This window comes from Marmota flaviventris, chromosome 15 (assembly GCF_047511675.1).
Source record: "Marmota flaviventris isolate mMarFla1 chromosome 15, mMarFla1.hap1, whole genome shotgun sequence".
In the NCBI taxonomy this organism is placed as follows: domain Eukaryota; kingdom Metazoa; phylum Chordata; class Mammalia; order Rodentia; family Sciuridae; genus Marmota; species Marmota flaviventris.
The window spans coordinates 11,725,817-11,797,905 of record NC_092512.1 but is presented as its reverse complement, the minus strand read 5'-3'; the positions used below and the strand labels follow the sequence as shown (position 1 = coordinate 11,797,905).

At 45.5% G+C, this 72,089-nt stretch overlaps 1 protein-coding gene across 3 annotated transcripts; it reads right to left on the bottom strand.

Annotated features, from left to right (window-relative positions):
• Positions 1 to 40,718: 40,718 nt before the first annotated feature.
• On the bottom strand, positions 40,719 to 63,162 carry Gsdmc (gasdermin C). Of its 3 annotated transcripts, none has more exons than XM_071602405.1 (15): positions 63,058 to 63,162; positions 53,110 to 53,324; positions 52,300 to 52,483; positions 49,771 to 49,939; positions 47,505 to 47,616; positions 45,389 to 45,436; positions 44,933 to 44,977; positions 44,695 to 44,724; positions 44,379 to 44,405; positions 44,236 to 44,262; positions 43,559 to 43,639; positions 43,299 to 43,438; positions 42,842 to 42,971; positions 42,096 to 42,169; positions 40,719 to 41,434 (listed from the first exon to the last, which is right to left on the bottom strand). In XM_071602405.1, exons 1-15 carry the CDS (start codon positions 63,081 to 63,083, stop codon positions 41,195 to 41,197), a joined length of 1,548 nt encoding a protein of 515 aa, XP_071458506.1. In that variant the 5' UTR covers positions 63,084 to 63,162; the 3' UTR covers positions 40,719 to 41,194. The 3 variants fall into 3 exon arrangements, with proteins under 3 accessions (XP_071458506.1, XP_071458507.1, XP_071458508.1); XM_071602406.1 differs by lacking the exon at positions 63,058 to 63,162 and adding an exon at positions 58,472 to 58,546; XM_071602407.1 differs by lacking the exons at positions 44,236 to 44,262; positions 44,379 to 44,405.
• Between the last annotated feature and the right edge of the window lie 8,927 nt (positions 63,163 to 72,089).

The following is a 72,089-nucleotide window of genomic DNA, read 5'->3' as shown; positions in this document are numbered from 1 at the left end:
TCTTAAGGCTATTTTCTCCTTAGCCATCAACTGTTGTGTTAATTGCACTATAGAGTAATGACCTGTCTGCGCCAGTGCCCTGGACCCAACAGAACTCTCACAAGGCAAGAACCATGTGTGGTCCATTGAGATGGAATATAGTACAGCATTGAAGAATACTACCACCCAACTGTTAGTGGGTAAAGGGTTTAATTTGAAATGATGAAAATGTTGAAATGATGAAATTGATTGTGATGACGTTGCACATCTTTTATACTAAAAACCATGGAACTGTTTACTATAAATGAGTGGATTACAGGGTATATAAATCATGTCTCAATAAGGTCTTTTTAAAGTATTTTTAGTTGTAATGAACTCAATACATTTATTTATTTTTATGTGGTGCTAAGTATTGAACTCAGTGCCTCACATGGGCTACGCAAGCGCTCTACCATTGAGCCACAACACCCAACCCTCAATAAGATTTAAAAGAAAGGAAAAAAGAGAGAAAGTCTACTACTGCATGCCCTTGAATCCCAGCTTCTCTACCTGGGACTCAGTTTCTTCATTGCAAATTGGGTTAAAGTAAGACCTACCTGAAAGCACTCTTACAATGAAATAAAGTAATTAAAACAGTTCCCAAAACAAATAAAACAATATGTAAAAATAGTGATTTGATTCTCAGCTCTGTATTTCCAGAATGTGGCCAAGTGCCTGACACATAGAGTCAACGGTAAAGATTTTTCAGAGGCACGACCCTGAAGGAACCCACGAGAACTCAGCTGTGAGATATTTTAGGTGACAAATAGCCTTATCAATAGGAAGAGGGCTGAAGAAGTTAAGTGACGTGGGTTTGAGTTCTGATCCCCACCTGAGAGCAAGGTGACCTTAACAAGTCACTTTCTCATTCCCCTGAGACTCGGCTCCTTCTCCAACAAATGAAACTGGCGATTCTGCGTCTACCAAGCTCTACGACTTGTTTCAAAGATGAAATCAGTTCATACTTTTTTAAAAAATCATAAAGTAATATGCAAACACAGTTTCCTCCCAGAAACTGGTTTTGCCCTAAAGATAGTCCCGGTGATTCCCCTCCCCATTACCATTCATTACTGCAGGAACATGAGCCAAAGACCAGGAACAGGTGAGGGCTGACCCAGTGAAAGAGGAAAGAAGTAACTGGGCCCTGAGACCAGACTGACCCTGCTGCTCTGTGTCATAGTGGGCTGTGAGCTCCTGAGGATACTGTTTCTTTAAATTTTGCTCCTTGGTGGATCACAGATGAGTAAATTTGGGCAGCAGCTGTGCTGAGTCCTTCCAGGGAAGCCTTCCCAGCAATGCCAGGGTGGGAGGAGGAAATTAGGAAGGCCCAGCCACCCAAAAAGTCTAATTCAAAAGCCTCTACTGCCATCTACCGACCCACTGGGGAACCCATTGGCAAAAAGCCAAGAAGGGAGGTGGTGTGGACAGCTTAGCAATGAAAGGGGTTTTATGGACTAATTAGCCCACCCCCACCCTCCAGGAAAACTGAGGCCCACAGAAGTAAAAGGCTCACCTGGGATCACACCTGTATCCCACAGCAGCCCGTGTCACCTTAGACCTCCACTCCGCACCACCCCACCCCATTTCAGTCTGAAAAGACGAGCCACCAGCCACACTGGCTTGGAGGAAAGAGTTGCTACCAGGTACCCTTCCCCCTCCAGCCTCTGTTCCACCTTCTCTTCTCCCTTTTGCACCATCGGCCCCAGACTGGACCTAAATTAATATGTTTTCTTCTCCATCCAGGGCCTAGTGTCACACCGTCAGTAGTCCCTGGTAGTGACAAAATGTTAAGCCATTCACTAGAAACTGTTTGCCTTTTTTATTTAAGAACATGAAGGCTAGAACAGATCCTGCTTAGTAAACACCCAGCACTCTCAGACCGCAGTCATGTGCGTCAGACTCGAAAGATTTTTGCCATTTCTACATACCAACTATATTATTAATAGGATTTTGAGTGACTTTTTTTTTTTTTACTAAAATCAATGTATTCTTAAAAGAATGCTGTTACTTTCAGAAACGGAGAAACAATAGCACTTGCCATAAAATAAAAATTAACCATGAGAAGAAACACCTGAAAGTGAAACTTACATGCAGACATTCACATATAAAGCAGTTATCTTGTTTTCTAATTTGGAGGAACCATTGTTTACTGGTAGCAAAGAAAGGTCCCCCTCTCTGCTCTTGACAAAAAATGAGACAAATGTGACAAAAAGAGAGCTTTCTGCAGTGTGCATTCATACTCCACATAGCATATTCTATGTTGTGTGCCATTTTCTTTCTCGATCGTCTTCTCTCTCTCCCACTCCATGACTGAGCTCAGGAAAAACTCTCACCAGGATCTTCTGTGTTGCAAGCCCTAAGGCCAGGGACTGTGGGTTCTTGCCAAATTGTGACAGCATCCTTCCCGGGGGCTTATGCAACAGCTGGGGCACTGTCACTCATTACAAAGAGCAATGGACATTCTTTTTGCATTGCTCCAGCTTCCTTGATTGGCTGGCCCACCTGTTGGAGTGGAACCACAGAACCATCCGCTCCCTGCACCCCTGCCCTCTGCTTGCAGACCAGCTCCATGGCCCTCTTTCCATTTCCTGCAGGTGAGTGTCATCATGCCACTTGCTCAGAACACAGCTGTCTGGCAAAAGCAGCAGCAGATGTGGAGTCAGGCCCCAGTCGCGCTTAGCAGCGTCCTCCACAATCCCACTAGCCCACAGGCAGCGAGTGAGTCTGTCTTAATTGAACAAAAAGAAGGTTAATTAGCAATTACTCCTGAAGACACATTTGTGTCTATTTTGAAAATATTTGGGAACCAGTCTACTCAACAACCACCTGGAAGAAAGCTGGCTATATGACTGTCTTCCAATCAAACAGAATCATCACCTTTACCCCTTTGAGAAAAGAACTCTTAAAATGATAACCACATTCATCATAGTCCATTTAGGCATTGAAGTAACGGCAAAAAAAGCAAAAAGAAGAATATAGAAAGTGTGCAGAGCCCCACCACCTATTGACAACCACAATTAACCCACGTGTGATCTTCCATCTATCTTCGTTGTAGAACTTGTTTTGCATTTTGTACAAAAATGAGTTCATACAAAATATGTTAGCTTGTATCCTTTGTTCCACATAACATTATATTCCAATCACCTTTCCATCATTCAATGTCCCGTGTGACAGCATTTGTAAAAAAAATACAGCACATCCCATTTACAAATGAGTAAAATGAGCTAAAAAGAACTAATGTATTCAGTATTCTAGATGTTAGCTATTATAATGCCCTTCTTATTTTTATTAACATACATGAATTGTGCATATTAGTGGGGTGTAGTGGCATATTTCCATACATGCATACGTCATGCACAAGTCTAGCCACCCTTTTTTCACCCTACCCCACCCCACCTCCACCCACCCTTCCCAGTCTCTATGAACCATGATTTTACTCTCATGTTGATTTTTTTTTTTTTTTTTGGCTTCCACATATGAGAGTAAACAAACAGCCCTGGTCTTTCTGCTTCTGGCTCATTCACTTAACATAATGTTCTCCAGTTCCATGCATTTTGCTGCAAATGACAGGATTTTGTTTTTCTTTATGGCTGAAGAATATTCTGCTGGGTTTGTGTACCACATTTTTTCTTTATCCATTCATCTCCTGAAGCACACCTAGGTGATTCCACACCTTAGCTTCCGTGAAAAGTGCTGCAGAGCGGGTGGGTGTGCACATATCTCCAGTGTGACTTCGTTTTCGTGGGGGGGTGGGGGGACATACCCAGCAGTTGGGTAGTTGGATCACATGGTGGTTCTGCTTTCAGTTTTGTGAGGACCTTCCTCGATGTTTATCAATAATGGCTGTACTGATGACCATTCCGCCAGCCGTGTCAGATGGGAATACGGCCTCTTCCTCTGTCAACACTCTCATGTGTCAAGGTTGAAAAGAACTCTGCCCTCGGAGTCAGGAGATCTGGGTTGTATTCTCACCAATTCCATTTCCCCAGCCAAAGAGTCTTGGCCACCTCACCATTTTACCTGGGCTTCAACGTCCTCATCCATATGCTATGATAATACAATCTGCCCTCCCAGGCTCAATGGCATCTAAAGAGTAAATCAAATAATGAAGGGAGACACACATTTAAGAGGTCTTTGTGAATTATATTATAGGTCCATCAATGGTGAACTCTAACACTCTCAACTATATCAAAGAATTAAAAATAGGGAAGGAAATACTGAACCCAGCAAATTTTAGAAACAGAGAAACCGACTTCCTGAGAAGTTTGAGACTTGCTCAAAGTTTCACAGTGAAGCCAATGTCTGATTTCACACAATATTCCTGTTAGAAGACCACCTTTAGAGGGATAAATGTCCCCAACATGTCCACAGAAACAGACTGAGGACAATTCAGTTCATTCTGTTTATTTCAGTTCAATAAAGATAAGCTAGAAAGTTTACTACCTACAATGACCTCCTCAGTCATCAAATTCCAGCTCTGATTTTTGTCTTAAACTTAACTTCTTTCAACTTCAGGGATTTCTTTGTATGTCCCTTAGAAGAACAAGAGCCCCCTGGAAGGAGCAGAGGGAAAAAACCATCAACCCGAAGCGTGGATTTTACACAGACTGGGAGTTCTCACAGCCATCTCCTGCCTCTGACCTGAAGGGGTCTGGTCAATTGATCACATCCCAGGAATTTGGAGAGCTGCCTGGCAGAGAAAATTAGTTACAGAGTCACCGAGCGGTGAGGCTTGTCACATGGAAGTCACTTCCAGCCTGGAACGCACTGCGAATTCCTGCCTTCTGAGTGGCATTTCAGATGACTGTGGGCAGTCACAAGAGCAACAGAAGGAAGTCAGAAGCAGGGGCATTCCAACTCCCGCCCAGACCCACATCACAGAAAAGGAGAACTCGGAAGCACTGCCGCGACTTCGTGTTGTCTGAGCAGAAACACCAAGTTTCAAGTCGCCCTCATTTTGAAACGCTGAGATGTTTAACAGCACAGAGACCCTCTGCCTCGACCCTCAGCTTTCTAGACGGTTCCCACGGCACAGACGAGGATGGCAGGGTTTTTTGAGATACATCAGAGCTTCTGAAAGCCTGTTTATTACAGGCCCCATACTGTGCCAGGATGTTACCAGGCTGGTCCCTGTATGCTGCCTCAGGAGGGAGCCACTGTGGTCACCATGACAGACCAGAACCCTGGTACTCAGCTCAGCTAAAGAATTTGAACAAGGCCAATAACTGGCAAATGGCAATGGGGGAACTTAACCTAGGTCTGTCTGACTCCAAACCCAGGTTCTAAACATGTGGAATAAATAGGAGGCAGGGGGGCCTTCAAATAATGGACAAGAGTTAAGGATCCCAGCCTTCGTTTGGTTGATCCCCTTGTCTATACTCCAAGACCCCCAAGCAGAGGTCTGAAACCAAGGACAGTACCGCACCCTATATACTAGCACTGCGATACCATGATCATCGATCTGATGACCTAGATGGCTACTAAGTAACAATAGGCTGATAGCACATTCAGCACAGATACCCTGGACAAAGGTTATGATTCAAGTCCAAGGTGGCACAGTGCAAGGTATCATCATGCTATTCAAATGGAATGCAACTTAAAACTTAGGAAGGGTTTATTTCTGGAATTTTCCATTTAATATTTTCAAACCAGAGTTGACCACAGGTAACTGAAACCACGGATAAAGGAAGACTTCTGTGTTACCTAGTCACCCCGATGGCAAGGTTATTTGGGCTGCAATGCTGTGAAAAGTCCTCCCCGTGTCAAGATGTTTCATCAGTCTTCATTTCTGCCTTCCGTGCTCCACCATCCTCTCATTTCCCAAACTCTCCTCAGAGAAGTCTGTCTCAGACTCCTGTTCCCATGAAAGACATCCCCTCACATCACAAAGGGACCCTTGTCCAACTTCTGTTCTTCTAGTTGAAGTTTAAGGGAAGCGCTTCTTGCTCTAACCCAACCAAGAGAGCATGAATGTCCTCTGTGTCATGTTGCCCTTGTGGTTACAGTGTGAGCTTCACCTAGGGGTGTGAAATAGGATTAAATTTTTTCCTAAAACTCTGGGGCTTGGAGGGGCCTGGAAATTCCATATTTAACTTACTCTTTCCTCCAGACAGGACTCCTATAAATCACCAAAGCATACAAATCGCCTGGAGAGTCACAGGGAGAGTATTATCAGCCAAAAGCTTTCTATTTATGAGGAAATCAAGGCAGGGTGACTGAGATGAGGTCCCTCAAGTAGACAGTGGCTAGGGAAGAAGGCAGGCAGGAACTTGGGTCTCTCAGAGGGAGTTCTGACTTTCCATACAGCCTTTTCCCATAGAATTTATACAGTAATACTGACTATAAGCTGTGGACACTAGACAGGTCCATGGACATGTGAGAACATTGTGGTCTTACAGACCTTCAATGCCACTTTTCTGACATTTTTTACACTGTCCCAGAGATATCAAGAACTGTGTGTTAATTCACCATTCCCCAGAAGAGCAGGTCAGGACCTGGAAATTAAAGACAGACATGGAGCGCCCTCTGTTGGCAAGGCAAGTCTTAGGCTGGCTCCCCAACGACTGTTTCTCCTCTGCCTGGTCCACAGGCTCTCTGTGGTGCCACAGCCTCTGCAGTAGACTCAGCGTGAAGCAGGCCCCAGAGTGGCTCCCAGCCCAGCCCTGACACCCCCGCCCCTGGCAGATTACCCACATGGATAGGACCAGGATTCCTCGCCTCTACACTGGGGTTAATACCACCTTGGAGTGGGCTGAACAATGACCATCTTAAAAATATGTCTACATCCCAGCCCTCAGAACCTATGAAAGAGAAGTTATTTGAATAGAGGGTCCTTGCAGATGTGATTAGGCCAAGGATCTTGGGATGAGATCATCCTGTATTATCCAGAGGAACCCCTAGCCCAGGGACAAGTGACACCAGGAAGAAGATGTGCAGACAGAAGCAGAGCTGGAGTGGTACGACCTCAGGCCAGTGAAAGCCTGGAGCCTCACAGGCTCAAAGAGGCAAAGATGCATTCTCCCCCGAGACTCCAGAGTGGAAATGGCCCTGCAGACACCCTGACTGCAGACCCTGGTCCCCAGAACTATGAGAGGATGCATTTCTGGGAGTTGTTTTTGTTTTTGTTTTTAAGCCACTGGGTTTGTGGTCATTGGTTAAAACAGTCCTAGAACGTAACACACACCTGCTGCCTGCTGGTCAGCATGGACGCACCCCAGAGGAAGGACTCCATCATCTCATTGGTGCTATTCTTGCCCTTCTTGTGCTCAAACCAAACGTGAGCCCCTCCGAATCCTACCCATTCCTCCAGGAGACAGCCCCCAACCCAAAACTCTGGAACCAAGTTTTAGCGTTTTGATTTGGGGTTGCTTGTCTAATTTTTTTTAAATATATTTATTTTATCTATTTTTTGTATGTGGTGCTGAGGACCGAACGCAGTGCCTCAGGCAGGCAAGGCGAGCTCCCTACCACTGAGCCACAACCCCAGCCCATCGATTGTCTATTTGTTGGAGGGAAAGCATGCAGGTACCTATGTCCTAGGGGGATTTTCAAAATATAGCCCCGAATTTTGATTCAAGTGAAGCCGGATGGAATCTTTGAGTGTATTTTGAGAGCGTTTCCCAGTTGATTCTGATACAAAAACAGGACTAATATTCAGGCAGTGCACACTGACGGGTGTCGCTCTGACTCTCTGTGATGGGATGGGATAGGAAATATCTTCCCGCTGGCTCCTGTACCCCACCTTCCACCACCCCTGACATAGGGACAGCCTCTAACGCAGGCTGCCAATGCGGCGAAAGCCAGTAAGAATGACCCATCCACTTCCAAGACCCTCATGCAAGACCCTCACACAGAGCTGCTCCTTCTATCTGTTTTATAAACTGGGACTCTGCAGATGACTCTTTGGGGGAGATTAAAAGATTCTGATTCTTTCAAAACAAATCTTAAAGCCACTGATATACTTATTTTCTAGGCAGGAAACTGAGGTCAGAGAGATTGAGTGACACACCCAGGATCACAGAGTGAGGGACATCCAAGACCAGAATCTCAGACTCCCGAACTTTATCCAAGGCTCGTCGCCCCATCAGCCACCCAGCCTCAGCCACCCAACCCCATGCAGGGCCTGCGGCACAGACTCCAGTGCCTCCCTTCAGGTGTGACACCTCTCAGGAGATCCATGGCTGACACGGGATGGGACACCCACACAGCACCAGCAGCCTCTCCTCTGGAATGGACTTGGTCACCGTCAGCACCGAGGCAGCCCAGTTTCCAGGCCACTGCTGCCAGAGTGGCGGTTGCCTGGAAATCTTCCTGCTGATCAGACCTTCCTCTCCACGGGAGCCTTCCCCTTCCTTGGAGCCAACACCCAGTTTTATCTCGGCTGAGGAAATGTCCAGGTCGTAGGACCGTTGAGATAGTTCTCAGAACACAGTGGTGAGGCGCATGGTCTCAGAGAGGAGAAAGGAGGAGGGGGAGGCGCACAGCGATCACCAGACTGGTTCTGAGAAGGAGCCCTTATCTGCTCTGACCCGGCTTGGACCCACAGACTGAAGTCGACCTCGCAGCTGGTCAGTGAATTGGTGGGTAAAGTCCTCGGAAGCCAGGAGAATCCACCACCCAAAGTCAAGCATGCAAGACCATGAGCACCCAGAGAGAGCTGCCTGCTCAGAGCCCAGGCTGCCCCAGGCCACTGTGCCATCGTGAGGAGCCAATGACACTCCAAGCACCTCCCTGAGCCCTTAGCATGAAGGGACTGTCCCCTGGCCCATCCTTCCATCAGGGATCCCTGACGGCCCTTGATGCTGTCAGGAGGATACTGAGTCTGTTTGAAAAGGAGGTGGTCATGAGAGCCCAAGAATCATTCCAACCCTGGGAGAGACAGAGGCAGAGGGTACAAAGTACTACACTGTCAATGAGTAACTAGAAATGGTGGAGTCAATGATTACTAGAAGGGTTCAAAGGGGCACGTTCAGGCAGAAAGGACTAGCCAGCAAAGCTGGGCTTAACATCTTTCATTTATTGATGTTATGGACTTAATAATAGCTAGAATTCAGGAGTTGCTCTCTCAAAAATTCCACAAGGTCTGCATAAGTAGCTCCACTTCACGAAGAGTTGCCTGAAACATGGAGAGGCCAAGTGACCTCTCCCACAGGAATTCAGCTCCCAACACAGTGGGAAGCAAGGCTTTGCCTGACCCCAGGGCCTGGGCCATTTCCTGAGTGCAAGGAGGGCTGGGATAAAAGCAGAAGGAAGAAGGGTCGTTGTAGACAGACTGAAGGAAAATCTTAAATCACAGAGGCAGGAAAGTCAAAAGCAGTCTTGGGACCACTAACAGAGATGCATTTAACTAGCTTGCAGGCTTCTGGAATGGGTAATGTCAATCAAGTGCTTCCTATGCCAGGCAAAGTTCTGAGAACTTCACATGTATTCTCTTATTACACCCTCACATTAATTCTGTGGGGTAGGGTATCATTTCTGAAAGATCAGAATGAATAATGGGGCCCTGAAAGATTAAGTAACTTGTCTAAGATCACACAGTTGGTAAGTGGCAGAAAGAGGATTTGAACAGTCTGGGCTGAAAATTCATACTCCCTATCATCACCCTATACTCGAATAGGTGTACTGTGGACAAGCTGGAGGTAAGCTGAGTGTGGACACGGCCTTGAATGCCAGGAGTCTGCACTCAATCTTTCTGCAGAAAAAAAACATGGATTGTAATAAAATAAGTGTCCTTATAAAAGTAAACTAGCAGAGAGGGTTTCAGTGCAGGAAGGCTGGAAGGAACCAGAGAAGCAGGTAGGTGACTTGAGAAAAGTCACTGTCACCGCTTGTGGGAGTTTAATCCATAGCAAGCTTTTTCCTGACCAGAGATCCAGGCTAGTTAAGAGGATGAGGCAGAATGTCCAGCTGTCTCTGTCACCTTCTGTGTGCCTCCAGGGAAGTTTCCAACCCAGGGGACCATGGAGAGGGGAAGGCAGGACACAGGAGAGGGACATGTCCTCGCAGACTCTCCTGTGTCCACCTCTGCAGGAGGGCTCCCCGGCACTCACACAGGGCATTTCCCACCACAAGGAGATGCCACGTGTGTTACCTGGCTTGATTCATCCACCCTTTCCAAAAAAACCCAGAGCTGTGGGACAGTGGGGCAAAGAGCATTTCTTTGAGGGGCCTGTCCCAGGGAGCGTTCCCATGTCCCCCTCAGTCACTCGGGATCATCCTTGAACTCCCTGGAACATGGCTTCTGGCCCCCACACTGAAGATGGGGACTTGAGCCCCAGTGTGATGAGAGGGCTCCCCGTGGGCACACGACCAGGAAGGGTGGACTCCAGGTCAGACACCCCTTGGTGCTCTCTGCACAGGGGACAGGTCTGGCTTCACCACTGCGCAGGAATAACCAAGCCCCCAACACCGGGCAGGTCCTGCCGAGCTCAGATCTGCAGTTCCGCGCTAGTGTGGCCTTCTATGACATGACTGGAGTGCCCTTGGTTTTCCCTCAGAGGATGGCCTGTCTTTCCAGCCTGATGTCCCCACAGCACCCCACACCAAGGATGGCCTCTGAAGACCTGCACACGCCCCGCTGGCCTGCTGGGCACCTCGCCTGGCAGGACTCAGCTCTCGGGTGACAGTATTTCCCTTCTCCAGTCCCTCCCTCCCTGGCCCCTGGAGGCCCAGTGCTAAAGCCTCTTTGGCAAGTTCAATCCTCCCCCTCCTTTAAAGCACAGCTCAAGTGCCATCGCCCCCACCAGGTCTCCCAGGCAATCACGACCGTGCCTCCTGGGCCCTCCACGCCACTGGCTGGCACACTCCCGCTTCTCCTTCGTCCCATTCCCCTTTCCCTGAAGAGCTGTCAGTCATCTCTGCACTCTGAATAAATGCTGGTGAGCCAACATGTGAAGAAATGTGTGAATGGATGGCCGGGGTAGTCAATGAATAAATAAATGCACAGACAGGAGGGGACCCAGGGGTGATAAGCAGGGGACTCCTCGTCAGAACCTCCAAATTCTAACCCAGGACTTTACCCCTGACTTTCAGCACGATCTCAGTAAACTCTCTGCCCTGCTCTTGGCCTCTTTTTACTTGTCTTTCAAAAGAAAGGGTTAGAGGACAATTGCTCACCTCCCTGGCCTCCAATTCTGTGAATGAAAAGATGCCCTTGGACAAACCGTATTAACGGTATCTGAGACCTCTCCCTTGAAATCAGCAATCCTCCTCCCGGAGGCTTATCTGAAACCAGCCTTCGCCTGACCCACCAGGAGCTCTGCTATCTCCTGTGAGACCTCCTCAGGGTGTGTGTGAACAAAAGCAAGCGTCTTATCTGGTTACTCTCTCTTGCACCATCCTGCCCTTGGAAAACATGAATGGATTTGCCTCTGATAGTCTTCCCGTCCCAGGGATGGCTAGAAAGGCAGCCTCGGCTTTCTTGGAACAATTGTGCAATTTCATGCTGCTATCAGGGCTGACAAGAAGGCAGCTACTAGCCTGGACCCTTGAGCTAGGTTCAACTGCAGGTCAAGACAGGGGCCCCCAGCCGCTCAGGGCACAGGAACCACAGGAAGAAATTCCTGGACGTTGCCAGAAGCTAACAACAGTTCCCAGCTGTTCCCAGCCGCCTCCTGCCATTGAAGTAGTTTGGAGTGGGGGTCTTTCTACAGACGCAGCCGAAGAAGGGTCGAGTGCATGGCGGTGCCTCTGGCCCAGCGCAGAGGACAGGCCTGGGAGAACAGGAGTCTCTTTGTCATGGGCAGCTCCTACACATGGCCCAAGACCCTGGACGGAGTCCTCCCTCTCCCCGGAGCCCGTGGGGACCACAGCATCAGTTGTATAGATGCTGCTGTCCTTGCCCGTGGCCTAGACCCAGACTGTAGTTCCTGCTGGAGCACATTTTACAAAGCTCTCTGTTAAAGGGCAGTTCCAGGACAGATCTCCCTTATGTGAAATCAAAACCATACCCTTAGGATGGATTTTGCATGGAAAGCCTCTATCTGCATCCCTCCTCTCCCCACTCTTCCATCCACTTCCAGCCCCTGTCCCCACTCTTTGGCCATCCATTATTCATCTTTCGAGTCTCACATTTGGTGTCCCCACCTAGAAATGCCTTCCCCACCCATCTAAGCCAACCAAACCCTGCTCCTCCTGAGCTATCCATCACTATCCCTGTTCTGGCCCCTGTTGGACCTCCGTGTGGCCTCACTAGGGCACACATGTGCCTGTGTGGTGACGGCCCCCACCAGTACCATAGCCTCCTGGTGGTGGGCAGAACTGGAATCCAAGTCTCCTGAGTCCTAGCACCACCATTTCCTGCTAGCTCTCCTCCGCCCCTTTTCTGCTTGAACTATTTTTTTTAATTCTTATATTTGAAAGCAGATAGGTGCAGGAGTCTAGAAATCCACATTACTTTCCAGGAGTGCCCCTCGCAGGGACAGAAGTGCCTCTGGAGCCTGACACCCTGCTCCCCACCAAGCGGGACATCGGCTCATCTGAGAGGGAAGCCTGTGCCACAGCTGCACGCCACCACTCCAGCCCCACGGAGCTGCCTCCACCTCTTTCCTGGCTCAAGGGATTTGAGAGAGTTTGTGCTACAGAGGCTTCTTTTGAACACCAGAAACCATGCAAAGGGAGAATGCATTCCACTAGCAAGCCACCACAGGCTGCTCCCGTGGCCACGTCAATACCCCCAGGGAGGGGACCTCTGGCTTACAAACTGCTCCTCCAGAGCTGAGCTGAAGAGTGCCTGCAAGCCAGTTTCCCACTCTGCAAAGCACAAGCTTCGGACTCCCAGAAACTGTGTTATTTTAGACAAGTTTCTCAAAATTCTTTGAAAATTACCTTCCTAATCTGAAAAATAGATGATGATGATGATGATGATGATTGTGAAGACCAAGTGATAAAAATCACCACCATCTCTGGCACTTTTGAAGTACTTGCTTCGTGATGACTCCCACCACCAACCTCTGGATTTCTAATTTCCCTCTCCTATTTCCTATACTGCCCCTTCTTGATCTTTATCTCACTGTTGTTTTCTGGTCATTTCCCACATTACCAAGGTTTTTTAGATTCTGACCATCTGGGGAGTGACTGCCATCTCCCAGTGGTTAGCACCCAGGAGAGTCTGAAAGAAAGCTCGAGTAGATTCTCCTGTGAGAGTCAAGGACAGTGCATAGACAAGGAGATTCTGAACTAACTTTTGACAAAGGAGGTTTCCAGGTGGAAGAATGTGCATGGGCCTGCAGAGAGGGCATGGAGGGTCTGGGGTGCCTGTCAGTGTGGCAGAGCTGAAGCAGGGGGCTGGGCCAGGGCAATAGAGGAAGAGGAGGTGGATAAAGTCTCATTGTGAAATCTCCAGGTAACTTCCCAGAATGCCCTCCCGGGGCTGAGGGTGAGTCGCGTCTATGTGTGGTGAATCTCAGTCCCTCTCTGATAATGGGGAGGATGCATGGGAGAGAAGCACAGCGAGACACCATGGCACTGGTCAGGAGGTCCTGGAGCTGAACCAGCAAGAGTTGATAAGGGCCCCAATCAGGGCAAAAGACAATAAGGATTAGGAGGGACCTAATGGACCAAGAGATACCCTTGAGACACACCTAGGACACGACACACAGGACCTGGCAGTTGATTTGGGCAGGAGGAGATAGAAAGAACACAAAAACGCCTCTGGATTCTGGCTTGGGGGTGGGGGGGGGCAGGCTTCCTGGGTCAACATGGAGGAGGTTCGGAATGCAGGAACGACACAGCCTTGTTGGGAAGAGACAGCGGGTTTAGTGGGTCACGTGCAGTGTTCCAGTTATCCATGGGATATCCAGGGATGTCCAAAAGGTACGCAGCAGATGGACCCGCGGTAGATCCAGGACATCGGCTTCGGAGACATAGTTTGGGGCCATTTGGCATGCAGGTGATTAATGAATTCACATGTGAATGAGATCGCCGCTAGGCTAGAGCCTGTACCCAATAAATAAATAAAAATCAAAGCTAAACCACCAGCATTTAAAGAAAGAAAAGATGGCAAGGAGAGCAGTAAAACAAACAGCAGAGAGATGGAGAACGAGCCGGTGAGGGTGAGGAGAGAGGGCGGCCATGTGTGGAGACACATACCAGCACAGAAGCTAGAATCACAGAACCATGTGCTAAAATAAGTCAATTCTGCTGCATGATAATTTTTAAATAAAATCAACAAAATACAAAAGGAAAAAGTCCCTTATGGTCTACCTACCCACCGAGGAAACCACTTCTAGCACTCCAGCATGCTGCCGTCTCAGCTTTTGCTTTCCTATGTATGAAACGGGGTCAGATGCACCATTAACAAGCACGAACGCCATCTTTCCTAATTTATATTACATTATTTTAAAACTCCATGTGTTAAATAAATAAACTGGTGCCAACACAGGAGGAAAGAAGAGGGAAGGAAGGAGGCAGGGAGAGAGGGAGGGAGCCATGGATCTTGCTGAACAGGCAGAGGGCTGAGAGAGTCTGAGCCTGAGAAGGGCATGTTTTTTTTCAAATTCACTTTAAGCCTTACCTAAAGCTTAGAAGTATACAAAGCTGTTCCTTGGTTTTCAAAGAAGAAAGGGGGAGGTTAAAAAAAAAAAACTCTCTTTTTTTTTTTTTTTTTTTTTGGTGATCCAAGTCCCCATCCAAAACTCCCCTTGGTGTGGTAAGAGCTCCATCTGCTGGACATGAGTGGCATCACCACCGAGTGCAGGAGGTGGCTCAGGTTGGCAAACCCACAACCCCAACAGGCTCAGCCCAGGCCCATGTAGCAGGTAGGAGGTGAAGAACCTTCTCCCTTCCCATGCCCCATTGGACACTCTACCCCTTCCGTAGCCACAGAATTAAATATCAAACATTTCCAGGGAACACAGAGGCATGAGCCCCCATTGAATGTGAGGGGGGCTAGCCGTGATTTAGGTCAGAAAATGTGCAAGAGCTCAACTCCTGGGGTTAGCACTGGGGCTAACATGGTTCTTGGGGCCAAAGTGTAGCCAAACAAACATGGGGACCTAACAGCTGCCTCTAGCAAAAGAGGAGCCAGGGACGAAGGGGCACTGCTAAGCAAGAGGTTCACAAAGGCAAGGACAAGAACGAGAGGCCAGGACCCCACACTACCCACTGACTTAAAGGGCCAGTCCCAGCCCTCAGTGCCCATCCTGAGTCACGGCTGTGACCTCACTCTCAAGGAGTTGCACCAAGACACATTGTTGGCCAAAATGCTTAGAAAATAGACATTTCTGTAAAAGAGGAAAAGGTTAATAAATGAAAATGCGGTTAGTTGAATTCTTGGGATTCACGCACATTCTCTCCAGCATACCCAACGGCTTTTTCTCTCACTAATGATTTCCCCAGGAAAACTAAGAAGCCGTTGCTCTTGGGTGCCCTGTGCCTTTGTTAGCATAACATGCTGCCCAGCGCGCAGCTCGTCGGGCCCCAGAGAGACGCACAGCGAGGACAGTCGGCACAACAGACTTGGACTCTCCTCCTGGAGCTCACAGCCACGAAGGTGGCTTCGTGGCAAAGGCCAGGGTTCCCTGGCTGCTAAGTGACCTGGGCAGGTGGCTCACCTTGCAGTGCCACACTCCCTCGCCGGAGAATTACGGACACTGAGTTCTGACCGCGTGAGGTGTGGCAAGGACCAAGGGAGGCTGTGGCTGAAAACTCAAAGCCGGGCCAGCCCTTAAGAAAGGTGAGCAGTGGTCATCACGGTGCCAGTCCTGAGGGTCCTCGTTCTGGAGCAGCAACTCTGGATGGTGCAGAATACAGAAGTGACGGGGGGGAGATCTCCCGAGACTGCACTGGCTCAAAACACCACTTGGTACTGTAGTGGGCTGGACAGTGCCCACTTAAAGATGTCCACATCCCCGCCCCAGGAATCTGTGACTTTATGTGACAAAAGCACATTGCAGGTGTGGTGAAGGGTCTTGAGAAGGGGGCTCCAATGTAATCACAAGGATCCTTATAAGGGGCAGGCAGGGGATCAGAGTCCAAGTCAGAGGCGCTGCGACAGGAAGCAGAGGGAGGAAGGCCACGCAACGCGGATTCACGAGCCATGTCACAGGGCAGCCTGGAAGCTGGAAACGGCAGGAGGGCTCCAGGCGGCCCGTGCCCGGCAGATGCCTTGATGCTAGCCCCTGGGCATTCAGTTCAGACTTCTGGCCTCCAAAACTAGGAGACAACACATTTATATCCTTACATGCCACAACCTTTGTGGCAATTTGTCACAGCAGCAACAGGAAACTGATCCAGATGTTAATAAGAACTAAGGCTTGCTTCCTTTGACTGTGTCTCTTGAGAGGCAGCATGATAGATGGAGAGAGGACCAATTCTGATGCTCAGTCTCCAGAAATTACTCTGTGTCATGGGACAAGTTACTTAGCCTCTCTGGGCCTCATTGTTACACATCTAAAATGAAGATAAACATATCCATTTTAAGCGATGGCTTCAAAAGCACAAAGAAGACTCTTCAAAGTTGTATCACTCTTCCCGTTAAAAATACATGGCGCCCTTTGCCTCTTCCCTGAAGAGCTGATTAGTTCAAGGTGCAGCTCTTTGGAGCTTTGGCGACTGCCGTCCACTTGGGCACAGGCCACCAATCATTTCTGGTGTCTGACTCTTCATTGCTGTTGGAGGTTCACACTGGAAACCCAGATCCCTGGTGCTTCCCAAGGGGTAATATTTTAGTGCCTGTGGCCATGCCTGCGGGGACCTCAGCTCCTCCTGCCCATGCTCCCCAGGGCCCTACTCAGGATTGGAAGACTGCTGACTGCCAGCTGTCCCCAGCTCTGGGCCACCTTTGATGAGCTGGCCAGTTCACCACCATGTCACTCTACTTAGGAACACAGAGCCATCAGCCTTTGCCTGCCCCTGAAATCCTGCTGCTTACGATTGCCACCAACAATGACACTGGGGAGTGGGTGCACTTTCCCGGCACCACCCTGAAGGCTGTGTGAGAGGGTGGGGTCTTCTCAGCCTCCCACTCTTTTTCTGAAGGGGCATTTCCCGGGGTTGACACAAAGGAACTGTGCCATAAAAGATGATCCGTTAGCAATTGAAGAATGAAGACGTTGGTCTTGTGGCAGTTTCCCTCCTAGACAAGAGAAGGTCTGAGCGCGCCCCCAGGCCTGCCGCTCCACCTCTGCCCCCACTCTAGTCTAGGAACTGACCTGAGCAGGGCTCTCATTCCACCCCAAGTGTTAAGGGATAACAAGAGGGACCGGAGCGTGAGCGTGGTGGGAAGAGAAGCAAAGGCACAGGAGGGCCCCGGGGAGCACCACGGAACCAGAGTGAAGGACAGGGTCAGGGAGGAGGGACTCGTGGACGTCTCCGTTGCAGTGGGAGGGAAGGCCGCCTCTTGCCTTCCTCTGGACTCTGGCCCCATGCATGTTCGTTCAACAGTGCGGTTTCCCTCCTGGCCGGGGGACTGCACTGTCCATCTTTGCTAAGGTTACAGACAGATCTGAGATCCTGCCTGCGCCTCATTTCACGTAACCCTCCCACGAGCCTGTTGAGATGGTCAGTCATTCCCACCATGTAGAAGAGGCGTTGGTCCCCAAGGATCAAGGTGTCCAGAATGACCCACTGGTCAGAGCCAGGATCCAAGCCAGTGGGGCAGCCCAGCCCAAAGCCCACCACAGCTGCTGCACCTGGCTTCCCCTCCCAAAACGTGGCAGCCAGAGCCAAGAACATTTCCCGCGCCTCGTCCAGTAAGGCCGAAGCCCTGGGTGGCCTAGAAATACTGAGTTTTATCCTGGAACAAATGAAGAACCGGAAGCAAAGGGTCCTTCCCAAGCTGGACACAGCCGGGCCCAGCTGAGGAGCAGGATGAAATCACCTCACCACACCCCCAAGAGGAGGCTCATCATCCGTCCCAGGGGCTGAGGAGTGGGCCCTGCTGCTCTGCATAAGCGGGGGGGGGGGGGGGGGGGCAGGAGGCTCGATCCCTGGTGGCTGAGGGGTGCTGGGCAGCGGCTGAGGGCTGTGCTGAACCTGTGGACTGCAGAAGGCCCTGGGGCTCTGGGTCAACTGGAAATGAGGCCAGTGGGCAAGGATCCAGGATCCTTCCTGCACTCACATGGGGTGAGAATGGAGGGAAACGGACAGGTGTCCCCAGAGCACCAACTATGAGCTGCAGGCACCAGGCACGTGCTTTCACAGATGACATCAAGGGAGTCAGAGGGCTCTTCGGGGTCAAAAGCCCCTTCATTCCCAGCCTGCAAGCCTGAAACTCCTTCCAGTACAGCAGGGCTTCAGAGTACAGCTGTACCCTGTGCCCCTCCCTTCAGGTGGCCCCCCCACACCTCTGTCCTGCCCTTCCCGGGGTTTAACCCTGTAGTTGGCAGAGGAGTCCCTGGCTCCCTGGGTCTAGCTGGGGATTGGGCAGCTGGGAATCCGCATGTGGAACAGGTATCCCCAGGAGACCTTTTCAGGTAAGTTGGTCCCCTGACCCCATTAGAAAAGCATTGCTTCTTCGAGGAAGGTATTGCCTCAAAGTCTCCTTTTTCACATCAACAGTAGCTCATCTTCCTAAGGCCCCCACTCTCAGGACTCTTGGCTTCTGCCCTAGCACTTAGGCCGGCTTCCAGAACCTGCATTTCAACAGCCCAACAGCATGGCCACCATGTACCGTAATCCAGGTTTTGTACCTGAGAGCACCTGACTGAGAAATCCATCTTGTTTGTGTTCCTCCAGCCAAACTGTGTGCATGCAAGCTGGCCAGCAGGAGGACCTTTATTTTTATAAATCTGTCTGGCCCAGGGATTCCTCTTTTGGCTTTCTGCACCCCATTTTCCCTCTCATCTCTTGCTTAACTTGTCTTCTCCAGTCTTGGAGCCTTCTCTCTACCCACCCCCACACCCTCCTGACCCATCCTTGGCCCCAAAGAACTTTGCCACGTGAGCAGGCCTCTTGCCCACTAATGCTCCACACAGTGGAGAGAGTGCGTCAGGGCTTCAGAAGTTCCCAGGTGCAACAAATATGTAGCCAGAAAGAGAAATAGGGCAAAGAAGTGCTTCCCAGGGTTTACAAAGGAGGGAGAACAAATGGCAGGAGGAAATAAATACGGAATCATGGAAGCCCAAATTAGTTCCTTGGAAGGAGGGCACTTCTTTGAAATTTCCAGTCTTAAAGTTTTATATGAATTGTGCACTCCACTCCATCATAGAGCTGTGTCAGCTTAAATATAAAATGAAGGTTTGAAGTTACTTATGACTAAAGGGAAAAAAACGAAGAAATCCCTCTTGGTCTCTTGTATGCCTCAACTTTAGAGGTTAAGTTTTAATGCCCTGAGATGGTATGGGAATTACCTGATCCATTTTTCAGGGATGCCCAAGAAGAAGGAGGTGAGATGAATTTGGTCATAGGGCAGAGGAAGGCAAGGGCCCCCGTCGTGCAAAGAGCCAGTGTTCAGTGGCCCCATCATCAAAAGGGAGAGGAAGTTAAGCAAAGCAAACAAGGAGACACAGACATGACCTGCTGCCACTGGCCCTGCAAAGACAATACAGACACAGTAGAATATCAAGATATTGTTATTCACTGATGATAATATGCACAGAACGGTGTTAGTGGAGGAAAGAATTGACACCCCCACACACACACACACAGAAAATCATCTTGCTCAGCCCCTGACTTTACAGGCTGGAAAACCCAGTTGGTTGCAAGAGAAGGAGGCTGCCCAAAGACATTAGCCCGGCTGTTAGTCTAAAGCCAAGATGAGGGCAACTTCCGCCCCTGCCCCAGGCTGGTTCTCTGCCCGCTGGTCATGCTGCCCTAGTCCCGAGCGTCTCCCCTTACAGTACCTGGCTTCTAATTCATCATGCAGCTTCAAGGGCTTCTGTGATAGGCATGAAAGTGCAGCTCTTTGACCTGCAATAAATCACTGCAGCTAATGGCCGTCTTGCTCGCCAGGCCCATCTGCAGACAGCCCTGTTCTCACTCACTGGTGCAATAAAGCAGCTGAGGCCGCCACTCACCTTGAGGGAAGCTGGGAGCCAGAATAAAGGGGAGGCCGGAGGGGCACGCGGGGTGTGCATTCCTTTCCCTCTGCCTGGCCTCCCTTCTCTTCTTCCCTCCTTTCTTTTTGTGTCACACAAATATAGCACTCTAAACCATTTATATATTAAATCCTGATGTGAGATGCCATTCCCACAGTCATCTGGAACATTCCCCTCATAGAGTCACTTCAAGATTGGGGGTCTCAGGCAGTGAGCAGGCAAAGATGTCCCCATCCCCAGGCTCTCCAGGTTGCACGGTTCTCTGCTGCATTGCGAGACGCGGGCCTAAGCCATTTACCTCTCTCTGCCTGAGTTTTCTCTTCTATAAAATGACAGCACCTATTCATAGGCTTAGGAGAGGATTAAATGAGTTCGTACATGTGATGTATTTTGGGCACTGGCCGCCACGTGGAAAACCCTGCCTAAGCAATTGCTATTATTATTAGTGGCAGGCTGCAGCGCCAAAAAATTAATGGTTCTTTAAAGTGTATTAACAAGAATAGAAGCTCAAGCTTGGCTCAGTGGCACACACCTGTAATTCCAGCAGCTCTGGAGGCTGAGGCAGGAGGGCCTTGAGTTCAAAGCCAGCCTCAGCAATTCAATGAGGGCCTAAGCAACTCAGCAAGACCTTGTTTCTAAACAAAATATCAAAAGGGCTGAAGATGTGGCTCAGTGGTTAAGCACCCCTTAACCCCAGTACCAAAAAAAAAAAAAAAAAGCTCAGTTTTATAGATATAAGTAAGCTCAGAGATGGCTCCATGGTAGAGCACTTGCCTAGCATTTTGGAAGCCCTGGGTTCCATCCCCAGCACTGAAAAAAATATATCAGCTAACCAGAATATCATAATAGTAGAGGTGAGAGACATGACATTCTGAAAATCTCCACTGGTCAGACTGCATTGGAATTTCCAGAGAAATAGCCTAAAAAAAGTTAGATAAACTGAAGAGCATTTTGAGAAGATAGATCCAAGTGGTCTAAAAACTTAATGTTCTCCTGTGTAAAAGGAGACTGATGGGTTAATCTGAAACAGAGAAACTTGGAGGAGGGAAGGGGTGGAGCCAAGGAGGGGAGACAGGAGTTGTCCTCAAATAGAAGAAGGGGTCTTTGATCATCTGCATCTTTGTGACCCAGGTCCTGGTTAGCACTTACACCATGCTTAATAAACCTTAGTGAATGCATTCTTACAGATGAACAGAGAGCTGATATTAGACATTTTAAGTGATAAGATAGTAATTAACATGAAGAAAATGGGGGGCTGTGGATGTAGCTCAGTGGTAGAGCACTTGCCCAGCATGCATGAGGTCCTGGGTTTAATCCCAGTACTGAAGGGGAAAAAAAAGATTTTTATTTGTTGTTTTGTTTTTGGTTTTGGTACCAGGGAATGAACCCAGGGTTGCTTGATCACTGAGCCACATCCCCAACCCTTTTTTTTATATTTCATCTAGAGACAGGGTCTCACTGAGGTACTTAGTCCCTTGCTAAATTGCCGTGGCTGGCTTTGACCTCACAATCCTCCTGCCTCAGCCTCCAGAGAGAGCCCCTGGGTTTACAGGTATGTGCCATCGCACCCAGCAAAAAAAAAAAAGGAGATATTTTAAAATTAATTTTTACCAAGAAGCAAGGAGTTTCCTTAGAAGGATTACTAATAGTGTCCTGTTCAGAATGCTTATGCTGCTGGTCAAGGCACACAGAGGAATTTAACTGAATGACACAGATTATTCACAGATTTCATGTTTCCTGAACCAATAAAAATTTTCTACACACACACACAAAATGGAGATGACAGAGGGTTGCCATCTTTTTTCCAACAATAGATCTTTAAAATAGATTCCATTACCATCTACTATTTTAGTCACTCTGTAAAAACACAAATAAACCCCAAAATAAAAACATTACATTTTAACAGAAGAGAAGGAAGGACATGATTTCAGAATGAAGGGGATTCTCTGAATTCATAAACTGAGCTTCCAAAACCTCTGCTCACTTTCCTCACTCTCCTGCAAGCCCGCAGAACCATCAATGAATAGCCCAGGGAGCAGCCCAGTCTCAATGATTTCAAGGTCCATCTTCTCTGTCTGGATATTTGTAGTTCACAGTCCCAAACTGGAGCCAGGCCCAAGGTCAGTCCTCAGCACATATCTATGTAAGGGACACTGAGCCGCTCACAGTCATCTGATATCAGGTGGCACCTCTGACCCTCAAGGTAGAAGCCCCATCTGCACAAAGAAGCCAGGTACTACACAACTCCCCACAATATGCCTGGAGAGGGGGGAGTGAAAATTCACAGGAAGCTGGGCATAGTGGCACAGGCCTGTAATCCCAGTGGCTAGGGAGACTAAGGCAGGAGGATCACAAGTTCAAGGCCAATCTGAGCAATTTAGCAAGACCCTGTCTCAAAACTAAATAAAAAGGGTTGGGGATGCAGCTCAGCTTAGTAGCAGGGCAATCTCCAGCCCCACAAAGAAAGGGAACAAGAAAATTTATGGGGAGCAGAGTCTGCCTTGTTGCTCTGCTCTGTGGAGCAGTGGAGAGCTATGGTCTCTGTAGCACTGTGATGACCCTATTACCATAGTGTCTTGCAGTTAACGTGACACTTTTGTGTTCATTGTGTCATTTGTTCATTCACCAAACTCTGAATCCAAGAAGGTCCCACACAAGTCTCACCCACTGAATTGAGTTCTCTCTCCTCCTGATGTTCAAGAAAAACCTTCTACCCCACACATGGAAGCAATTAGTGATGTTCAGCTTGCTGAATGCTTCTGTGCAAAGGGGGTAAATAGCCTTGGACACATAAATTCGGTAGCATTCCTTTCATTATTTGAATCCTCAGCCCAAACCCCGACATATCAGAGGCACGTGGTAAATTGCATTATGACAGTGTGCAGCTTCAAATCCTTCAACATTTCCCATTTGCCCTCCATGTACACAGTCCACTAATTCCAGCCATGACCTGCAGAGGCACTCAGCCTCACCTGGCCCCTTCTGTCTCTCCAATCTCATCCCTGTCCTTCTCCCCTCCATCATCTCCATAGCCTGTTTTCAAAATATCCCCTCAAAAATGTCATCCTTTCCCCCACAAAAGGGCTTTGCCTGTGCTCTTCCCTCTCCTGAATTCCCTTTCCCCACTTTTGGCCAAGCCAGTTCGTTGTCACCCTGGAGAGCTCAGTTTAATTGTGGAGTTCTTTGATCACTCGTCTAAGGCTGTCTCCCAAGTTCCCAGGATAGGAGGAGCTGCCTTTGCTGCCCATCTCTGGATACCAGCAGCTGGCATTGCACACGACAGTCTGTTGGTAATTAATAAACTGAATGAATGAATGAGTGAGTGATACATGAGCTAAATAATGTTTTCTTCTCTTCTACCCACGTACTTCTTTGCTGGATATTTTGCCAACACAAACAGCATCTCCCGTTAGAAGGCAGACAGGGTTGGCTTTATGGATTTCTTCTGCTCCCCGTCTAGTTTGCAGTATGGTACAGTGCTTGTATACAACACTCAAAAAATGTTTGGTGAATGAATCATTGAATGAGTGAGCAAACGGGCACGCATCCAAACCCTGCTGGGCTGCGCGGAGTTAAGTAAACCTGCAGGGTGAAGGAAGTGCAGTGTCCTCGCGACAGCAAACATGTGTTCTGCGTTTGTCAATGATGCTTTCCTGCGTTCAGGCCCCCACATGGCTTTCACCCATCAGCCCGCTAATGGGATCATAAAGGAAGGGGAGTCAGGGCCCTGGGATTACTCAGAGTCATCAGCTCAAAGCCCTTTTAATGGGAGTTCCTGACTCGATTGGGTGTGGAGAGAAAAGAAAAGGTGATGAATGGCCCAAATTCATGGAAACTCAGATACCTGACTTTGTTCTTATCTCAGGGAGGATGCGGCAGCCTGAAAGAGTCAGCAGCAGGCGCACCGAGGCATGATGAACTAAGAAACTCAAGAATGTCCCTTGATAAATGTTTGCTGGATAAATGAATGAATGCTTCTGTTGCTTATTACCTTTTAAGTGAATAGGGTCAAAGGTTGGTATTAACCCAAGGCTCATGGGGTAAGATATTCTTTGTGACCTGGCAGGAATTATTACCAAGGGCAGACCAGGCCAGCAAGTTCACATGGCTAATGAAGACAGGGTCACAGTTTCGAGGCCCCCTGGAGGCTAGTTATCTGCAGGCAAAGGGAAAATCTGCTTCACAGCCCTCCTCCAGGCCCCAATGCGGGGCAACCATCTTGCAGATTCTCGCGTTTGTGCACAAGAGGCGAGTACAGAGTGGATGCCATCACCGAACCCCTCATCAGAGGTAAACGACTGAATACATCTGCATGGGATGTCTGCACGGTGATGATGGCTAGCGTTTATCCAGCATTACTCTGCGCCAGGCACTGCACTGAGCTCTCTATGTGGATTTTCTCACTTAATCCTTACGGGAAGGTTTAATATAATCACCCACATTACAAATGAGAAGCTGGACGTTAACAAGAGCCTTTGGCACTCTTCCTCTTGCCCCTGACTTCTAACTGCCACCAGGGAAGAAAACTTTTATTCTTTCTTGTATGGCGGGTAGGAGAGATTTTCTGACTTACCCAAGATCACCAACTGGGAAGTGGCAGAGCCTGATCCCGGATCCTGGTGTGCTGAAAGCCAGTTTCATTCTCTCAACCATGACACTAGACACTTTTTCTTGGCACACAGACTGATTACATGGTTTTTGCAGATGGAGGTTGATGAGTTCAAAATTAGGGAAAGCAAGGCATTCACTGGTTGCCAAGACTTGTCTCCTAAGAGGTGACCAGGCTACTTCCCAGGCTTCAAGCCTGGAAGGAGCACCCTGCAGTGCCGAGGAGGGATGGCCTTAGACCCCAGGGTCCTCGCCGCAAGCCCAGCTTCACCATTGCCTGTGTGCTGCTGCCATGATGCTTAACATCCCCAGGCCCAGCTAAGCAGTGTTCTGAATGCTTTGAATTCGTCAGCTGATTTAGTCCTCTTAACAACCACTGCAGTAGGCGTTAGTAGCCCTGTTTCATGGATGAGAAAACTGAAACATGATGAGGCTAAGTAACTTAGCTTGACTCACTGGGCTGTGGCTCAAGGTCAAGGGTACCTTGGAGAGGAAGATCTTACTAGGTCAAGGCATCACTGGGAAGATGCATTATGAAAATGAGGGCTTGGGCACAGAGAATTAGTAAGGGTGGCTGTTATCAGGGTCAAGTTCATCACAGTTACCAGATAACTGGACAAAAAGTGGCAATTAGACAACCATCCCCAGTGGGACCTGAAGTTGAGTTTCGTTTGCCTTATCTAGAGTTTCTTAAAACTCTCTGCCTGGGGCAGCACAGCTCCTGGGAGCTTGGCATGGAAGCTGGCATGGATGAGGCTGAGGTTCCAACTGGCAGAGAGGAGCTGCCAAGGCTGGGATCCAGGAGTGGAAGCAGGCTGAAGCTGACCAGACCTGGTCAGGGATGTCCTGTTGAGGCTCCATGTATCTGGTAAAGAGTTGGACCAGAGAACCTTCAATTTACCTCCGCCTCTACAGTCCCATGATCGTAACAGGCTTGACCCTGGAGGGGGTCGTGTTAGGCATCCGAGGACTGCACACATGATAACATTCAAGTTCCAAAAGTGGAGACAGCACAATCCTCCAGAATCTGAACCCTGCAGAGATGTCTCTGAGAATAATCTCCCTATCGTGACAAGGTTTATCCTGAAATCTAGGATTCACATTCCTGCCTCTGTTTTCAAAGGTGATGTGACAGGCTACATGAGGCAGTAGCCCCAAGAGTGGTGCCAAGCCTGTCGAGGAGCAGGGATGGGACAGTCCCAGCCATCAATGGAGCCTTGTGGCCTCAGTGGAAAGAGAGGAACACCCTGTCTCAGGAATGCAACCTCCGGAGTGCCAAAGACAGCCACTCTTTGCCATTATGAAACCCCAAACACTCTGGGTGTGGTGGCGTTTTTAAAAGCATATTCTGCTGCCACTGAGGAGCCTTGGAAATGTGGAGAGAGCACCACCCAAGGCCATTAAATGCCCAGACAGCTCAGGACAGAGACAAGAACAAGGAGCCAATGAGCTCGGGGCAGACTGTCTCAAAGAAATAAACATGTGGCAAAGGTATTTCCATAGCCTGTAAATACTGTCTTTCAGGGGGTTCCGAAGGAGACCAAACAACCGCCCCCTCCACTCCCGGTAAAAGAGTGACCCTGTGTATCTTAGCAGCGAGCAGCCAGGCACCGAGGCCAGGTTTCCTAGCCACCCTTTAATTTATAGGCCATAAATGAAGGGGCCCATGATCTATTGCCCCTGACTCTGGGGGATTTATTCTAACCAAGAGCGCACTCCGCCTGCTGGTGCTGCTAGCGACCTGCGGGGGAAGCCGGGCTCTCACTGAACACCAAGCAATAATGTCTGGCACAGTGACACCACCAAGAGACCATTCCAAACATCGCAGGCAGCACACTGTGCACCACAGCCCAGGGAGGGAGAGCTGGGTGGCTGTGCGCGGGAGCAGCAGCCTGAGGCAGTCCACGGCCCATCCTGGTGGCTCCCCAACCTTCCATGTCTTTCAAAGATGACTCTCACTCCCCCACATCCCTCATGCCCCAGTTTTGCCCCATCAACACCTGCTGTCAGGTGAGTATCCGTTCCACTCCTTCCCATGGCACTGCTAGATGACAGTGCCCCAGGGGCGTAGCCTGAGGTCCCATGATCTCTGTGCATGGAGGCTCCATAAACCCGTGTTCAATGACTCCATCCATCTACCCATCCAACCCATGTTTCCCAAAGGGAACGTGTCACAGAGAGAAGGCAGACCTCATGCTCAGCACCTGGCCAGCAAGAGAGAATTTAACAATGTCCCATTTCCATTGTGTATATATTTTAGTTGTCATCTACATACAGCAAGTGATACCCATGATAGAAATTTTTCTTTTTCTTCAAATTTCTTCCCATAAAAACAAAGAAGTAGATCTAAAAAAATAGTAAATGATATTACAGGTTTTATAAGAATATGGCAACAATCTTTAAGTTGGTTAAGTAAAGACTAAGCATTGAAAACATCACATTGAACAAAGATTTGTTGACTATAGTTATAGGGTTAGTAACTAGGGCCAAGGCATAGCTTCCATTTTTCTGAAATTCCTCTTTATATGCTTAATAGGATTTTTCTCTTCTTCTGTTCACTTATATTGTTTGTCATGAATATAATCTAATATTAATTAATGCTTAGTCATTATGATGGATTGAAATGTGTCCCTGCCCAAAAAAAAAAAAATCTCATAATTGAAACCTTAATCTCCAGTAATTCGGAGAGACTGTACTTGGAAATGGAAACTTTAAAAGGTAAAGTTAAGCACAAAAAATAATTTAAAAGGGTAAGGTTAAAAATGAAGCCATGGTCCTATCCAATTCGACTAGAAATTTGTGCACAGAGACACCAGTGATGTGCATATAGAGAGGAAACACCATGTGAGGACCCAGACAGAAGACGGCCATCAGCAAGCCCAGGAGAGAGGACCCAGGAGAAACCAACCCTGGCAGGACCTTGATGTTGGACTTCCAATCTCCTGAACTGTGAAAAGATGATTATCTGTTGTTTAAGCCATTTTATCCACAGTGCTTTGCCACAGCATCGCCAGCAGACTGAGAGTCACTTCGTGTGTGCATCTCAGGCTCAGACGCACCCTGTCAACTGATTCCAAAGTGCGTGTTGAGAACTGGCTGGGACCTGCCACCAGCCCACAAGCATGAAGGGCTGTTCTAAGAGGCCAACTTCACCCGGGATTCCCTGGTCTGCGACGCAGGTCCTCAGGCACCCACGAGAGTGGGATTTGGTAGGGGGGAAAAATCTCTTCCTATAAAGTCATTTTTAAATTTTATGATCTGTATAGTATCAAATCATTTTTTATCCTAAATAAATGCCTGATATTATCTGTTTCAATGAATTCTGTAAGTGAAACTTCAAATTTTCTCCCTAAAACAAATGGCTGATAATATGTGCAATCTTTCTTTAAGTTTATTCATTCCTATCAGTCAATTTATATGTGTCATGTCAACCACACAAAGTGTTCCTCCATCGTCACGTGGCAATCTGTGTTTATTACCCTCTGGTTAGAAAACGAGCTCATCAGAGCAGGTCAGGCTTCTTACCCTTCATGTCCTTAAATAGCTGCATAGTTCGCCTCATGAAATGGACACTGAGATGCCTGACATACAGCCCTGCCTCATGGAACTTCCTGTCTAGTAAGGAAAAAGCACAGAAGAACTCGAGGTGCCTGCCAGGAGGGAACAGCTGAGCACAGCTTCTTCCACTGATTGCAGTGAAAACTCTGGAAAGAACAAAAAGACAACTACGGAGGGCTCTGGAAAGGCAACCGCGGCAGTAAGATTGGGGGCTGAGGCCAAAACCTGAGCGATAACTGATGACAACGTGGGAATGTCATGAGGAACTTTTTCTCTGTTGCCACTCAGATTTGACCCAACGAGAATTCAAACCTTGAAGAATCGTGCAGTGGGTGGGCACAGCAAAAGTCCAGGACGAACCACCACCCTCCCACCAAAGAACCTGGAAAAGGAAAAAAGCACTCCGGGAAAGAGCACTCCCACATGTTGGAAAATGACGTAGAAACCCTTTCTTCTTTCTTTTCTTCCTCTCTTATGATTCCAGGTCCTACCAGGTCCACTCAGCCCCAGGCTGCACTGCCATGATGGAGGAGGCAGGAGCACCAAAAATCCCAAGAGAAGAATCATCTCTCCAGGGAAAACTGGGAAAGGAAGCCCTTGTCATGCAAAGAATGCCGGAGAATCCCTGTTCTACTGTCTCTCTATGTAGCGCTACCTTTGACCCAGGGGCAATTCATTGCATGGAACTGAATGGCTCTGAATCAGCTCCATCTTTCACCCAGAGGAACAGGAAAAGGAGCCTACAGGGGTCTGAATGTACAGGAGCAATCTCAGAAGGGAGAGAGCTGTGGAATATGAGCTAATATGAGTTCCAGGTCCACCATCAAACTGTCCATAGGCATACAAACTCAAAGAAGCACAGCAAAACCTTTAAAATCTGAATTGACATGAGAACATCAGCCCACAGTGGATGGGAAAAACTTGTACTCTGAAACCAACTAAGTGGATTGCCTGAAGAAAAAAAGAAATCTCTAATTAGAAGATTGTCACTAGACCCAGAGTTTGAAAAAACAGAATTCATAAAGGAAGGTCCAGTATAGAAACCAAAACTACTCACAAGGGCAAGAAATCTCTGTCCAGCACTCAAAAGAAAATCAATAGGTACCAACACCTAATCATCCAGAGATTAGAACTATGGGACAAAGACTTTAAAGTAGCCATGTAAACCATGTTCCATGAAGTAAGAGTCAACACTCTTGAAGTAAATGAGTAGATAGCAGTTCTCAGCAAAGCAATGAAATCTATTTTTAAAAACAATCAAATAGAAATTTTAGAACTGCTAAATGCAAAATAAAATTAAAATGTCACTGAATGGTGTCAATAACAGAATAGAAACAACAATAGATAAGAATCAGTAAACAAAGACAGATTAATTGAAATTATACAATATGAAGAAGAAGAGTGATTTAAAAAGAAAAAAAGAACAAGTATCAGGGACATGATGGATAACATCAAAAGTCTAACTCTGGCCAGGCTAGGAGTAGTGGCACATGCCTGATGTGCCTATAATCCCAGTAATTTGAGAAGCCATGGCAGGGGAATTGCAAATTTGAAGTCAGCCTCAGCATCTTAGCAAGGTCTTATCTGTAAGGAAAAAAAAAAAAAAGGACTGAGAGGATGTCTCTCAGTAGTAGAGAGCCCTGGATTCAATCTCCTGTACCACCAAAAAAAAAAAAAAAAAAATCTTACAGTGCATTATTGGAGTTCCAGAAAGATAAGAAAGACACAAGTTCAAAAGTATAGAGACAGGTGTACATAATGAAACAATGAAGTTTAGTGAAATCCAGATAGGGTAAACTGAAAAAAAAAAAAACTATTCCCAGACATATCTTAATCAAACTACAAAAAAAAAAGTTATTTGTTTTAATCTTGAAAACAGCCAGAGAAAAATGACACATTCCATTTAGGGAAAAATAGCTTGGATCATTACACTTTTACGGAAACCATGGAGCCAGATCCCTCAAAGGTTCATGTGACAGAAATGGGATCCCCACATAACAGTATGCAGAAGTTGGGGGGGTCTGTAGAAGGTGGACCTAGTTGAAGTTGATTAGGTCATAGGAGCACCACCCTTGGAAGGGATGAATACTGGGCTCACAGAGTGGGTTAGGTCTTACAGGAATGGATTCTCTCTTGCTTCCTCACTGACACATGTGCCCCCCCCCTTTCTGTTCATGGATATTTCACTTTCCATTTCTCTACCATATTGTGAAGAAGCCAGGGGGCTCTTACTGGATAGTACCATGCTTTTTTAGACTTTCAGCTTCCAAAACTGTGAACTCAATAAACCTATTTTCTTGATAAAGTATCAAGTCTCAGGTATTTGATTATAGTGATACAAAGTGAAATAAGACAACAGTGGAATTGCATTTTTATTTGGCCAAAAGAACTGTCAACCAGAATGCTACGTCTCACAAAAATTATCTTGTTAAATAAAGACATTCCCAGATGAAGGAATGCTAAGGGGCCTTGTCACTGATAGATCAACTCTTAAAAGATTTGCTAGAAGTTCTTAAGGCTGAAGGGAAATAGGAGCAGAGGTAACAAAACTTCAGATTTGAAAGAACTGCATAAATGTAAATACTTGGTGAATATAACAAACTATTTTGTCTCCTAATTTCTTCAAATATTTATGACTGTTGAAAGCAAAAAAAAAAAATGTAGCATTACCTGGGAGGCTTCCAACATACTGCACATAATACATATGTCAATTGTGACAGAAGGGAAGAGGGTGATGTTACCTAGTGACCATAGGCTTCTATGCTTTACTTAAAGGGATAAAATATTAAGCCTAAATATAATTGTAAATGTATGTGTGTGTATATATATATATAATATATTAATACATATTGTTTTATGTATGTGTGTGTATGTATGTATATATATATATAGTAATGCCTAGAGAAACCACCAAAAGGCCAGGCATGGTGGCAATGCCTACAATCCCAGCAACTCAGAAGGTGAGGCCAGAGAATTGCAAGTTTGAGGCCAATCTAAGAAATTTAGTAGACCCTGTCTCAAATTTTAAAAAATAAATAAAAGGGCTGGAGATGTGGCTCAGTAGAAAAGGCTCCCTGGGTTTAATTCCCAATACTGTAATAATAATAATAATAATAATAATAATGACAAGGAGGAAGAGAAAAAAGAAGGGGAGGAAGAAGAAGAAGAAGAAAGAGAAGGAGGAAGAAAGGGAAGGGGGAAAGGAAGGAGAGGAAGAAGAGGAGAAGGAAAAGGTTCATGTGATAGCAATGAACCAACAGTCCAAATAGATGTAGCCAATAAACCAATGAATAAATGAAAACTCTCAGCTGAGAGCCTGGGGACACAAAGGTGATTAAACCTTGCAGCACAAACAACTGTCAGAGAGAAAAAACTGAACAAAGAGAAACCTTTAGAAGATCTGCATCAAGATTCAACTGTCTAGCCCTCAGGTGTAAGGAAACTACCCAAGACTGTGGGTCCAGGGACAGGGAGGCGGGAGACCACCAATAAGAGGTTTACAAGGGAATAGCACCCAGTCTTCACCCAGGGTCAGAAATAGAGCAGAGTCCCCAAGCTAGAACAGACTTGTGACTTTCTGGACAGTAGATAGAACTCTTACAAGGCTTTTTTTAACCTCAGTTATTAGGAATTGTTAGTTCCAGACTGAGCATTGTTCTGATCCAGCCTAAAAATTCTCAAAGGAAACGCAAAGAATCTGTCTCCAAGTTATTTAGCTGCATCCCAGAACACAGCTCCTGAATGCAGAAACAAAAAAAAATCTCCAGAATCAAAAAAATAATAATTAGAATCCTTTAAGGAAAATGATAGGAGACATAAAAGTACTTGAAAAAACAGTAGTCTAAAATGCCCTAATTTGTTTTTTGTTTTTTTTTTTAATTTTTTATTGTTGGTTGTTCAAAACATTACATAGTTCTTGATATATCATATTTCACATTTGATTCAAGTGGGTTATGAACTCCCATTTTTACCCCATATGCAGATTGCAGAATCACATCAGTTACACATCCATTGATTTACATATTGCCATACTAGTGTCTGTTGTGTTCTGCTGCCTTTCCTATCCTCTACTATCCCCCCTCCCCTCCCCTCCCCTCCCCTCTTCTCTCTCTACCCCCTCTACTGTCATTCATTTGTCCCCCTTGTATTATTTTTCCCTTTCCCCTCACTACCTCTTGTATGTACTTTTGTATAACCCTGAGGGTCTCCTTCCATTTCCATGCAATTTCCCTTCTCTCTCCCTTTCCCTCCCACCTCTCATCCCTGTTTAATGTTAATCTTCTTCTCATGCTCCTCGTCCCTACTCTGTTCTTAGTTACTCTCCTTATATCAAAGAAGACATTTGGCATTTGTTTTTTAGGGATTGGCTAGCTTCACTTAGCATAATCTGCTCTAATGCCATCCATTTCCCTGTAAATTCTATGATTTTGTCATTTTTTAATGCAGAGTAATACTCCATTGTGTATAAATGCCACATTTTTTTTTATCCATTCGTCTATTGAAGGGTATCTAGGTTGGTTCCACAGTCTTGCTATTGTGAATTGTGCTGCTATGAACATCGATGTAGCAGTGTCCCTGTAGCATGCTCTTTTTAGGTCTTTAGGGAATAGACTGAGAAGGGGAATAGCTGGGTCAAATGGTGGCTCCATTCCCAGCTTTCCAAGAAATCTCCATACTGCTTTCCAAATTGTCTGCACCAATTTGCAGTCCCACCAGCAATGTACAAGTGTACCCTTTTCCCCACCTCCTCGCCAGCACTTGTTGTTGTTTGACTTCATAAAGGCTGCCAATCTTACTGGAGTGAGATGGTATCTTATAAAATGCCCTAATTTGACAAGCAATGTAAGTCCACAGTCATGAATCCCGATACCCCAAGTACAAGTACTAAAAGAAAATCTACCAACTAAGAATTCTATTTCCTGTCAAATATAATCTTTAAAATAAAAACTTTTACAGATGTATGTAAGCAAAGCCATTCTACAAGAAATGTAAAATAAGCCATCAACAGACATAAAAAGGAATTATAAAAATACTCATTCCAAAAGAATTCAAGAAAAGGGGGAAAAAACAACACATGTGCCAATTAAATGATCAGTAGCAAGATGATAGACTTCAGTATACCATGTCAATAATCCCATTAAATATAAATGTTGTAAACATCCCTATTAAAAGGCAGAGAATTTCAGACTGTACAAAATGTAAGCTCCAAACGTATGTTGCTTACAAGAAATGCTCTTTAAATAAAAGACATAAATATATTTTTTAAAAAGGATGGGGTAATTAACATACTGATGCTGATCAAAACTAAATTTGGAGTAGTATGTTTTTTTAAATATTTATTTTTTTAGGTGTAGATAGACACAACACAATGCCTTTATTTTTATGTGGTGCTGAGGATCAAACCTGGGTCCCGCCCGTACTAGGCAAGCACTCTACCACTGAGCCACAATCCCAGCCCCATGGAGTAGTATATTGAATTCCAACAAAATAGATTTCAGAGCAAAGAATATTACTGGGGGAACTGGGGCCATACCTCAGTACTTCAATGCTTGCCTTGCATGCTTGAAGACTTTGGGTTTGATCCCCAGCACCACAACAAAAAAAGAAAGAAAAGAAATATTACCAGAGATAAACAAAGGCCATTTCATAATAACAAGAGATCAATTCATCAAGAGAACATAACAGTACCAAAGATTTGCAGACCTAAAAAGAGTTTCAAAATATGTGAAATAAAGGATGATTAAGCCAAAAAGAGAAGTAGAAAAATTAGCAATTAGCTAAAAAATTAGCTCTAGGCCTGAGCTTTTAATATCCATAACTATATAATTGATAGAACAAATTGACAGAAACTCAGCATGGATTGAGAAGACTTAGGTATTATCAACCAACTTGACCTAATTGACATTATGGAACACAGCCCCAGCTATCACCATAGTACACATTCTTTCCAAACCCCATGAATCAGTGCTCTCTCATCTGCAAGAGGAAGCAATATCTCCCCTGTAGAGACCTCCTATGCTTAGCAACAACATGTAAATGAATGAACATAAAAGGCACTCGATAATGTCCCTATTGTAACGTACTCCAGATAGACACGCCAATAAATGGGCAGGGGCCAGAATAGCTTCCTAAGTCTACACAACATCAAAGCCTGGACTTTTCCAAGTACACCAATCAGATCCTCCATGTGAGAACACTCAGAGAATAGAGCTTGTGATCATGCTCTGTAGGCTAACAACCACCAACTCACAAGCAAAGAATAATCATGATTATTATCAACCTCCAAGATTATGAATGGAAGCATTTATAGTGTTCTATTAACAGGACATGCCTCATGAGCCTAAATCTTTGTTTAGATCATATTTTAAAAGTCAATAACTTGTCTCTGAGTACTGAAATAAATACACATTCACACCCATATAACTAGATCATGCATAAATACACTTATAAGAATAATTCCACACACATAAAATGTTAATGCTGTTATATATAGGCTTTATTACATATTAATGCACATATGCACAAATACGATATGCATTTGCTATAATGTCACTGTAAACACACACTAACACTTGCAGTCCATAACAGACTTATAATAGTAATATTGCTTACATACATATGTTAAGTTGTAATGTCACATACATCAGCTCCTGCAAGGATCTCAATTTCCCCACAGTGGAGATAGGCTAGCAAAGCAAAGCATGGTGGGAAAGGTGTCTATTCTAGAATTGGGAAGATTTGGTTTCATATCCTAGCCAAGTCCTTTGCAGAAGCAGACGACTCACAGACATAATGAAAATCAAATGCGGTAAACGCAATGGGAAACTGACATAGGAAAACTGGGGCAGGTAAGGGGCAGGCCAGGAAGGCTGCCTGAACTGCCCACAGAAGTGAGGGACAGAGCAGTGGCCCCAGGGGAGCAGGGCCCAGCATGCCTGGCGAGCAGTAAGACACCACTCCTGCTGGCTGCACTGCTGAGCACCCCCACTCCTGAGCCTGGTCATCTCCTGGAGTCAACCGAGGGCCGCTCTTTGATACCCATCGTATTCTCCCTTCATGATTTCACTCTCTATGTCATTGTTTCCTTATTGCCTCCCATTTTAGAAATGGCCTCCCTCCTTTGCTGTGGCCCCATCTTCGGGCTGCATGCCCAGCGGGTCATTTTCCTGACTTCTCTTTATTCTGTTGAGGACACCAGCATCCTCCAGATCACTTGGCTCAGGCTGCTCAGTCCCACTGTCACATCCCTGTCTCCTTGGTCTTTCGCATTCTTTTCTAGCTCTGTCAAAGCCATCCCTAATTTCAAGTGCTTAAACACCGTCTGTCACCGTCTGCTGTGGCTCACCTATGTTAAGCGTTCCCCGTCCTAGGATTACTGTGGCCTGATAACAATGCACAGTAGGTTCTCGCACTGGTCAGACCAAGTCCATTCATGCTACTCCCAGGTGAGGGTCAAACCCTCCCCACCAAATCACAATGCCTGAGAGTGCAGAGGATGGCCCCCAAAGCATCCGAGGAGCTGCCACCCCAAGTGGGGAAGGAAACTAATCAGCCAAAGCAAAGTAACAGAAGGTCAACTGTCTGTGCAGCGCGTCTCTCTAGTGTATTTCTAAATTCCAGTTCCACAGCCTTCAGTTCATTTCTGGCCTTGTCAGTGAACTAATCTTAAAGATGCTTTTCTAAGCTCATTCCTCCCCACTATCGATGAGTCTCCAGTGACTTCTCCCTGGAGCCAGACCCTGCAAAGCTCAGGCAGTGGCCATTTGTCGGCACACTGGAACATTTCAGAGCCCTCCTTCCCTGAGAGGGAGGTGACATTTTAATAATTGTCAATATGGGTGGGGAAGAAGTTACAGTTTTACTTCTGGAAGCCCAAATGAACCCCTGGTAGTTTATAAATATGTCTGTTCCATAGGTGCCCACCCATTGTGGATGGGGTGATGGAAGGGATTCATAGCAAATTCATCCAGAAAGATGCTTTTGGTAGCTGTTGGTTTTCCGTGTAGCTGTCAAAATCCTCATTTCACCCACAGACGTCTTTCTCCCTTCTTCCCTAGAACAGTTACACAGTTCTTCTCCTTTTCCTGTTACACCAAAAGCCCCTTTAGAATGGTACACTCTGAAGATGGGGTGTCTGCCTATATATTTCTAAGTTCCCAAAACATAACCAAGTATGTACTCTTAATGTATTATACTCTTAATATTTATTGATAGATTGAATGGTAGACGCCAAACACCATTTTTTCACTTCAGTAGCATTTAATCCAGAGTCTTGCATAAAAGCACAGGTTCAATAGATGCTTATCAGATTTAACTGATTTCAAATACAGTTTTTAAAAGGATTCTGATCTCATTTTCTTGTTTTGAGCCAGTGCAAATTTTAAGAAGCAGCATGATCTACCTAATTGCCGCATCCTAGAATGTACAGTTTCTAATCATGGAACTGTGGACTGCTCACAAACGGGAGGGATCTGCTAACCACATTCTCCCTCTGTGTTACTCCCATTTCATGTAAGCCCTGCTGACATAAGCATCAAGGAGGTTTTAAAACAAATGTTATCCTTTCTCAGATGAGAATCATGCCTTCTTAGCTCCGACAGGAGAAACACTCATGGGCATACACATCGATCCCCACACCTTAGCCAATTCTACTTCCCCTGAGGTCTTTCCACCATGATCCACCCACAGCAAAGCTAGGTGGGCAGCAGGACTCCACATCGAGCAGTTTTTCTGCTGCTTGGGAAACCCAGGGAATTTTAATGCTATTGAGCCACTCTGCTCAAACACTCCTGGTGTGAACTGAGCAAAGCTCTAGTTGCTAGGCAACCATTACAAAAGCAGAAGGATTTCCAAAATAAAAAGAGACCCAAAGAGACCCAGAATACACTGGAATTAAGTGCAATTGCACGTTAATCAACAACTGGTGGATGACACCCTTACCTTGGTTAGATGGTTTGTTTCTTACTCTAGAAAATATTACTATCTGGGTCTTTCAATTTTTCACCAAACTGGGGGTGGGAGCAGGGTGTTGGTGTTTTGGTGTTTTGTTTGTTTAGTTGGTTGGTTTTGTTGTTTTGTTTTGTTTTCTCTTTCACAGTTCCTGTGAACACAGAAAGAGGTATGTTTCAATGTTGGGACTACTAGAAAATGATGGGTGCTCAATAAATAATAAATATGTGGTCACAAAGGTGTGCATTTTCACAGCTTCTGGAGATGTATAAAAGTATAGTATAAAAGTATAGTTATGCAGGTGTTTGATGGCTTTAAAATAAGTCCACAAATTCTTAGTTACCTCCCTTTGAGCAATGAAGCTTGCATGGCATGGAATTTAGTGTCTTGCTTCTAACAAATAGAGGATGGCAGTTTTAGGCTAGGTCACAAAGGCATCTCAACTTTCCCCTCCTCCACCCTGCCATCAATCACCCTGGGGGAAGCCAGTCACCATGTTGTGAGGGTGCTCAGCTGTCTCCAGAGAGGCCCAACTGGCAAGGAACTGAGGCCTCCTGCCACAGCCAGGTGAGGGCACTCTCTTCAACACGGATTCTCCAGGCTCAGGGAGGCCTTCAGAGGACTACAGGAGCCTCTGCCAACATCTGACTGCAGAAAACACAGGGAAGGTACCAAGCCAGAACCAACCAGCAAGGCCTCTGCCAAATTCCTGACCACAGAAATGAGGAGGTACTAGTCAAATGTTTGTTATTTTAAACCACTATGTTTTGGGGTGCTCCATTACACAGCAATGGATAACACAAGAGCTCATCCAGATAGAAACTCTCTGAAGGAAAGGTTTGGGTCTTGCTGGCTCCTTCATCCCGACATCAAGTATCCTATGTGCACTCAATTAGCAATGGGAGGAACTCATTTAATGATAAGCTTGTTCCCCAATTTTATAGAAACCTATAACATATTTTTCACCCACAGAAACAAGAGTATGATTCTTTTATTAAAAAGACACTTTTCAACAAAGAGCCACCAGGCAGCATAATTATCAAAGGAGCTATTAGAAATTATGGGGAAAGTCCACTGGAACTTGCAAACCCCCCCTCCTTGCTGGGTGGGAGGGAGATTCAGCCGGAAGCAGCAAGGGCTTGACATATACTCAGGCAAGAGCATGTAACGAAGGGCACATCTGGAACAGTTTGCGCTTCTCAGAGAAGGAAAAGGCACTTCACAGTGGAGAGGGGGACCCGCAGTCCCCACTAGGGTATCACCTAGAAGTTCTCCTGAGGCAATGTCACAGCAGGAGCACAAGTGTGTGAAGGCTGGTTGGACCAGATAGCCCTTCAGTCCTTTCTGACCGTGGTTGCAGAACATCCCTCCTGCCTCTTGGCCACACACCTGGAGGCAGGTGGCAGGTGTACCCTCCTACCTTCTGCAGACCAAAAAGCTAAAGGTAGACACAGTGCCAGCATTTTCCACATCCTGCCCACATGCTCCCTCTCTCTATTGAGTATCTAAGGAGACTATTCTAGGACGAGCTGGATGCAGCCCCTGGAATACGAGCAAAGGGCAAGGCCTGCCCTCCAGGCAACCTCGGGCAGTGGAGGGCACCTGTGGTCAACTGCAGACCCCACTCATGCCTTCCTTTCTTTTAACAACTAGGTTTCCAGAGTTGAAATTCTGTACCCTGCTCCATGCTGTGAGATCTGTAGGAAAATTAGAAGCTAGCCTGACAGCTCACTCACTTACCACCCCTCCCAAAGAAGGCACACATTTTTAAATGTGTTCAATTGCCCAAAAAATATCTAAAAGTTAAAAGCAATAATTTAAATGTCCCAGACCAGAAATCACATCCTTCTCTTCTACTCATTGCTTTTGTGCACCCCCTGCCCTGTGGCCACCATATCAGGCACACAGCAAGCAAGGTACACGTGGAACTCATTGTTGCTAGTGAGCTAGAATTAGCTACAATTGCTGCTAATGCAGTTCATTCATGGGAAGCTTCCCAAGCCTGAATGCCCCAGGTACTCTGCTAGGTTCTTTATCCACACCACTTAACTTAGCCCAATAGCTACCCAACAGAATGAGAATTTGAATTATTTAAGAGCATCACAAAGCTAGCAATCAACCAACTGCAAACCCAGGCTCCTCCTGCTGTCCCCACTTCTCCCATCAGAACTATTTAATATTCAAAGGTAATCCTACATTCCCACCCAGATCTGAAGATACAGGTTTCCACCACCCTCTTTCTTATGTGTCAACCAAGGCTCCAATATTTTGAAAGAGTGTAACTGTCTCTGAACTTACTGAGAAACAATAATTCCATGCTTACTGAAAGACATTTCAAACTCCCAGCCAGCCCAGGACTTTGCTCAGCATGAGACAACCAGTTTATCTCAGAATCCATAATAATCCCAGCGTAAGCGGTTGACACTTTACCAAGTCATAGCTTTTCTGAAATATTAAAAATAGCTCCAAATTCCCCATAATTCAGGTTTTGCCTTCCAGAGATTTTTTTTTAAAGAAGCCATTTAATACAATCAATGTAGTGTCTAAGAGGAGATTCCATTCTGAGGATATGAAGAGACCCATGTGAACCCCTCCGTTGTTGCCCCATGTCTCCCAGCCCACTCCACATTAACCCAGCAGGAAGGAAGCTGAGAGGGGAGGAAGGGAGGAGGAGGAGGGAGGCAGAGGAGCAGAGGGTGGGAGAGAGATGCCTTCATTCAGTTAAAGGAGAGTGCCAGGCACCACCCTTGAGTTTTACTGTTGGACAATGCTGCCATCTGCTGGCAAAGTTAGAAACTCATTACAAAATAGTGCCAGCCATTTATACAAACCACATCGCTGTGATCTTAAGCACCAACAAATTACCTCCATAGAGGTGATTAAATAGAGACCAGAATCCATCTAAAATAGATTTCATAGCATTCACCTTTCAAGCTCCAAACTTTTAAAATATACCATGTAGAAGCTGAACAATTAGAGAACCTTCCTCCGTGTTCTACCCATCCATTGCTTGCTCCCTTCCAACCCATTGCTCACTCAGCAGCCAGAGTCACCAGTGGCTTTGACTTTCACTTGGAGCAAATCTAAACATGTTGCTCTGGCCCCTGAAGGACTCCTAACTGGTGGCTAGCAAGCCCAAAGTGCAGCAGTTCCAACTCTGTGCATGTGTCTCAACAGGGTTCTCAGTGGCTTTCTATGGAGACACCCTGTGTCCTCAGGTCTCTCCTACCCACACCATTTATTCACCAAGACCCTGCAGTCAGTACATTCACCTAGAAATTTACATCCAGCCAGAACTTCAGGATGTAATCTCATTTAGAAAAAAAATCTCTACAAGTGCATTAAGTTGAAAAGAGGTCACCCTGCATTAGAGTGACCCAGGTGACTGGTATCCCCATAAAAACAAAGAGACAAAGGCCCATGAGGAAGAAGTTCCTGTGAAGACTGGGCAGAGACTGACGTCACAGAAGTTGATAGTAGACTAGCAGTTACCAGAGGCTGGGACGAGGAGGAGAGAGTGCCTTAGTCGGCTTTTTGCCTCTGTGACCGAAAAACCGATAAGAACAACTTTGAGGAGAAAAGATTTATTTTGGCTGCGGTTTCGGTGGTTTGAATCCATAGTCAGCTGGTCCCATTGCTCTAGGCCTGAGGTAAAACAGTACATCATGGCAGAAGGGTATGGTAGAGGAGGGCTACTCAGCTCATGTAACCCAAGAAGCAGACAGAGAGGAAGGGGCCCAAGACAAGATATGGTCCCCAAGAGCAGGCCGGCAGTGACTTACTTCCTCCAGCCATGCCCCACCTGCCTACAGGTTCAGCCATCTCCCCGTGGTCTGCTGGATGAATTAATCCACTGGAGAGGCCAGAGCCCACATCATCCAATCACTTCCCAAAGTGTCACCTCAGAGCTTTGCTTTACTGAGGAGCTTTGACAGTCACGTGAGCCCATGCCAAGGGAGAGCATATTCTCATCACCCGAGAACATCCCCTTGAGTCTCTGCAGACCCCTGTCTCTACCCCACCTGGAAAAGCAAAGAGGCACAGCACTGTCTCCCAAGCCCACCAAGGACGGGCGCAGGGAGGGCTTAGGCCTCTGCCAGCTGCTGCAGCAATGACAGAGTCCCATAGAGGGCAGACAGAGGCATCTTGGCCTCCAGATCCCAGGTTGACCTGGGGCTACTCAGCTCCATCTTCAGGCCACACTCCTCCAGCAAACCATAGGTGATGGCCAAGCCCTCACCCTGGAGTGGGGCGAGGAGCTCTGGGGGGAGGGTGAAGGGGATGCTCCATGGGTACTTGAAGTTCGGCTCTAGGATGATCCTTACCTAGAAGAAGAGTTATCCGATTGTACAGTCGAACCTTGGAGATGGGGGGAGAAATCATCTATCCCAACATCGAGGACCAGGCAGAACAATGGAAGCAGGAGCTTTGGGGCCAAGCCAGGGCGTGATCAGTGGTTGAAAAGCATTGTGCATTGCTTCCTCTGCTATGAAATGGTACTGCTAAAGCTTACCTGCACAATAGTGATGTTTGGCTGTCCGGATGCATGGGTACATGTGTATATGTCTGCACACACATATTTGTAGATGTGTGTGCATGGGTGTACATACATATGTGCATGCAATATGAATCAGTACTTGTGTACAGTATAGGTAAAGAGCAGCTTGAAATGGTGCCTTTGTAGTGAAATCAAGGTGTGGATTACTCACGTCCCCTTATTATAAAGCCACATAGTTCCTATATGGATATTTTGGGCCTGTTGGGGCCCACTGGTGGGTTTGGCATGAAAACAGAGTTGCTCTGGACATAACCTCAGACCCAAGAGGCCTGCTCCCAGAGGGAGAATGTAGCCAGGGATTTCCAAGTGCCCATCTCCCCTCCAGAGGAAACATGAACCCTCTCTCTTTTCTCAGAATCCTCAGAACCATTCTTACCCTCCTTCTTTCACCCTCCTCCCTGGACTGCTGGCCCCTGGGGATTTCTCACCAACTCTCGTTGCCAGAGCAGAATCCTCTTCTCCATGGACAGGGCCAGGAGTTCAAGTTGGGTGTCACTCAGCACTAGGGGAGGGAGAGATGTGGAGGAAGAGTGACAGAGTTCAGGTACTCTCTCACCATGGACTAGAGACCAGTGAGAGGGGAATGCTGAGGTAGAAGAATAAACCCTGCTCGTCGGCTGAAGTTCTTCCTTCTACCTTTTTTTTTTTTTTTTTTTTTTTTTTGGCTCTAGGGATTTAACCCAGGGTGCTTTACCACTGAGCTATATCCTCAGCCTCTTTTATTTTTTTCTTTCTTTTAACTTTTTAACTTTTTTATTTTGATACGGGGTCTCACTAAGTTGCATAGGGCCTCACTAAGTTGTTGAGGTGGGCTTTGAGCTTGAGATCCTCCTGCCTCAATCTCCCAAATTGCTGGGATTACAGGCGTGCACCACCGTGCCCAGCTCTCCTTCTACTCTTGAATGTCTCCAAGATACTGAACAGCATAATCCAGGGTGTGGGTTTTAGGGTGGAGGTTGGGATCTTCTGCCTCAAGGATCAGTTATACGATCAACAGTCAGTCACTTTCTAGTCCTTGGTCAGTGTCACACTGGGCCCTCCTAAACTTGGAGAGAGGGTAGATGAAAAGGATCATGATAACTGAAGTACTCTGGAGCAGTGGCACCTAAAGCGTTCATTCAGAGGGTCTGGGGCCAACGGTGCCTCTCCCACTCTGCCCACAAATCACTCTTACCCATCATGGCTTGAAGAAGGTAAAGAATGCTGTCCTGTGGCTTAACCCACGGAGGTCTTGAGCCCTGTCGCAGTTTATTTAGGATTATGCTGCCAGGGCCTTTCAAATGATCCCAGCTGTCCAAGTCCAGCTACAGGAGACAGGTGGCTTGTTAATGACAACAGTAATAACATCATCGTGGTGTGATCTGCCAGTGTCTCCTGTGTCCATCAGTGATGACCAAGGAGTGGGCTGATGGCTCTCTATCTCCACCAGCAGATTCCAAGGGTCTCTAGAGATGGGGGAGGCTGCTCTGTGGCCCCGGTCACTGTGCCTAGGCCAGAATCCCCACTCTGACATCCTCCTCACTCCCTGGCCTCTTGCTCACGCCTCCTCCTTCAGGTATATCGGTGCCCATATGTCCTACATGTCCCCCCGACAGCTCTGACAGCCCCAGGAAGCTGCGGGACATCCTCACCACATCCATCAGGTCCTGCAGAGCTCCTCTGTCCCCGAGCATGGGCAGGATATTGTAGAACACGACACCCTGAATGTCCTTTGAGAGCTGGGCCAGGGCCTCAGTTTTCCGGAAAACCTCCTCTTGTAGATGCTGGAAATCTGCCCTCCGCCATCAACACCAACCAAAAAGTGGGAACGATCTTTAGTTAGAACCTCCCTGGGATGACGGCCCTTCCCACCAAAATCAGCCAAACACCTCTATCCTTTTCAGCTACTGACCAAAAGCGCCTCTGCTATTGGCTTGCTTGGGCTCCAGGGATGGGACTATAATGAGGCTGGAACGATGACTGATCCCAGGCTCTGAAAGAACAGCATATTGAGAGCAGATGTAGACATTCTCAAAACAGTCATTGCAAGTTGGAGGAAAAGACCAAGTGGCTATTTCTGGGACAGTTCAGGGATCCTGTGAAATCCAGTGTTGGGCTCTAGAGAGAAAAATCTCAGGTATTCTGAGATCGGTTTCCATATCTGTTAAATGGGGATATGGCAAGGATTAAATGAGTTTGTGTTTCTAAAGCACTTAGCACACAGGGTCTACCTTTATTATGCAGTTGTGCCAGTACCTTCAACATGCATAAAGAATTGATCCATGGTAGATATTGGGGGCTGATTTCCCCAGGGGGCTTCAGGGAGCTTCAAGGTGACTTACTGAGAGTGAGAGATCTCCTCAGTGGAATCTCCAAAGAGCTGGGCATTCTGTAAAGCCTGCTGGGCAATAAGTCCTCAACAAATGGTGACCGCGCGCATGAATGAATGAGTGGAGCTAACCAAAGTGGTCATTTGGGAGTAAATTTTTTTTCTCAGTTGCAAGGAAACTCTAATTTGGGACTGGCTTCTTTACCTTGGCCTTTAATCTCCCACCCAGAAACCCCAGATTCCCCTTAATAAACACTCACCTTGCCAAAAAGGTTCCTCTATTCTCCCTAGGAAGTGAATCACAAGTGATCATTTTTCTTCACCCTCAAATTTGCTTGAGGCTCATTGGAGGGTCTACCCACCTGCTGTCTCCCACCCAGAAACCCTCTTAATAAACACTCACCTTGCGAATAATGTTCCTTTATTCTTCCTAGGAATTGAATCACAAGTGATCATTTTTCTTCACCCTCAAATTTGCTTGAGGCTCATTGGAGGGTCTGCCCACCCGCTCTCTCCCCTGTCCTGGTTAACCTCTTGGTGACCCCATCCTGGTCCTTCCCTTCACCATGTTGGCCCTCCTGGACCCTTCTCATCCACAGGACCCGGGGAGGGCAGAGAATAGTGACAAACCAAGTCAGGGGCAATCTACCCTCAGGCCTGCTACCTGCAGGTTGGGATTCCCACCTTTGCCTCCAGCACACACCCTCACCTACACTCACCTATAGAAAGGCTGGAGAGTACAGGCCGGCCTAGAAAGAGAATGTAACCCAAGAGTTAGTCCCAAAGACTTGTTTTCTCCAAATCCTGCCTCTACTTCCCCTCACTCCCTCTTCTTCACTGCTCCGCCCCCTGCCCACAGGGCCAGATGCCCACGCCAGGGGGATTGGCAGCAAAGGCAATCGGGTAGTTGGGTTTTTGTTGTGCAGAGTGGCCCAGAGAGGCATCAGGTTCACCTACCTGATTCGAAAAGTGTTCTTGAACAACCCTGTAATTTAAGTAACTCTGGAAAAGAGAGAAAGTGTTCACTCACCAAGAGCCAGTACCCCCACTCCCCTCTTCTCTCTTCTACCTCTTTTGCTCCACCTCTCACCTCTCCAACTCCTCCCTCCTTTCTCTTTTTCTCACCTCATACCACTACTTCAATTGAGAAGTTCCTCCAGAGAAATGGATTCCCAGGCAGACCCCACCCCCATCACACTCACACCTATCCCGGTGTTCAGAGGAGAAAAGCTGGTCTCCCTGGCCCCAGGTCTTGGCCAGGTCCAAGACAGGGAATGTGGATGGTGAGGGGGGAAGGTTTTTTAATGACTGGCCCTAGTGGGGGGTGGAGTGGGCTCATGCAATATCCAAAGGGGGTCAGGACTCACCAGGGCCCAAGTTCTAGGCAGAGAATCTGCCAGGCTCTGGACTCACCATCTTGAAAGGTTTTCTGCTTAGCATCCGTGGAGATGAGAAGAAAGGCTGAACGGAAAAGCATCCAGTCAGGAGAGCTGGGTCCCACACCTTGTACCTGGAGCCTGGGGACCCATGGATACACCACTTGGGATGTTCGTCAACCAAGCCTCTGGGTCTTATGAATCAGATCCCTGGATGAAACCTTGAGGAATCCTTATGCCTCCAACAAAGAACTCTCTTCTCCAGGTCAAGGGGACTGGCTTTCCCCTGCCTGCCCAAGGGACTGTCTCTTTGTCAATCTTTCCTCACAGTGCTGACCTTACTTATCAATTCCCAACCTTGCAATCTTGGGTGGTTTCATGTTTCATATATAGAAATGTACTGAGGTCTGAAACTTGCCTAACACCAAACTAGGAGAACAGCTTACGAAGAACAGTATCCCAGGTGCTGGAGAATGTGATCCATGGAATCAGAAGCGGCTGAGCTCCGCAGTGCCTGCCAGTCACACCCTGACCACTAGAGGGCAACAGGGGAAATCCACTGACAACGCAGGCCCAATTGAAAGGAACTGGCAGGCAGGGCTTGATTTACAAGATAAATCGCAAGATAAATAAATTTACATAACAAACAGGAATATTATGTGCAGAACAGTGTAGTACTTTGCCACACCACAGGCTAGTAACTTCAGAGAAAATTAGAATTCTCCTGAGTGCTAGTCTTCTCATCTCAACTGTAAAATGGAATCAGGACCTTCTCAGCCAAGCTGACACAAAGAATCAACATCCAGCAACGTGACTGACACCAATCATCTTCCGCCCCTTGAGTTCAACAGCCTCTTCCCTGGCCTGACAACAAGCCCAAGCCATCTCAGGATCCACATTACCATGCTCCGTCTTTGTGGCTTCCTGTCACCCACTTTCCCCTACAGAAAGCTTCCCTAAGGGGTCATCTGTGCTGTGTCTGCACTGTCTCCCTCGCATCCACTCCTCGGTCATGCAGTTTATCCACCAGAATTCACCAGACTTCAGCCACCAGTGAACATGGTCTTGGTTCTCTCTGGATACTACAACCCCATGCCCGATGGGGTCTCCTAATATTCAGACTATGTATTTTTGTTTTGTTTGTTGTTAATATTTTTTAAAATAGTGCTCTTTTTCTTTCCTTCCCTAAATGAAAAGCACTTTGTTAATCACTGTGATCTTTAATAATAAATAGCACTGCCATCTCCTAGTGCCCTTAGTGGGCATCTCTAAAATTTCTCTCATCCCACCTCTACACCTCAGTAGAGAGGTGGTTAGGTATGGATGGTCTTTCTCCAGAAGCCAGGGTCCACACAGGAGTGAAAAGTCCAGCGGCCCTCTGTTGTACCCTCCCTGGCACCAGGACCCTCCCTTGGCCAGGATCAGCAGTGAGAACACTGCAGGAGAACATGGGAGTGTGCTCATGGTGAGGACGTCCCCTCCTGTCCTGCAGCCCAGCCCCAGCTGAGTCGACTGCCCTCTAGCTGGGACTCCACATCAGAAGGACGGTTGGTCCTGTCCCCAGCACGTACATCATGCCCAGGTACTTAACTGACCCTGACCATCTGCGCACATTGTATCCAGCCCCAAGGTGTGTGTTGGGGACTGTGTGTTTGGAGGATGGTGACAGAGGGAAAGATGTAGATAATATCCTGCATGGGGCTGTCAGGGCCTTGGGTCTGTCCTTGTTTGTGTTTGTGTCTTCACTATCTTTGGGGGTTTTGATGTGGGTTCATGGGTAACCTGAAGGGCTCTGGGGCTCCCTCTGCTGAGCTTCTGAGAGAGGCAGGACCTTGCATGATGAGATGGTTAGGATTGCAGCCTGGCTTTGCCCGTGCTCAGGGCACCTCCAAGTGGACACTCCAAGTTGGTCCCTTCACATGAAGGAGACGTCTCAGCATCTACCCCTAGCAAAGTTTCAGCAGGCCATGCTTGTAGGTGGCTGTGGGCAGGGGGACATGTGTGTGCCCAGACAGTGACGAATGTTGCTCATCCTTCCCCTGGACTGGGAAAGCAGCAGAGGTGGCATGTTAGTGGCCTCTCTTCTGTTTCTCTCCTCAGGAGGAGCAGGGCCACCCTACCCCACCCCAGGTGCCTCCCGGGTTTCTACTCACTGACGCCATTCCCTTTGATGACCAGCTGCTTCTTCTTATAGGCCATCACTGTGCCCTGGGGGATCGTCAGTGTCATAGCTCCATCCTTGACAATCTGTCCCTGGACTTCACCCTGGAGAGAGAAAACATACCTAGAAGCTTACATCTCTCTGCCTCACAGCACAGTTAAAAATCCTGTTTCCTTTTCATCACAGCAATGCATGCTTGTAGTTTTAAAGTCAAATACATCTAGAAAGCTCACGAGAAAAACAGCAGACCCCACTCTCTCATTCCTCCAGGTCCTATTTCCCATTACCACTGGCTTCTCCTTCTTCTGTCCAGCTTTACCTACACATTTTCCAGTTGTCATGTTGCAGTGTTATAGTTTTTCCAAATTAGGTGTATGAATCCCAACACTGTAGAAGACCACAGACCACAGGGACACGGCTTCTCATTTCAGATTTTACTTTTATCACTTAATGTGATGCCCCTGTGTCTTCTCCACCTCATTACTCCATCTCTCCAGGGAAGATGGGGATACATGCTTTAAGACTTTGCACACCTAAAGACCTCTTTATTTTAACTCTCACGTTTGAGTGATATTTGACTGGACATAGAATTCTAGGCAGAAATTCCTTGAAATATGACTTTTTTTCCTTTTTAGAAACGTGTACAATTTTCTTTTTGAGGTAAGCATCCTGAAAATCTACACTTGTATTTTGTGATGTGGATCTATGCTGACCCAATGGACTTGGATGGAGCCTGAGTCTCCTCCAGGAATAATTCACTGACCTTGGGAAAGTTTGTGCATATCTCAGTTTTTTTCCTTTAGTTTATGAAGTTCTTAAGTGAAAACTAACTACACAGAAATATATTGTATATAAAAGCACATGATGAGACACAAATTTTACATGTCCATACTTGATCTGAATAAGTTACAAATAAATTTACTTAAATTAATTTAAATTTTTTTTTGGTTATTGTAAGTGACTCATGTAAATCACATTGCTTAAAGACATTTGCATCTTACTCCTTAAAATATTTCTTATTGGTTGTCATGGTTTAGATTTGTAATGTCTTATGGTTTGAACATGAGGTGTCTCCCAAAAGCTCCTATGTGAGATAATGCAAGAATGTTCAGACGAGAAATGTGAAGATTGTGAGAGCCTTAACCCAATCAATAAATTAATCCCTTAATAAGTATTAACTAAGTGGTAACTGAAGGTGTGTGGGGTATGGCTGGAGGAAATGGGCATTGCGGGCATGGCTTTAGGGTACACATTTTATATGAGGATGAGTGGAGTCATTCTCTGCTTCTGGTCTTTATGTGAGCCATTTCCCTCCACCACACTCTTCCTCCATCATGTTCGGCCTCACCTTGAGCCCTGAGGAATGGAGCCTGCTGTCTATGGATTGAGACCTCTGAAACCATGAGCCCTCAACCAAATGTTTCCGCCTTTACAGTTACTATGGTTGGTCTTTTTATCACAGCAGCGAGAAAGCTGATAAACCAGTGTGTGTTAGAAGTATGGTCCCCAATGCAGCAATGATCAGAGGTCTGATGGGCAATGATTGGATCACGGTGGCTCTGATGGATTAATCCAAAATCCACTGGAGCTGGATGGATTGTGGGAGGAGGGACCTAGCTGGAGGGAGTAAGTCATCAGAAGCGTGCTCTGGAAGAGTTCATCTTCCCTCTCTTTTCTTTTCTCTCTTCTCTCTCTCCTCCTCTTTCTTCTTTCTCTCCCTCTCTCTCTCCCACCCCTCCTCTCTTCCCAGCTGCCATGGGCTGAGCACCACCATGCCCTTCTGCCATAAGGTTTCTACAATGAAGTCAATAGACCATGGACTGAGACCTCCGAAACCATGAGTCAAAATGAATCTTTCCTCCTCTATCCAGTTCTTCTCAGGTATTTCACTCATAGAGACGAAAAGATGACGAACAAACAGGTCATCATAGAACTTAGGCTACTTTAACAGCTGAGGTTTGCTTTTAATGTTCCTGTTTCCTCCAGTCATAAAACTGGATATGTACACAAGGCTCACATTTGATTCAGCAAAACTCACTATTTACCCAAGACACAACATAGTAACAATAATTAAATCCATTTCTAATCTCATCAATAACATACATCCCCTAATGTAAAGCATTATAAATTAAGACGTTATAATATAGTCTCAGGATACGCTGGCATATAAGATGAAGAAAATCGTCGTCCCCCCAGAGACCCTGGGAGATAAGGATGTAGTGGCTAGATGGCATACTCTTGGTGTCCCCATGCCATACCTTAATTAAAGTATTCCAAGAGCCAGACAACTTTCCCAAAGTATTCACACTACTCTTGTCATGCAGTGTAGTACTGGTGGTCAGTTCAACGACCTCTGTCACCACGTACAGGTTGTCCCCTCTCTCCCGGCAATGCTTCAAAAAGGATGGTTCTGGATCCAACAGTTTGCTGGGGATATAAGTGAGGTAAGTGGTCAGAGTGAGAAAGCGATGCCTCTCAGGGCACTCTGGGTTACCCTTCTCCTCAAAACCCAGAGGGGTACATGCCTTTGAACTTTGACAGGTGAGTGCTCAGTGGCAGGAAGATGCTGGACCGTGAGGTTAAGGTGCCCAGGGCACAGAACACCTTTTCTGATGTGCAGGATAAAGGCCACTCCATTTTTAGGTGGTACACACTGTGAAGAGCATCTGCACTGTACTAAATTACACTGATCCTAATAAGGGGCCATTTATCAATTTCCAGCCCGAGGGTCTCTCAGAAAGCTAAAAGTAGATAAGGTCCAGATGGTCGAGACCAGTCCTGAGAAGATCCTATTTTCAAAGTTAAGTATTCACTCTGAAATGTCCAGAGACAAAATCAGGGTGAGATATGGAGCAGGTAGATAAAGCACAAGAAGCAAAATCAAGAATCAATAAATGAGATGGTATTAAACTAAAAAGCTTCTTCACAGCAAAGGAGACAATCAGTAAAATGAAGAGGGAGCCTACAGAATGGGAGAAAATCTTTGCCACCCGAATTACTAGAGCATTAATCTCCAGGTATATAAAGAACTCAAAAAACGTGACACCAAAAAACCAAACAACCCAATCAATAAATGGGCAAAGGAACTTGATCAGACACTTCACAGAAGAAGAAATATGATTGGTCAACAAATATATGAAAAAATGTTCAACATCTCTAGCAATTAGAGAAATTCAAATTAAAACTACACTGGGAGCCAGGTGGAGGAGCTCATGCCTCTGATGGGGTTAGAAGGCTAAGGCAGGAGGATCGCAAGTTCAAAGCCTGACTCAGGAACTTACCAAGGACCTAAGCCACTCAGTGAGACCCTGTCTCTAAACTTGAAAAAAAGGCTGGGAATGTGGCTCAGTGCTTAAGCACCCCTGGGTTCAATCCCCAGTACCAAAAATAAATAAATGAATAAACCACTATACTGAGATGTCATCTCACTCCGATCAGAATGGCAATTATCAAAAATACAAGTAACAATACATGTTGGCAGGGAGGCAAGGATGTGGGGAAAAGGAACTGAAAATTAGTGCAACCACTCTGGAAAGCAGTATGGAGATTCCTCAGAAAACTTGGAATGGAACCACTATTCAACCCAGTTGTCCCACTCCTCGGCATATACACAAAGGACTTAAAATAAGATAATACAGTGATATGACCACATCAATGTTTGGAGTGGCTCAACTCAACCTAGGTGCCCTTCAACAGATGAATGGATAAAGAAAATGTAATGTGTGTGTTTGTGTGTGTGTGTGTGTGTGTGTGTATGTGTAATGAAATATTACTCAGCCATAAAGAAGAATGAAATCATGGCATTTGCCAGTAAATGGATAGAACTGGAGACTATCATGCTAATCAAAATAAGTCAGTCCCCAAAACCAAAAGGTCAAGTACTCTCTCTGATATGTGAATGCAAACACATAATAAGGCGGGAGGAAAGAATAGAACTTCATTGGGTTAGACAAAGGAGAAAGAAGGGAAGGGAGGAAGAATGGGAATAAATAGGAAAGACAGCAGAATGAATTGGATTCAACTTTCCTGTGTTCATATATGAGTACACAGTCAGTGTGACTCTACATCATGTATAACTGCAAGAATAGGAAGTTATACTCCATGTATATATAAAATGTCAAAATACACTCCACTGTCATGCATAACTAAAAATAACAACTAGAATTTTTAAAAATTTATACAATTCCAGGCTGGAATTGTAGCTCAGGGGCAGAATGCTTGCCTAGCATGTGTGAGGCATTAGGTTCAATCCTCAGTATCCCATAAAAATAAATAAAATAAAAGCATTCTGTCCATACACAACTACAAAAAAAATTATTTTTAATTTACACAATTCCAGTTCTCAATTATACCACAGAGAATTAGAAAAAAATAACAAAATAAATCCCAAGACCTTGAGATATTATTTAGAGAGTTCCAGAGTCTGTCTCATTTTAATCATACTTCATTAATTTATTTGTTTTGCTTCTTTCCCCATTACCTGCCCATCCCTGACTCCACTAAGCACAAGTTGCCCCAGGACAGGGACGTGGGTTTGTCCTGTTCTCTGTCCCAGCTACAGTCCTGGGTAAAGCAGTCATGGGTAAACACTGCTCCACTGAGTACTGACTGGGGAAGGATAGCTCCTGGCTGAAGGAAGGAATGGGTACCCAAGAGGAATGGACCAGTCTGAGATGTCCGCTCCTCATTTTGTTGGGGGGACAACAAGGCCTGGTAAATGCCTCTTGCTTGCAAGAAGACACTGCTGGGATAGTAATGTCCCACCCCTTCCTCTCCAGGAGCCTCACCTGTTTTGAAGCCTTTCCAGGTTTCGGGATGGGACGGTAACCTTCTGGAACTCAAGGGTGGATCCACGGGACTGAGTGAACTCCCCTGTTGCACTTCCATCTACCCCAGCACTGACACTCACACCTGCCTTCCATTTCTGGATCACAGTGTCACTGAAGAAGAATGGTCTTGTCACTTCCACTTCTGGAAAGAGAAAAATGACCAGAGGTTTAGCCAAGAATTCACTATGGAAGAGCTGGGTGTGGGAAGGGAAAATTGAGGCCAATTCTGCCCCAACACCTCTACTTATTAAAACCTCTCAATCAAGACACTAACCCATCAATTAATGTTTGAAGTGCAGACTACCTTGGAGGGCAAATGTTTGACTCCAGCGATACACAACAGGGACAGTCTTAACCCTAAGAAATGGTGCCATCACTTGTTCAGTGTCCAGAAGACCCTGGGAACTCTCTTTCCCAAATTTAGAAAATGTTTAGGATTTGGGGACGGAATGACCTGTCTGGATCCTACTTCTTCCAGTGCCCAGCTATGTAACTTTAAATGAATTATTTTATAAACTTCAAACTCTTACACAAAATGGGGATGATATCTTCACCTCAAGAGGCCCTTATGAGCATTCTGTGACCTGATGAATGCCTGGTTCCAGATAATTAGTTGATTCTCAAATAATGTTCCTTGCCCTTTTCCTAAGGTGAGAGGAAGCAGAGATGGACCTAGTGAGGCGTCTCCAGGATTCTTGGATGTTGCGCTCCTTCTGTTTAAGAACGTTTGTTCTTCACACCTGAAGCCTTGGCCCCTGGCCAACGTACCTGGGACTGAGGAACCCGATGCCAGGATGTCCATGAGGGAGTACTCAACTGGAATGTCAGGCTGTTCCCAAAACTGGGACTGAGGGTTCTTCCGCAAAATACTAAACTGACGGAAATGGGTGGCATCCAACAGGGATTTGACAGGCCTCAGGTCTTTGCCTCCAAAGTTTTTGACCATCTTCTTGCTAACACGCTCAAATATGGAGGGCATGTTGCTGGGAGCAGAGAGAAGAGAGCAGTTACCTCTCCCTGACCCCCGACTGCTTTTCATAAAGGAGAGAACCTGCACATGAGACAATCAGGTCTTCACTTCCTGGGGTAACTAGCTCAGAGCTCCCTCAACTTCTCTGCTCTGAAGACAGGCCAGGCTTCTGACAGAAGCACTCCTGAGAAGTTTGCTTCCCCTCATAGCTGTGGTAGGAAATCCTGGTCCACCTCCATCTGTAACCCAGGGATCCCAAAGGACAGGAAGAGGAAGGGCTCAATTTGATCTTCAAATGACAGCGCAGAGGGGTGGTTGGGCTTAGGTTAAGTAGACACGGGTGATGGAAGAGCTGAGATGGCCCTGGTCATTTTCCAGATTTTGCAGAGAAGGCCTCATTGACAAGTGACATTTGGACAGAAATTTAGAAGGGGTGGGTATTAACAATGAACATACGTGAAAAAAAAAGTATTCCAGGTAGAGAAATCGGCAAGTGCAAAGACTCTGAAACAACCCATGCCTGAATAAGGGGGGTGCAAAAAGAAAGGTGAGGCAGCAGACACTGCTGCAAGCTGGCTCAGGCCCTGGTTGGTCCGTGTCATCTCTGTCTTTCACTTGTAGCAAGATCAGGAGCCATGAGAGGGCTTTGAGCTCACACCTCTGGGGCATTTCTGACAAGGTGCTTGCGGTTGCTGGGCTGACGATAACTGCAGTGAGACAGGAGGGGCAGAAGTAGAGGGTCTAGTTGGGATAGTTTTGCAATAACCCAGTTGAGAGTTGGGAGTGGATTGGACCAAGTCATAGCACTCCCAACAATGAGAAGGGATCAGATCCCAGTCTGTGCCACAGGTAGAGATGACATCTACAAAAGGGGTGGGTTGGCAAGGTGGCCTCCATGAGCACTCATAGCTCTCACCCCCAGAATGGCTCAGGAAAGTGCTGTGTGTACATCAGGAGAACATTTCTGACATGGGTTGTTTGAAGAAAGTGAGGTTGAGTCAAGGGGAGCAAGGGGTGGCGGGTGTTGAAGAAGGAGGGAAGGTGAGATAAGGAACCATGAGTCAGAGCAAGTAAACGGGGGCTGGTCTGGAAAACTCTGGAGGGTAAATCATACATGTGCCACTCTGGGTGCATTTAGTGTACTGGTGAGGACGAGCCGGGTTTTCTTAAGGGGCTCCTTTGGATCTTGAACAGGGGAATAAATGGGTCTTAATATGCCTTGCAGAAAAGTTTTACATGGTGATTTGAAATCTTCACAGAGAGATTTAGGTGCCTGTCAGATGTGCACAAGGAAGAACAGGCAGACACAAGTGCCTGATAGTGGCTGGGAAGGTCCCAATTTTGTTTAAGCAACTCTCTAGCAGAGATGAGTTCTTGCCAGGGTAAAAGGGGACTGCTGAGCACCTGGCTGCTGTGTGAGAGGTACAGGAAGAAGACTTCCCTTCCAAAAGGCTAACCTATGGCCTTTCTTAAGCCTCCCTAGTGAACACCAAGCCAGGCAAATTGTCCGACTTCACCCACCAGCTGGAGGGCTGCTGTGTATGGGTGTGAACTGCCTGTGTTCAGGGCTGCCAAACTGGAGCCTGTCAAGATTTTATACAAACCTGCTGGAAGAGAAACAGCACACAGTATGGGCACATGAAGATAGGCAGGGGATGCTTAAATAGTACAACCTGGAAGCTTGTACTGTTGTTCCTAGTGGATAAGGTTTCTCTATAAATACCATAAAGTCAATCACTTTTACAAAGTGTCACGATCCCTTGCACATGTAGCCATCAAACAGGGCCTGTTCAGCCAGGCACAGGTGGCACATGCCTGTAATCCCAGTGACTCAGAAGGCTGAGGTAGGAGGATCACAAGTTCAAGGCCAGCCTCACCAATTTAGCAAGACCCTGTCTCAAAATAAAACATAAAAAGGACTAGGGATGTAACTCAGTGGTAAAGCACCCTGGGTTCAATCCCCAATACCGCCCCGCCCCTTCCAAAAAGAAAAGAAAGAAAACAAAACAAAACAGGGCCACGCTCTTGAGCTGCTTTCAAATTCTTGCAATTTCAACAAACCCAGGATCTCCACCAGCCATTAAACCAAGAAGTAGTGCTTAAGCCTGTATTCCCTAAAGAAAACTGATATGTTAATTGATTTGCTCAATCACTTATTTGCTCATTTAGTCAGTGAAGTTTTTACAAGTATCTTAGATGCTAGGGCCCTGCCTTGAGAACATGTTCCTATGGTCTCTGGTCTCTTGGGGCACAGTACACTGATAAAGACAGATATTTACCAAATGACCTCACTGATAAATGCATAAGTAGCTATAAATCATGACTGACACCATGAATGAAAGGGACCCAATAGCTTTCTATTAACAAGAACTTAACAACTCAAAGCATGGGTGAATCTCATAATCTAACCTCAAAAACTTAAGAACGAATATTATTATACAGAACCTAATAATTAGTTCATTAAGAACACAAAGATACAGAAAATATGAACATTACAGATAACACAATATAATGGGCTTATAAAGAACTGCATACCCTGATGAGGAGACTGCTCATTATATTCATGCATTGAAAATTTTTCACAAAACAGAAAAATGTCATAAAGCAAACCTCCACAAATATCAAGAATCAATATTACTCATATTATATGTTTATAACAATTCCATAAAATTTAGAGGGGACAGACTAGGGATTGAGCCTAGGAGTGTACTACCACTGAGCTATATCCCCAGTCCTTCTTATTTTTTGAAAGAGGCTCTCTTGCGGAGGCTGACTTCAAACTTGGGATCCTCCTGCCTCAACCTCCTGAGTAGCTGGGATTATAAGCAGGTACCACTGCAACCACCTCCATTACATTGTAAATTAATAATTAAAAAAATACTGTACTACTAAGTTGCTTGATACAATAATTTTTAAAAATTAAATGTGAGTCATATGTGGACAACATGGAACCAAGTGGCCAACTGTCCAGAGTACAACATGCCCAAGTTTTATTGTAACTATCCAGATGCAGACCCTACCTATGACTCGTCATCTGTGAGAAAGACACACTACTGGATAAGGAAACACAAAGGGAATGTTGGAAGTCTCCTATGTTACTAATATGGCATTATGTAAAAATGTGGATGTGTAACCGATGTGATTCTGCAATCTGTATTTGGGGTAAAAATGGGAGTTCATAACCCACTTGAATCTAATGTATGAAATATGATATGTCAAGAGCTTTGTAATGTTTTGAACAACCAATAAAAAAATTTAAAAAAAAAAGAAATTGATGGAAGAGATGGCTGGTAGACAAACAATAGCTGCATTCAACAGAGCAGGACACCTCCTACTCTAGCCTCCGTATCTCCTCCAAAAGAGGCAATGATCCAACTTCCTCCCGGTCCACCAATTCCTCCTCATCTGGTATGATGCCAGCACCCCATGGGAAAGCCCTCCCAAGAGGACAGTGATGGTCTTCTTCTCCTGGGATGATGCCAGTGGGACCAACCTCTGGAATGAGGTCCCTGTGGGAGGCTACACGTCAAAATGAGGCAAGGGCCTCCAATGATGAGAACTTCTTGTCCCATGATAGTTCCCATATAGCCAGGAATGACTCAATCAGACAGTAAGGGTAGACTCTTTATATAAGAGTCACAGTACTTTTTCTACTTCACCAGGAGATGGTGGTGCTGTAACTCTGGGTGCTTCCTAAAAGCATAACAATGAAGACTAGCTCCCTTCTTCCTATCAAATAATTATTTTGGAGGGGAAAAGATGGACAGAAAAAGTGAAGTTTACATTTGTATTGTGAAATGCAAAAATAAAATTGGCAGCTCTTTTAGTTAGAAATTGTGTTCCTGAATATAGTTGTCCCCAGTACCCCTGGGGAGTTGGTTCCAGGACCCCCCTGCAGATACCAAAACCTGAAGATGCTTAAGTCCCGGATATTAAAATGCTACAGTATTTGCATATAACCTACATATATTCTCCCATATACTTTAAATTTGAATGCTATGTGAATAGTGTTTGTTGCAGAGTTTAGGGAATACCAACAATTTAAAAATCTGTACACATACAGAAGTAATTTTTTTTTCTAAATATTTTCAACCTGTGGTTGGTTAAATCCACAGATGCCCTATCTATGGCTATGGAGGGCTGACCATACCACCAAAAGAGAAAAAGAGTACATAACTAAAGAAGAAAGGAACCTAAATGGATTTGTGATTCAGAAAACTCACTCATTATGGAAGGGTCAACAGTGGACAAGCATAAATTAATTCTCAGGCTACTTCTAGCCATGTTCAGGAGAAAGCTATTGGCACCTTAGCCTTGGATGATGACAGAGAAGTTCCATAAAATCAAAAGGAATTGATGATGGCTTTGACATGGGTGGTGAGGAAGAGGGGGGGACACAAAGGGGGTTTCTGAATTTCTGGCATGGGTAATAGGAAGGGTGGTGTGCCATTTTCTTAAGTAATAGAAAAGAACTCTGTTAGGAGACATGATTATAGAGGCGGAAGATGAATTCCTATTTGGTCACATTGATTTTGAGATCCAAGAGAAGAGTAAAACAGACAGTTACACAGATTGGCACTCACAGTAGAAAACTACCCTGGAAAGAAAAATGGTTGGGCATAGAGGTGGGAGTGGAGACCTTGAGATGAAGTCACAAACACGAATGTTTCATAGTCAGGTAGGGCAAAGTGTGACAGCACTGGGTAGACCACACTGAATGAAAGGGATCTACTTCAATTGCTTCCTTCTGAATAAATAAGCACAGGATTTCTGGCTACAAAGAATTGGGTTTTTGAACATGCTGAAAGATGTACCAAAGAGGCAGAACTTTCAATGATTTGTGTAACAACCCTGACGTGATTGGTTCAGTTCAGTCTGGATTGGGCCGTGGAAAAGGTCAATGACAACAGAGAATACCAAGAACAAAAGCAAAGTCTCCAAAACCGGACCTGGACAAAGACGTATCACAGATACATCCCATGGCCTCTACACTCTCAGGAATTCTCCATTAATTCTCTTAAGGAGCGCTTAAGGAAGAAGTGCTACCTTCCTTGCAGGTCAAAACATGTAGGAAAAATTCTCAACCCATTTCATAAGCCCATCTGGACATTCCTATCTTCTCCTCTTCTTACTTGTTCCCTGTTCCCCGTGAGCACTTACCAGATTGTGTATTGTATTGTTCTGTAGAGAAAGAACTCAATTGAGTGGGGTCTGTTGAGCCTTCAGACCTTCTGATGTCAAGCCAAATCAGTCAGCAATCCCAGAGACCAGACCAATGTGATTCTCCTCTCTGTGCTTGTTTCCAACCCACGTGTCTCTGATTCAATTTCCAGGGAAGGATTGTGGCAAAAGGTGAGCAAAGGGAGGACCCTCCTCTTTTCCAGGACACCAGGTCTGGAACTGAGTCCATGAATCATAGAATCTTGGCTCTCAAGTCCTCTCCAGCCAGAACTCCTCTTTGGAACAGAATCAGGTAGCATTTGATTACAAAATGGTGAGGCTTTTCTAGCTCAGGGTAGACAGAGGTGTGCCCCTTTCTTTATACAAAAACCAGCTGAACAAGTCCTTGACCTATAGATTCCCTAGGACTCAGGCTGAATCAACTCATTTGGCTCATATCCCACTCTCAGATTGCTGACTGTAACAGAAGACTGTGGGACAGCAAGAAAGGTCCCTCCTTGGGAAGGGTGGGGACCCTTGCCAGGGCCCCGGGGAGAGGCTTGGAACTGCCCATAGGTAGAGTTGGGGACACCAGGAATTTTCTTAACACCTTCTCTGTGTCAGGTCCAGCATATAATTATGTAGTCCAACCTTGCAATAGTCTTTATTTTAAAGATAAATTGTTTCCAAAGTCCTAGGCTGGAGGCCTCATTCTGGGGATCCAACAAATCAGATTCAGCCACTAGCCCCAAATACCAAATAGAAAAATGCAATGGAGAAAAGCAGAAAGGGAGCTTTACCAATGGAGCCACATGGGGAAGGTGGGAGGACCTGCATCCTTAGCCTTTCTTCAAGGGCTGAGACTCACAAATCTTCTCAACTTGTTGGGGGTCAGGAGATTATAGAGACAGGAAAAAAGAGATGAGGGGGACAGACTGGCTAGTAAGAGGGAAGAAGAGTCCTGTATTTCCTGACAATGGGCAGGTATATTCCAGGAACTTGGGCACCTCCTCCTTGTACTTCTTTCATGGTTCTTTATGGTCCCTCAAAAAAAGGGGAGATGAAGATGGGGTAGAAATTCAGCTGGGTTATCAGGCAGTGCAAGATTAGGGTGGGGTAATTTTTATTTCACAATGCATTTATTCTACCTTTGCTTCCTTTCAACATTCAGAAAAGTCTAGCTGTTTCCATTTTGGGAATCCGAGGTACATTCCTGTGGGAGCCTGACTCAGAACTGTGTCCTCTGTCTTGTCACCACCAAGCAAGATTTACCAAAAGGGACTCTTGCTTTCTCTAATTACACTGTAAAATTCATAGACTTGAGGTGTAAATGTTTAGTGACATGTACAATGTGGGGGGCCTTCGCACTGAGTGACCAGCATTTTCCTTCCCTGATCGGTTGAGGCTCTGTCGGTCACTTCCAGTGATCTGGCCACATCCAAGTGGCCCCAGATGGCTGCCCTGATCCTGGGAGTCGCAGAATATGTCTTCATGCGCAGGTGTGCCTTCCTACTGCCCAGGGTCGAATTACCCTACCTGTCCTTGTAACCCTGCCCCTCTTGACTTTTTTTGGATGGAATTTTCTACAAAATAAGAGTCCTCCCCCAAATAAAAGCCCACTCCCCAACGTGCTAGCTCTCTCTCGCCAGCCTCTCTTGACATTCCTCGCTGTCCCATTTGGGGGGCTTGAGGCCGAGGGCAGAGGAACTGTCCTGGGGCTTGAATTGAAGGTAAATTGTGTGTCTGTGTTTTATTTGGTACCTTAGGAAATTTACTCAAGCAACCCTTAGTTTGGCTGCCCACACTGGTCGGGGGCAGCAGTACAACTATTCAATTCTCCAGCATTTTGAGTGCCCTATCCTGCTACTGGGTATTCTAGAAATCAGAACAAAATAACTCTGCTTTGGGGGAATTTATGTGAGTCCAGTGGACACTGAGATCCTCTTGATGAGCCTCAAAACTGAGGAGGATCAAGTTCATCAGTATATGGAAGGTAGAGCCAGGAGCTTTACCTTCACATTTCCCATCATGGGCACAAAGAGGAAGATACAGAATTTCACAATGCATTTATTCTACCTTTGTTTCCTTTCAACATTCGGAAAAGTCTAGCTGTTTCCACTTTGGGAATCCAAGGTGCACTCTGTGGGAGCCTGACTCAGAGCTGTGTCAGACACAGAGAATAAGAGGAGCTCCCTCTAAATTGTCCTTTGTCTGCCCCCCCCCTCGCCATTCCACCTCTCCCTAATGCTTTGGTTAAAGAGTATCCCCACCTAGATGGCACCATGATAAATAGCACTTATTGTATCATCAACTCACACAAGAGTGTAAATTAACTCACAGAAGAGTATTGTGTCTGTCTAAAATGCAGGAGGCAGGAGCCTGTTGCCATGTCCTGGAGAAGACACTACGGAGCTGAGGAAGGACCACCAGCCTGCATCTCCACTGACTCCTTTCTCTCCCCACAAAGCCCTTCACACCCCTGAGACCAGCAAGATAGAGCTTGGAGGAGCTAGTCCTTCTAATTTATTTACAGCCAGCTTTGAATAAACCTGATTCCTTCCTGCTAACATGCAAATCCCCAATATTGGTGCTCTTCAACATTAGGCAGGCAGCCCAGACCGGACATTTCCTTCCGGTAACAATGGTAGCAACTAAAAATCCTGGAACCTCCTGTACTGAGAACAGTATCTTTTTTTTTTTTTTTAGATGTTGATGGATCTTTATTTTACTCATTTATTTATATGTGGTGCTGAGAATCGAACTCAGTGCCTTGCACATGCTAGGCAAGTGCTCTATCACTGAGCCACAGCCCCAGCCCTGAGAACAGTACCTTGTTGGGGAAGGTGCAATCCTGGAAAACAAGAGAGGAATTTTTAAAAACTCAAATTCCTTCTAGAAGGAAGCTATGTGAGCCTGTGAGCAGCTCATGTGTTGCTCATCTCTGCCCAGTCTCTGCTTCCCTCCTGGCTGACCTCACAGCAGGAATCTGCACGTTGTACATTTATATGTTAGCTCTTCACCCCATGCTTTAAGAACCAAGAGTGAGTGACGAAGATCTACTTGGGAAGGGGTAGCTGCGGTCTTTGTAAGGCATATGCTATTTCCTTGCCAATTTTCCATCAGTTGCACTTTCAGGTTAGTCTTTATATGCAGATTTTCATGCAAACCTCTATTCTCTGAGGCCCTTCCCCCTCCACTTACTTTTCTGGCACCCCCTTTCCTAATCTTCCTCTCCCCACCAGGTCATTTAAGTTTCTGCCCCTTTGCTTCCTGCTGTCTATCTTGCCCACATTATCCCCTTCCTTGAGGTATGCATCTGGGGATAGAGAAATTTTAAAAATGGAGTTTCAAAAGAGAAGCAAGCGCCTGTGAGCTTTTGGAATACAAAATAAGCAACTCAAGTGCAGCCCAGCCCACCTCCTTGCACCCTTGACCTTACACACAGAAAGTGGCATGGAGTAAAGGCATTGCACAAGCACAAGGAAAACTGGTGTCATACTGCACAACTCCACTCAGTAGCCTCTAGCTACTGTCCCTCTATACATATTAGTACCCCAGACCCGGGGGTTGTTTCTCACCCTTGAGATAGCCCACATTCTCCCTAGAAAATGCCTCCATTTAAATTCATTTCTACAAGGTTTGCAAGAGCCTCACTCATCCTGGATTAAGGTCCCCTCTTGGAAACTCCCTGGACTCCCTCCAGTGACACTTATGCAATGTAGTTCACCCTTCTTGAAATTTGCTCCCAACTGAGTGAGTCAGCAAATACAAATCAACTCTGGGCTAAGGTTTTGAGGTTCTAGGTTTACTTTTGTACACATTATCTAGATTCCAGTACTGGGAAGTGTCTAAGAAAACCAGAGCTGGACAGAAAAGAGGCAGCAGAGACAGATTTTATTCAGGAGCCATTGAAAAGAGGGAAATGACCTGAGTATAGAACTTGGTTCCATTCCAAATGTGAGAAGGAAAAGTAGGAATTTATGGCTGGGGGTGGTCAATGAATGGAAAGTTACTAAGAGGGGTAGTTTTTCCTAAAATGACCGGACAGTCCAGTTGCTGAAGGCAACCTAGGTAATCAATATGCCCTGGGTGATGGAGGGGGAATGAGGGATTTGATGGATATTGAAGGTGACCTAATATTCAGAGTGGGGATTCTGGCTAACTTCACTTGACAGGAGTGTTTCTCCAACTGGAAAATACCATGGCAAACACACAGAGGTAGCGGCCCAATTGAGAAGCAGGTTCAGTGGAACCTGTCTAGAGTTTGGTCAAGGCAAGAAACTAATCTAGATGGAGAGGTCAATGAGCCAGAATTCCACACCCAACAGATTTGCCTTGGAGTTGGACCAGGTGACAGATGTGTTTAAAAGAACAAATAAGATAGTTTCAAGAATAGATAGGAGTGAGAGAGAGAGAGAGACGGGGTGGGGGAGGGAATGACACGATAGGTAGAGATGAGACTACTTGGGTTGGGTGGTCCTTGCAGGAGCAGACACCCAAGCAGGACAGGACTGGCCAGGAGCACCCAAGGGAAGAAGAAGCAAGTGAAGCAAGTGTGAAAGGTCTCAGATGGGAGTAAGCCTGACCTGCTGCTGGCAGAAAGGAGGGCCATGTGGCTGATCCTCAGAGGACAAGAAGACGAGCAGAGAAGGGGCAGCTGGACAAGCTGAGCCCTGTCAGTATCAGGAACAAGTAAGGAGGCAAAAAAAAAAAAAAGTAAAAGTGAAGCAGGGTCAATTGCACGTCAGCGGATATTACAGAAAACCTGCCGCACAGCTGTTTGTCCCAATAAGCACTTCATTAACTCCTTAAGGTCACAGGGAGTGATTGGAAAAGGCATGGACATGGGGCAGTTCTTTTCCCTCTTTCTACAAGTGTCCTTTAAAATAAAGACTGCTGCAGGCTGGATCATATAACCTGTGCCTGGTACTTGACACAGAGTTGGTGTTTAAAATGTTACTATCTGTTGTGCAAAGCCCTGCAGGGCAATGTCCAGATGCACTTCCCGGAGCCCTGGCCCTTGAACACCTCCAGACTCCTGAAGCTCAATTCCACATTTCTTTCTGACCCATGGTGACGTTTCTAAAGAACCACTGTCCACTTGGAACCATGGTACAGGCTCCAGGTTGTCCTATTTAACCATCCCCTGCCCATCTTCATGAGGAACACACCATGTGTTACTCTGTTCCAGCAGGTTTGTATGGAATCCTGAAGGCTCCAGTTTGGCAGCCCTGAACACAGGCAGTTCACACCCGTACAGCAGCCCTCCAACTGGTGAGTGAAGTCCGACAATTTGCCCGGCTTGGCCTTCACTGTGGTGGCTCAAGAAGGCCATGTCAGGCCTGTGGAAGGGAAGTCTTCTTCCTGTGCCTCTCATAGCGTAGCCAGGTGTTCAGCAGTCCCCCTTGACCCTGGCAAGAACTCACAGCCCAGGCACCTCGTCTCTGTTCCCAGTGACCATTCTGCTAGAGAGTTGCTTAAGCAAAATGTAGGACCCCTCCCAGCCACTGTCAGGCACTTGTGTCTGCCTGCTTCTTCCTTGTGCACATCTGACACACAACTAGCTCTCTCTGGGAAGATTTCAAATCACCATGTAAATATTTTCTGCATGACATAGTAAGACCCATTTATTCACCTGTTAAAGAGCCAAAGGAGCCCCTTAAGAAAACCCAGCTCATCCTCACCAGTACACTAAATGCACCCAGAGTGGCACATGTATAATTTATCCTCCAGAGTTTTCCAGACCAGCCCCCGCCCCTCTTTACTTGCCTTGACTCATGGTTCCCCATCTTGAGGGAGATGTAGGAGGGCGAAGGCAGCCAAGGCAAAACTGCAAGTGAGGAAGTCAGGGACAGGGCCAGACCAAAGGAGCCTGGAGAGGGTCTTCCAATGAGGTCAACTTCCCAGTTAACAAAAGTTCTCATTGACACAAAGGGAGACCCAATCAGACAGATACTTTCATACTTGTGCCCCTAAACCCGGAATCCAATAGAAAAACTAAGATAGACATGTGGACATAGGGGACACCAACGACCAGTAGTGAGGAGAGCATGGACAGGGGAGATGAGGAAGGGAGGAAATCCCAGGGACCATAAAAAGAACAAGCCAAGGCAATCCCGCATTGTGAGCTCCTGTAAAATTAAAAGAAATTTAAAAGTATCCAATACATAAGGGTACAGAGTAAACACCTTCATTCATAATATTAGGGGCATAGGAAGAAGGGATGAGACCAAAGCAAGACTGAAATTCTGTTGGGCAAACAAGTCCCATAGCTCCATGTCCAGCATCTGGGGCACATGGCATTGTGATGTTCTCTCCAAAGATCTTGTGTAGCTCTGCCCCTGTGGCCACGTTGTTTACAGCCTAAGTGGCCTTTCTGTTGGCTTGACTCTGCTCAATTCCTGCCACTGTCCTAGGATAATGTGCCACATTATTGGCATTTCTTAAGCTTGTGGGTCTCCATTGCACCTTCAGCTTCCTCCTCCCATCTCCTCCCATACTGCCCTCTCAGCGGGTGCCCCCAGGGACTCTAACCCTGCTGCACCTTCCCTGGCCTCCAAAACCTTCCTTTGAAATCTTGGTGGAAGCCTCCATGAGCCCCTCACTCCAGCATCCTGAATTCCTGCAGAACCAGAACCACGTGGTTGATGCCATGGGCTGCTGCCATCTTGAGTAGTAGCCAAGCCTCCAGGGACCCTGGCTTAAGCAGCCCCTGAATGCCTAGGTAGCTGAGCATGTTGAAAAACTTCCTAAACCTCTTTATAAAATAAGGGTGCCCCACTGGTCTCTTCTCAAGAGAATTTTTATTTTTACTTCCTTGAATCTGAGAGGTGTGTGCTCTTGCCAATTCCTAAAATGACCTCAACTCAAGCCATCTTCCTCATTGTTTATGGGCAGCATCCTTAGCATTTCTTTAGTGGTGGTAATTAAGTCTTTAACAACTACAACTTCCTTAGCCCCAGCTTTACTCCTGCCTTTCAAGTCCAAGTTTTTCAAATATTTCTGCTCTGCTTTCTGCTCCTGAATATCACAATAAACTTGGCTAAAAGCCACCAGCAATATCTATGCCACTGCCTAAATACTATGCTGTCTAGAAATTTCTTCCACCAGATAAACAAACTGATATCAACTTTTGATTCAGAAAGTCTCAGGACACTGGCAAAATTAGACAACTTCTCAGCCAGAAGACGACGTGGATGGCCTCCAGTCCGATTACCAATAGAGTCCTCTTCCTGTGAACCACTTGAACCCTGTTTTTACTGTGCACAGTTCTGTTGGCCTTCTGGTCTTCTAAGCTCCCACCAGGAACACCTACTAAGTTTCACTTAAAACTAAAGCTTTTCCAGCTTCATCATTAACTTTTCCCAAATCCTCCAACAAATTCCAAAAAGCTCCAAAAGCTTCTGAACCACATGGTCAGGTTAGTCACAGCAACAACCTCACTTCTTGATACAAATTTCTCATTAGTCAGGGTTCTCTAGAGGAATAGAACCAACAGGTTATATGTGGTGTGTGTGTGTGTGTGTGTGTGTGTACATATATACAAATATATATGATCATAAAAAAGGGATTTATTAGATTGGCTTACAAAATCAGAAGCTGGAGAGTCCCACAATGGCTGTCTGTAGGCTGGGGAGCTGATGCTGGAGCCGCAGAACAAGAAGGATCAATGATGCCACCCCAATCTGGGTCCAAAGGCTTGGAAACTCTGTGGAGATTTACCTGTTCTCAGGTGATCACAGCATCAATCAAGAGTCTACTGAAGAAGAATCAAGCTTGCATCTGCTACTGCTTCCAATTTCTATTACGTTCAAAATTTTGACCTCTTGGACGGTGCTGCCAATTCTTAAAGTGGGTCTCCTCTTCCATTTGCTATCACATATGCCAATCATTCCTAGAAACACCCTCATTGACACAGCCAGAAGCCTCTTAATCTTAGGCCTCTATATCCAATCAAGTTGTCAATTCAGATTAGCAATTACAACATCCATTCCTGCCATAAAAACAGAAAGAATTAACATGAAGACTACACCACACCTATGATCTAAATCACTCACATGGGCTGTGGATGTGGCTCAAGCGGTAGTGTGCTCACTTGGCATGCGTGCAGCCCGGGTTCGATCCTCAGCACCACATACAAACGAAGATGTTGTGTCCGCCGGAAAAAAACTAGAAAATAAATTTTAAAAAATAAATAGATAAATAAATCACTCACATACCCCTTTAAGTGAAGAAGAGCAATCACAGAGGATATATCCCACAGAACCTGCTGTATATAACACAATCACCAGATATACAAGAAGAACCCCATTTATTTGAGACCTACCGGAAAAGCAGAATCCTCAAGCTCTCTCTCTCCGCCCCCTCTCTCTCTCTCACACACACATACACACACACACACACACACAAAACAAAAAAAAAAAAAAAAAAAAAAAAACACCATATCAAAACACACCACTAATCATCATCAAAGAACTATCAGGGAAAATATACCACAAAGCCCACTGGGAAGTATATGGAAAGATTTACAAGAACATAATATCCTTTTTTTAATATATTTTTTTGTAGATGGACAGAGTATCTTTATTTTATTTACTTATTTATTTTTACGTGGTGCCAAGGATCAAACCCAGTGCCTCACCCATGCAAGGCAAGTGCTCTAACACTGGGCTACAACCCCAGCCCAAGAACCTAATATCTTAATGCAAGATAAGGCTTTGCCCTAAAAATACCCACATGTTGAAGTAGCACAGATGAGGCTAGACACCAAGGAACTAGCAGGAAGCAGGTTTGTTGACTGCAGGGTTCAGAGGAGGGTCTCACCTAAAAATTCTTCCTCTGAACACCAGATCCAGAAAGTTTTAGAATTTTATACCCAGTATGTAGGGGAAGGGCCTCAGAGGTTCACAGTCTGCAGAAGTTCACCTAAAAGTAGGTTTATTCTATTGCACTGGGCAATCTGGATATAACCCAGGTCTAGATACAAAAATAAACCAAGGACATTATCTGCAAAAATCAATACCTGGGAAAGGGGGAGTTCCCCGCCCCCACCCCTACCCCAGCTGGTTTCCTAGGAACCTAATTTGCACAATTTCCTCTTATCTTTGGGTTGTAAAGGACTTTCCCTAGGATCTAACTACTTTTCTTGTAAACAACCCTGTGAAGGCTCCCCACCCAAAGCCTCATTAAAGGATCTTGTGTTCCCTTATCACATTCTGCTTTTGTAAACAAAATTCCCACCTGAGAACTTTCACAATCAGTATATCATTTTAGACTAGAAAATTTACAACACTAGATAGCCCATAAATGTTGTGAAAAATTAGTAAAGGGGTGCTCAGCATCTAGAGTGCTAATTCCCTTCAGTCCCACAGCCAATTTTAGTAATTGTGTGACAGAGAAATAGAAAATAGGAAGCTTAAATACATTGAATTCTTTTGCAGAGATTCTTGCTGATAGTCTAAGAACAATTATGGTGAGGGTCTCTGGAGAAGCCTAATTAAGATTTTCTGTAGAGAAAGTGTGCCACTATAATGAAGAGTGGAAGAGAATTCCATTTCAACAAATGCATAAAACACAATATGGCAATACAAGAAAACAAAAAAACTAGGTGACATTATGTCTCCTGAAGTCCATAATTCACCAGCAACTGATTCCAGATATAGACACTGATGAAATGCCAGATAAATAATTCAAAAGAATGATTACAAAAGTGATAAATTAATTCCAAGATAACACAGAAAAATAATTAAATGAATTAAGGAAGTCAGTACAGGATATGAATGAGAATTTCAATAAGGAGACAGAGATACTGAAAAAGAACCAAACAGAAAGTTTGGAAATGAGAGGCATAATAAATCAAATAAAATATTCAATTGAAAGCCTCTCTAATAAAGTAGACCATGCTCAAGAATTAATCTCAGAACTACAAAACAAAATGGTCAGCTTTGAACACTCAGACAGTATTAAAGAAAAGAAGTAACTATGACCATAATATATAAGATCACTAGGGCAACATAAAGAGACCAAATTTAAGAATCATTGGAATTGAAAGGGGTCTGTGAAATTCAACTAATGGGATGAATAACCTCTTCAAGGAAATAATAACAGAAAATTTTCCAAACATTGAGATAGACATTCAGGTACAGGAAGTATTCAGAACTCCATATAAATAAGATATTTTTTAAAAAAAGAATCTCTCTATGACATATTATGACTAAAATATCTAACACAAAAAACAAAGATAGAATTTTTAAAGTCTCCAAAGAAAAATGTCAGGTCTCATTAGAGGCAACACAATCAAAATACTTCTGATTTCTCAGCACAAACTCTAACTTCCATGACAGCTGGAAATGAAAGGTTTCAAGCTCTGAAAGAAAATAACTGTCAATCAAGAGTGCTATTTCTAACTAGGGATAACAGGAACATACCTCAATATTGTAAAAGCAATCTATGCTAAGCCTCAGGCTAGCATCATTCTGAATGGAGAAAAACTGAAGGCATTCCCTCTAAAATCTGGAACAAGACAGGGATGCCCTCTCTCTCCACTTCTGTTCAACATAGTTCTCGAAACACTGGCCAGAGCAATTAGACAGACGAAAGAAATTAAAGGCATCAAAATAGGAAAAGAAGAACTTAAATTATCACTATTTGCAGATGACATGATTCTATACCTAGCAGACCCAAAAGGCTCTACAAAGAAACTATTAGAGCTAATAAATGAATTCAGCAAAGTGGCAGGATATAAAATCAACACGCATAAATCAAAGGCATTCCTGTATATCAGCGACAAATCCTCTGAAATGGAAATGAGGACAACCACTCCATTCACAATATCTTCAAAAAAAATAAAATACTTGGGAATCAACCTAACAAAAGAGGTGAAAGACTTATACAATGAAAACTACAGAACCCTAAAGAGAGAAATAGAAGAAGATCTTAGAAGATGGAAAAATATACCCTGTTCATGGATAGGCAGAACTAACATCATCAAAATGGCGATATTACCAAAAGTTCTCTATAGGTTTAATGCAATGCCAATCAAAATCCCAACGGCATTTCTTGTAGAAATAGAGAAAGCAATCATGAAATTCATATGGAAAAATAAAAGACCCAGAATAGCAAAAACAATGGTAAGCAGGAAGTGTGAATCAGGCGGTATAGCGATACCAGACTTCAAACTATACTACAGAGCAATAGTAACAAAAACAGCATGGTACTGGTACCAAAACAGGCGGGTGGACCAATGGTACAGAATAGAGGACACAGAAACCAATCCACAAAACTACAACTACCTTATATTTGATAAAGGGGCTAAAAGCATGCAATGGAGGAAGGATAGCATCTTCAACAAATGGTGCTGGGAAAACTGGAAATCCATATGCAACAAAATGAAACTGAATCCCTTTCTCTCGCCATGCACAAAAGTTAATTCAAAATGGATCAAGGAGCTTGATATCAAATCAGAGACACGCCGTCTGATAGAAGAAAAAGTTGGCTACGATCTACATACTGTGGGGTCGGGCTCCAAATTCCTCAATAGGACACCCATAGCACAAAAGTTAATAACTAGAATCAACAAATGGGACTTACTCAAACTAAAAAGTTTTTTCTCAGCAAAAGAAACAATAAGAGAGGTAAATAGAGAGCCTACATCCTGGGAACAAATCTTTACTCCTCACACTTCAGATAGAGCCCTAATATCCAGAGTATACAAAGAACTCAAAAAATTAGACAATAAGAGAACAAACAACCCAATCAACAAATGGGCCAAGGACCTGAACAGACACTTCTCAGAGGAGGACATACAATCAATCAACAAGTACATGAAAAAATGCTCACCATCTCTAGCAGTCAGAGAAATGCAAATCAAAACCACCCTAAGATACCATCTCACTCCAGTTAGATTGGCAGCCATTATGAAGTCAAACAACAACAAGTGCTGGTGAGGAGGTGGGGAAAAGGGTACACTTGTACATTGCTGGTGGGACTGCAAATTGGTGCAGCCAATTTGGAAAGCAGTATGGAGATTTCTTGGAAAGCTGGGAATGGAGCCACCATTTGACCCAGCTATTCCCCTTCTCGGTCTATTCCCTAAAGACCTAAAAAGAGCATGCTACAGGGACACTGCTACATCGATGTTCATAGCAGCACAGTTCACAATAGCAAGACTGTGGAACCAACCTAGATGCCCTTCAATAGACGAATGGATAAAAAAAATGTGGCATTTATACACAATGGAGTATTACTCTGCATTAAAAAATGACAAAATCATAGAATTTACGGGGAAATGGATGGCATTAGAGCAGATTATGCTAAGTGAAGCTAGCCAATCCCTAAAAAACAAATGCCAAATGTCTTCTTTGATATAAGGAGAGTAACTAAGAAAAGAGTAGGGTCGAAGAGCATGAGAAGAAGATTAACATTAAACAGGGATGAGAGGTGGGAGGGAAAGGGAGAGAGAAGGGAAATTGCATGGAAATGGAAGGAGACCCTCAGAGTTATACAAAAGTACATACAAGAGGAAGTGAGGGGAAAGGGAAAAATAATACAAGGGGGATAAATGAATGCCAGTAGAGGGGGCAGAGAGAGAAGAGGGGAGGGGAGGGGAGGGGAGGGGGGATAGTAGAGGATAGGAAAGGCAGCAGAACACAACAGACACTAGTATGGCAATATGTAAATCAATGGATGTGTAACTGATGTGATTCTGCAATCTGTATATGGGGTAAAAATGGGAGCTCATAACCCACTTGAATCAAAGTGTGAAATATGATATATCAAGAACTATGTAATGTTTTGAACAACCAACAATAAAAAAATTTTTAAAAAAAGAGTGCTATTTCTAGCAAAGCTAACTTTCAGAATTTAAGAAGATATAAAAAAAATCCAAGGTAAGTAGAAGTGAAAAGAATTCATGACTACTATGTTGGCACTACAGAAAATACTTAAGGAAATACTAGAAATGGAAGAACTCAAAACCAAGCCTCAGGGCTCACAAATGGACAAATCTCATTGGAAAAGAGGCTAACGAATGAGAAACAAATTAAACATTAGACCAAATTAAACATTAGAAATAAAACAAAATGTCAGGAATCAATAAATATCTTTCTTTAGTGGCATTGAATGTGAATGGCTTCAACTATCCAATTTAGAGACATAGACTGGCAGAATGAGTTAAAAAGCAAAGCCCAACTATATATTGTTTGCAAGAGACTACATACAGGCAAGGACAGCCACATGCTGAATATACAATAATACAAAGGATCAATGATCTGAAGAGTTGGTTCTTTGAAAAGATAAAAAAGATTGATAAACAGTTAGCTAGACTAACCAAAAAAATTATTTGAAAATATTCTGAAAACTTATACTCCAACAAATTGGAAAATCTGGAAGAAGTGGATACATTCCTAGACATGTTGACCTGCCAAAATTGAAACAAGGAAACAGAAAACTTAAGTTAACCAATAACTAGCAATGAGACAGAAGCAGTAATAAAAAGCCTTCCAACAAAGAAAAGCCCAGGACCAGATGGATTTTTAGCTATCTTGTACATGACCTTCTGAATAAGAATTAATGTCAATGCTCCTCAAATTATTCCATGAAATATAAAAAGAAGGAACAT

Excerpts from the sequence above, each read along its gene's own strand:
- Gsdmc (XM_071602405.1), bottom strand. The coding sequence starts at position 63,083 with ATGGCCCTCCTTTCTGCCAGCAGCAG. Across the intron at positions 44,725-44,932 it reads AAGAACACTTTTCGAATCAG|GCCGGCCTGTACTCTCCAGC; the intron begins GTAGGTGAACCT and ends TTCTCTTTCTAG. Across the intron at positions 42,170-42,841 it reads CCTTCTTCAAGCCATGATGG|TGCTGAGTGACACCCAACTT; the intron begins GTAAGAGTGATT and ends TCCCTCCCCTAG.